At 43.0% G+C, this 72089-nt stretch overlaps 4 protein-coding genes across 5 annotated transcripts; 3 read left to right on the forward strand and 1 right to left on the reverse strand.

Moving 5' to 3' along the window:
- Positions 1-25166: 25166 nt before the first annotated feature.
- LOC139422747 (apolipoprotein A-IV-like) lies at positions 25167-26759 on the reverse strand. The gene is made up of 4 exons (XM_071174071.1): positions 26686-26759; positions 26523-26576; positions 26170-26320; positions 25167-26015 (listed from the first exon to the last, which is right to left on the reverse strand). Exons 2-4 carry the CDS (start codon positions 26560-26562, stop codon positions 25439-25441), a joined length of 768 nt encoding a protein of 255 aa, XP_071030172.1. The 5' UTR covers positions 26563-26576; positions 26686-26759; the 3' UTR covers positions 25167-25438.
- Positions 26760-29833: 3074 nt separating this feature from the next.
- On the forward strand, positions 29834-31421 carry LOC139379958 (apolipoprotein A-IV-like). Its single transcript, XM_071122510.1, has 4 exons — positions 29834-29911; positions 30016-30071; positions 30299-30449; positions 30559-31421. Exons 2-4 carry the CDS (start codon positions 30032-30034, stop codon positions 31133-31135), a joined length of 768 nt encoding a protein of 255 aa, XP_070978611.1. The 5' UTR covers positions 29834-29911; positions 30016-30031; the 3' UTR covers positions 31136-31421.
- A 17430-nt stretch (positions 31422-48851) lies between these two features.
- LOC139422757 (apolipoprotein Eb-like) lies at positions 48852-53136 on the forward strand. 2 transcript variants are annotated; one of them, XM_071174092.1, is made up of 5 exons: positions 48852-49015; positions 49594-49659; positions 50916-51069; positions 51483-51770; positions 51893-53136. In XM_071174092.1, exons 2-5 carry the CDS (start codon positions 49617-49619, stop codon positions 52233-52235), a joined length of 828 nt encoding a protein of 275 aa, XP_071030193.1. In that variant the 5' UTR covers positions 48852-49015; positions 49594-49616; the 3' UTR covers positions 52236-53136. The 2 variants fall into 2 exon arrangements, with proteins under 2 accessions (XP_071030193.1, XP_071030184.1); XM_071174083.1 differs by lacking the exon at positions 48852-49015 and having other exon boundaries at positions 49566-49659.
- Positions 53137-58888: 5752 nt separating this feature from the next.
- Positions 58889-62701, forward strand: LOC139422768 (apolipoprotein C-I-like). Its single transcript, XM_071174103.1, has 4 exons — positions 58889-58976; positions 59695-59761; positions 62118-62259; positions 62386-62701. The coding sequence occupies exons 2-4, from the start codon at positions 59707-59709 to the stop codon at positions 62450-62452; spliced, it is 264 nt and encodes an 87-aa protein (XP_071030204.1). The 5' UTR covers positions 58889-58976; positions 59695-59706; the 3' UTR covers positions 62453-62701.
- The last annotated feature ends 9388 nt before the right edge of the window (positions 62702-72089 follow it).

Raw genomic sequence — 72089 nt, forward strand, 5'->3', positions numbered from 1 at the left:
TAAATAACTTAATCATGTAAACATTTCTGATCATGTCTTTGTAATTTGAAAATGTAATACATTTTTTTTATCAATATAAAATTGGTATTCACAGTTCAATCTCTTACCCGAGACAACGTTATGAAGTCCACAACTAGGAAAATATAAATATACATTCTCCTATGGATACGAAACATATGTCCTTGCTATGGTCAAGTTACCTCAAATTCGGAATACTTTACAACAACACAAACACCAAACCAAATGTTGTCATCTGAAAAGAAAGTTGTAAATCATAAGACAAACGTATTCAAATCTTGTGTTTCTTCCCTTCTCTGTGTCTTTTATAGTAGTGTATGTCCAGGTATTGCAAAGGATCCAGACTTGAAGTGAAGTGACTCAAAACTTGGAACTTTTACACTCTCTTTATTACCATAGTTTTTCCTTGCAGACCTGTGAGTTAGCATTGCAAACAACTATTCACCACAAACACAATTATCATACTGTTAAATAACATTTATTTGCCCAAGGTAACAAATGGTGTACCTTGAACAAACATGACATCTTCTTCATTGTCAAAGCAAATCATCTGGGTGTATGATGTATGGAGGTAAGAAAGAGGTGTGGGAATCAATGGCCAGGTAATAACTGTAGTAATTATAATGGCTTTAATTACTGAATAACAATAGGTAATTGCACTTAAGAACCGTGGCTTGACCGTGGACAACACCCTGTCGTTCTCTGAAAACAAGGGACTCGCTCCTGCAGGTTCATGCTCTACAACATCTGTAGAGTATGACCCTACCTCAGACAGGAAGCGGTGCAGGTCCTAATTCAGGAACTTGTCATCTCCCATCTGGACTACTGCAACTCTCTGTTGTCTGGCCCCCCCGCTTGTGTCATCACACCCCTGCAACTGGTCCAGAACGCTGCAGCGAGCCTGGTGTTCAGCCTTTCTAAGTTCTCCCAAGTCACCCCGCTCCTCCGCACACTCCACTGGCTTCCAGTCGAAGCTCGCATCCACTACAAGACCATGGTACTTGCCTACGTAGCAGCAAGAGGAACTGTCCCCCCCTACCTTCAGGCTATGCTTAAACCCTACACACCAACCTGAGCACTTTCTTCTGCCACCTCTGATCTCATAGCCCTCCCACCCCTACAGGAGGGCAGCTCCCGCTCAGCCCAGTCCAAGATCTTCTCTGTCCTGGAACCCCAATGGTGGAACCAGTTTCCCCCTAAAAGCTAGGATAGCAGAGTCCCTGCCCATCTTCTGAAAACATCTGAAACCCTACCTCTTCAAAGTGTATCTTAAACAGTCAAATCGAGGCTGTTCTGAAGACAAAAGGGGTTGCAACTCAATATTAGGAAGGTGTTCCTAATGTTTTGTATACTCGGTGTACATACAGTGCTTTCGGGAAGTATTCAGACCCCTTGACTTTTTCACATTTTGTTACGTTACAGCCTTATTCTAAAATTGATTAAATGAATAATTTTCCTCATCATTAAAATCAAATCTAGTATCGGCTTTCTATTTCACAACAAAGCCTCCTTCACTCACGCCGCCAAACTTACCCTAGTAAAACTGACTATCCTACCGATCCTCGACTTCAGCGATGTCATCTACAAAATAGCTTCCAACACTCTACTCAGCAAACTGGATGCAGTCTATCACAGTGCCATCCGTTTTGTTACCAAATCACCTTATACCACCCACCACTGCGACCTGTATGCTCTAGTCGGCTGGCCCTCGCTACATATTCGTCGCCAGACCCACTGGCTCCAGGTCATCTATAAGTCTATGCTAGGTAAAGCTCCGCCTTATCTCAGTTCACTGGTCACGATAACAACACCCACCCGTAGCACACGTTCCAGAAGGTATATCTCACTGATAACCCCCAAAGCCAACACCTCATTTGGCCGCCTTTCCTTCCAGTTCTCTGCTGCCAGTGACTGGAACAAATTGCAAAAATTGCTGAAGTTGGAGACTTTTATTTCCCTCACCAACTTTAAATATCAACTATCTGAGCAGCTAACCGATCGCTGCAGCTGTACATACAGTGCCTTGCGAAAGTATTCAGCCCCCTTGAACTTTGCGACCTTTTGCCACATTTCAGGCTTCAAACATAAATATATAAAACTGTATTTTTTTGTGAAGAATCAACAACAAGTGGGACACAATCATGAAGTGGAACGACATTTATTGGATATTTCAAACTTTTTTAACAAATCAAAAACTGAAAAATTGGGCGTGCAAAATTATTCAGCCCCTTTTACTTTCAGTGCAGCAAACTCTCTCCAGAAGTTCAGTGAGGATCTCTGAATGATCCAATGTTGACCTAAATGACTAATGATGATAAATACAATCCACCTGTGTGTAATCAAGTCTCCGTATAAATGCACCTGCACTCTGATAGTCTCAGAGGTCCGTCAAAAGCGCAGAGAGCATCATGAAGAACAAGGAACACACCAGGCAGGTCCGAGATACTGTTGTGAAGAAGTTTAAAGCCGGATTTGGATACAAAAAGATTTCCCAAGCTTTAAACATCCCAAGGAGCACTGTGCAAGCGATAATATTGAAATGGAAGGAGTATCAGACCACTGCAAATCTACCAAGACCTGGCCGTCCCTCTAAACTTTCAGCTCATACAAGGAGAAGACTGATCAGAGATGCAGCCAAGAGGCCCATGATCACTCTGGATGAACTGCAGAGATCTACAGCTGAGGTGGGAGACTCTGTCCATAGGACAACAATCAGTCGTATATTGCACAAATCTGGCCTTTATGGAAGAGTGGCAAGAAGAAAGCCATTTCTTAAAGATATCCATAAAAAGTGTTGTTTAAAGTTTGCCACAAGCCACCTGGGAGACACACCAAACATGTGGAAGAAGGTGCTCTGGTCAGATGAAACCAAAATTGAACTTTTTGGCAACAATGCAAAACGTTATGTTTGGCGTAAAAGCAACACAGCTCATCACCCTGAACACACCATGCCCACTGTCAAACATGGTGGTGGCAGCATCATGGTTTGGGCCTGCTTTTCTTCAGCAGGGACAGGGAAGATGGTTAAAATTGATGGGAAGATGGATGGAGCCAAATACAGGACCATTCTGGAAGAAAACCTGATGGAGTCTGCAAAAGACCTGAGACTGGGACAGAGATTTGTCTTCCAACAAGACAATGATCCAAAACATAAAGCAAAATCTACAATGGAATGGTTTAAAAATAAACATATCCAGGTGTTAGAATGGCCAAGTCAAAGTCCAGACCTGAATCCAATCGAGAATCTGTGGAAAGAACTGAAAACTGCTGTTCACAAATGCTCTCCATCCAACCTCACTGAGCTCGAGCTGTTTTGCAAGGAGGAATGGGAAAAAATTTCAGTCTCTCGATGTGCAAAACTGATAGAGACATACCCCAAGCGACTTACAGCTGTAATCGCAGCAAAAGGTGGCGCTACAAAGTATTAACTTAAGGGGGCTGAATAATTTTGCACGCCCAATTTTTCAGTTTTTGATTTGTTAAAAAAGTTTGAAATATCCAATAAATGTTGTTCCACTTCATGATTGTATCCCACTTGTTGTTGATTCTTCACAAATAAATACAGTTTCATATCTTTATGTTTGAAGCCTGAAATGTGGCAAAAGGTCGCAAAGTTCAAGGGGGCCGAATACTTTTGCAAGGCACTGTAGATTGGTGGGCTATTTACAGATGGACTCCTCCCCATACTGTTTTTATTTTATTTACTTTTCTGCTCTTTTGCACACCAGTATCTCTACTTGCTCATCATCATCTGCTCATTTATCACTCCAGTGTTAATCTGCTAAATTGTAATTATTCACTCCTATGGCCTATTTATTGCCTACCTCCTCATGCCTTTTGCACACACTGTATATAGCCTTTCTTTTTTCTACTGTGTCATTGATTTGTTTATTGTGTTATTGGCTTGGTTATTTTTTACTTCATGTGTAACTCTGTGTTGTTGTCTGTGTAACACTGCTTTCCTTTATCTTGGCCAGGTCGCAGTTGCAAATGAGAACTTGTTCTCAGCTAGCCTACCTGGTTAAATAAAGGTGAAATAAAAAAATAAAAAATACCCTACAAAACGAAAAGAGGTTTTAGAAACAGAAATACCTAATTTACATAAATATTCAGAACTTTTGCTATGAGATTCGAAATTGAGATGTTTCTACATCTTGATTGGAGCCCAGCTGCATTTCAAAAGGCACAGAACTGTCTATATAAGGTCCCACAGTTGACAGTGCATGTCAGAGCAAAAAACAAGTCATGAGGTTGAAGGAATTGTACAATGAGCTCCGAGACAGGATTGTGTTGAGGCACAAATCTGGGGAGGGGTGCAAAAACATTTACGCAGCATTGAAGGTCCCCAAGAACACAGTGGCCTCCATCATTCTGTTTTATTTTTAATTTCCATCAGGATGACATTAGCGTTGGTAATATACAAGGCACAAACATTTACCATACATTAATATAATCTCTCTGGTAAATCATCGTAGGTCATCAGGCTTTATAGACTGTTGTTAGCTATATGTTTAGGTTCTAATGTCGTTTAGTGAATCAACCACAACATAAGAGCCATAACAATGATCGCGGGTGAGACACCAGTCCAGAGGAGAAGTCAGAGGCTGGAAGAAAAAGGACAGAAATATCAACCTTTCACTAAATGAATGAGTCATAGATGCTTTTAAAGGGGCAATCTGCATTTCAAACAATAACAAAGCAGAGACCCCGACACTGGTTTTGGTAAAATGCTCAGGGATGGGGCTGGAGAAATGTATCCACTCTCAAATTCATAGGCAGAGCTATGGATGCAAGGACTGACCATACATGATATCAAAATTATAGTTAAACCATGCTTTGAAGCTATACAGTGTTTGATTGCAATTACATTGCTTTAATACAAACTTATATTTTGGTTTCTGGTGGGATACGACAGTTGAACTAAGCTCATGAGGCATTTATGTTATATTCTTAAATACGTCCTCCAGCGATTTCTGAACTTTTACTGTTAAAGTGATATCCAAAGTACACACACTTAAAAAAAAAAAGAATTGAGCAATTGCAAACTTCAAGGGGTAGGGCATTCAAGGAGTTGGTCTGATGGGAATCTGCGATGTCATCAGCCTCCTTGCTTGAGGGACAATGGAAGAGTAATAGAGAACAAAAGAGGAAAGGCGATTTACCTGGACCACCTATTAAGGGGCAATCAGCAGTTGCTACATCAATTTTTGCACTATTAAATGAATGATATGGACCCATTGATTCCTGAATAATATAACTTTTATAAAGGTTCCGTTTTAGGACCACTATTGTTTTCACTATATATTTTACCTCTTGGGGATGTTATTCGAAAACATAATGTTAACTTTCACTGCTATGCGGATGACACACAGCTGTACATTTTTTTTAATTTATTTTTTTTATTTTTTTTATTTTTTTTGTTGTTGAATTTTACCCCTTTTTCTCCCCAATTTCGTAGTATCCAATTGTTGTAGTAGCTACTATCTTGTCTCATCGCTACAACTCCCGTACGGGCGGGAGTTGTAAAACAGAGATGCTCTAAAACAGAGATGCTTGTTCTAGGTCCCAAGAAACAAAGAGATCTTCTGTTGAATCTGACAATTAATCTTAATGGTTGTACAGTCGTCTCAAATAAAACTGTGAAGGACCTCGGCGTTACTCTGGACCCCGATCTCTCTTTTGAAGAACATATCAAGACCATTTCAAGGACAGCTTTTTTCCATCTACGTAACATTGCAAAAATCAGAAACTTTCTGTCCAAAAATGATGCAGAAAAATTAATCCATGCTTTTGTCACTTCTAGGTTAGACTACTGCAATGCTCTACTTTCCGGCTACCCGGATAAAGCACTAAATAAACTTCAGTTAGTGCTAAATACGGCTGCTAGAATCCTGACTAGAACCAAAAAAATTGATCATATTACTCCAGTGCTAGCCTCTCTACACTGGCTTCCTGTCAAAGCAAGGGCTGATTTCAAGGTTTTACTGCTAACCTACAAAGCATTACATGGGCTTGCTCCTACCTATCTCTCTGATTTGGTCCTGCCGTACATACCTACACGTACGCTACGGTCACAAGACGCAGGCCTCCTAATTGTCCCTAGAATTTCTAAGCAAACAGCTGGAGGCAGGGCTTTCTCCTATAGAGCTCCATTTTTATGGAACTGTCTGCCTACCCATGTCAGAGACGCAAACTCGGTCTCAACCTTTAAGTCCCTACTGAAGACTCATCTCTTCAGTGGGTCATATGATTGAGTGTAGTCTGGCCCAGGAGTGGGAGGGTGAACGGAAAGGCTCTGGAGCAACGAACCGCCCTTGCTGTCTCTGCCTGGCCGGTTCCCCTCTTTCCACTGGGATTCTCTGCCTCTAACCCTATTACAGGGGCTGAGTCACTGGCTTACTGGGGCTCTCTCATGCCGTCCCTGGAGGGGGTGCGTCACCTGAGTGGGTTGAGTCACTGATGTGGTCATCCTGTCTGGGTTGGCTCCCCCCCCCCCCCCTTGGGTTGTGCCGTGGCGGAGGTCTTTGTGGGCTATACTCAGCCTTGTCTCAGGATGGTAAGTTGGTGGTTGAAGATATCCCTCTAGTGGTGTGGGGGCTGTGCTTTGGCACAGTGGGTGGGGTTATATCCTTCCTGTTTGGCCCTGTCCGGGGGTGTCCTCGGATGGGGCCACAGTGTCTCCTGACCCCTCCTGTCTCAGCCTCCAGTATTTATGCTGCAGTAGTTTATGTGTCGGGGGGCTAGGGTCAGTTTGTTATATCTGGAGTACTTCTCCTGTCCTATTCGGTGTCCTGTGTGAATCTAAGTGTGCGTTCTCTAATTGTCTCTTTCTCTCTCTCGGAGGACCTGAGCCCTAGGACCATGCCCCAGGACTACCTGACATGATGACTCCTTGCTGTCACCAGTCCACCTGGCCGTGCTGCTGCTCCAGTTTCTTTCAACTGTTCTGCCTTATTATTATTCGACCATGCTGGTCATTTATGAACATTTGAACATCTTGGCCATGTTCTGTTATAATCTCCACCCGGCACAGCCAGAAGAGGACTGGCCATCCCACATATGCTCTCTCTAATTCTCTCTTTCTTTCTCTCTCTCGGAGGACCTGAGCCCTAGGACCATGCCCCAGGAATACCTGACATGATGACTCCTTGCTGTCCCCAGTCCACCTGACTGTGCTGCTGCTCCAGTTTCAACTGTTCTGCCTTATTATTATTCGACCATGCTGGTCATTCATGAACATTTGAACATCTTGACCATGTTCTGTTATAATCTCCACCCGGCACAGCCAGAAGAGGACTGGCCACCCCACATAGCCTGGTTCCTCTCTAGGTTTCTTCCTAGGTTTTGGCCTTTCTAGGGAGTTTTTCCTAGCCACCGTGCTTCTACACCTGCATTGCTTGCTGTTTGGGGTTTTAGGCTGGGTTTCTGTACAGCACTTTGAGATATCAGCTGATGTACGAAGGGCTATATAAATAAATTTGATTTGATTTGATTTGATTTGATAACTTTAATGCCTCACGAGCTTAGTTCAACTGTCGTACCACATCAGAACCCAAAATATAAGCTTGTTATACTCCAATGTTTGCAAACAAAGTAGATGTAAACATATATTAAATAGCCTCAACATGGTTAAAACTATTATTTTGACATCATGGATGGACATTCCTTGCATCTATAGGTCTGTCTATGAATTTGAGAGTGGTCACTCTTCTCCAGCCCCATCCCTCAGCTTGTTACCGAAACAGAGGTGGGGAAAACGCTTTATTGTTTCATTTGCTCTCTAATAAATGGTTTATAAAGGTGATATAAGTTGATACAATTCTACAAGTACAGGTTCTGATGTCCCTGTCAGTGGTTGACATGTTAGTAGCAGAAGTAGGGGCAGTCTCTGTAAAAATAACAAATCAATAATATATTGAGCAAAAATGTATGTCGTAAATAAAACACCAGACAATTTGTATATAGTCAGTCAGTATACATACCATTTTTAAAAGTGGTACTGTTATCCACAGACACTGGATTAGTATCTGTCAGAAATAAAAATCAATATATGAGAGGGACCCATGAACACTGGCGTCAGCTTCGTATTATCAATGACATCAGGGGGAAATGAGGTTCTGGTCTATTGTATGTGATTCTGAATCTGATCAGCAGTATCAACTTGATGATAGCAGGCCATGAGGAATTAGTCAAGCGACATGGTTTAGTGAGTTTTGAGCCTGTAAAACACAAGATGTACCATACTATCAGGGATGACTTCTAACAATAAAAACACTACGAGTCTGCCAGAACCTAACGTATCAATGTTTAACTCCTTATATCATGTGTCAAATTAAAATGTTAAGTTTTCATGTTTGATTGAAATATGCCCTAACAATTGTAACATGGAGGCTTACCCCTTGGTGTGGTCTGAGGTTGGCCCCTCTTGGATACTGCCCACTCTCTCCCAGCTGGCACTGATACTGGCACAGAGGGTCATACCACACTCCTGGTTGTCCTCAAAGCTGCATGTCTCTAGGAATGTGACCGCAGATGCTGCATAATTGGGAACAAGGGAAGTATTTGCATGGTAGACAAGTAGTGATGCAAACACATGGATTACTCATAGTGCTTAAGGCACTAGCTAAAGGCACATCCTGCACTATGTTGTATAACCTCCAAATATCATTGGACTATGCACACTATGCACTGTTCTGAGAACCCATTAGCTTCAAATACATGAAATGTATTTCATTCAAAGTAAATTTGACTTTGAATGAAAAACAGACCGATGACGTAACACCTTGTCAACTGCGTTACGACATTCCCATCAATGACCAATACAATATAAAATCTATTGACATGCTGCTAATGAAACACATAAGTCCATGGTTTGGTTTCATTCTTTCACTGAGCAAAGTTCTATAGCTTACTTACTGCAGTTATACAGCATGTTAAGATTTAAGACGTCATTGGAGCTCATGTCCAGCCGTTGGCCAACTATATTCTGCTTGCTTAGTGATGACGATGGATCCGTTGCCATTGGTGAAATCTTCCTTTCCGTAGTGCATCGCCGAGGTCTAGGGTGCTGGTTTGACTTGCGCTGCGTTTTTCAAAATTGTGCTCCTTTCCTGAGTACAAAAATAATAAGTAGAATTATGCCTTTACTTGACATGGTACTTGTATTGCTGTGTCGATTGTATTTCAACACTTCAAATGAAATTGTATTGGTCGCATACAGTTGGTTAGCAGATGTTATTGTGAGTGTAGCGAAATGCTAGTGCTTCTAGTTCCGACAGTGCAGCAATATCTAACATGTAATCTAACAATTCCCTAATTCTAACAACTACCTAATACACACAAATCTAAGTAAAGGAATGGAATAAGAATATTTACATATAAATATTTGGATGAGCAATGGCAAAACGGCATAGGAAAGATGCAATAGAAAGTATAAAATACAGTTGAAGTCGGAAGTTTACATACACCTTAGACAAATACATTTAAACTCAGTTTGTCACAACTCCTGACATTTAACCCTAGTAAAAATTCCCTGTCATAGGTCAGTTAGGATCACCACTTTATTTTAAGAATGTGAAATGTCAGAATAATAGTAGAGAGAATTATTTATTTCAGCTTTTATTTCTTTCATCACATTCCCAGTGGGTCAGAAGTTAACATACACTCAATTAGTATTTGGTAGCATTGCCTTTAAATTGCCGTTAAAATTGTTCCTGACTTATGTCTTCAATATATCCACATAATTGTCCTTCCTCATGATGCCATCTATTTTGTGAAGTGCAGCAGTCCCTCCTGCAGCAAAGCATCCCACACAACATGATGCTGCTACCCCCGTGCTTCACGGTTGGGATGGTGTTCTTCGGCTTGCAAGCATTCCCCTTTTTCCTCCAAACATAACGATGGTCACATGGCCAAACAGTTATATTTTTGTTTCATCAGACCAGAGGAAATTCCCCCAAAAAGTATGATCTTTGTCCCCATGTGCAGTTGCAAACAGTAGTCTGGCTTTTTATGGCGGTTTTGGAGCAGTGGCTTCCTCCTTGCTGAGCGGCCTTTCAGGTTATTTCGATATAGGACTCGTTTTACTGTGGATATAAATACTTTTGTTCCTGTTTCCTCCCGCATCTTCACAAGGTCCTTTGCTGTTGTTCTGGGATTGATTTGCACTTTTCAAACCAAAGTACGTTCATCTCTAGGAGACAGAAGGCGTCTCCTTCCTGAGCAGTATGACAGCTGCGTGGTCCCATGGTGTTTATACTTGTATACTATTGTTTGTACAGATGAACGTGGTACCTTCAGGCGTTTGGAAATTGCTCCCAAGGATGAACCAGACCTGTGGAGGTCAAAAAAAAAAAATCTGAGGTCTGGCGGATTTCTTTTGATTTTCCCATGATGTCAAGTAAAGAGTTACTGAGTTTGAAGGTAGGCCATGAAATACATCCACAGGTACACCTCCAATTGACTCAAATTATGTCAATTAGCCTATCAGAAGCTTCTAAAGCCATGACATCATTTTCTGGAATTTTCCAAGCTGTTTAAAGGCAAAGTCAACTTAGTGTATGTCAAATTCTGACCCACAGGAATTGTGATACAGTAAATTATAAGTGAAATAATCTGTCTGTAAACAATTGTTGAAAAAATTACTTGTGTCATGCACAAAGAAGATGTCCAAACCGACTTACCAAAACTATAGTTTGTTAACAAGACATTTGTGGAGTGGTTGAAAAATGAGTTTCAATGACTCCAACCTAAGTGTATGTAAACTTCCGACTTCAACTGACTGATGAAGACTGAGTCTTTTTGAGTAAGTCTCTAAGATCTTTCCACAGCTGGATTGTGCAACATTTGCTGATTTTCAGGTCTTGCCATAGACTTTCAAGTAGATTTAAGTCAAAACTGTAACTCGGCCACTTAGGAACAGTCACCCTCTTCTTGGTAAGCATCTCCAGTGTAGATATGGCGTTGTGTTTTAGGTTAATGTCCAGCTGAAATGTGAATTCATCTCTGTGTCTGGTGGAAAGCAGACAACCAGATTTTCCTCTAGGCTTTTGCCTGAGCTTAGCTCCAATACTTTTTTTTGTTAATCATGAAGAACTCCCCAGTCCTTAACAATTACAAGCATATCCATAACATGAGGCAGCCACTACTTTGCATGAAAATATGGAGAGTGGTACTCCGTAATGTGTGGTATTGTTTTTGCCCCAAACATAAAACGTAGTTTTCAGGACAAAAGGTTAATTGCTTTGCCACATTTTTTGCAGTATTACTTTAGTGCCTTGTTGCAAACAGCATGCATGTTTTGGAATATATTTATTCTGTACAGGCTTTCTTCTTTTCACTCTGTCAATTAGGTTAGTAGTGTGGAGTAACTATAATGTTGTTGATCCATCCTCAGTTTTCTCCTATCACAGCCATTAAACTCTTTTAAAGTCCCCATTGGCTTCATGGTGAAATCCCTGAGCTGTTTCCTTCCTCTCCGGCAACTGAGATAAGAAGGACGCCTGAATGTTTGTAGTGACTGGGTGTATTGATACACCATCCAAAGTGTAAATAATAACTTCACCTTTCTCAAAGGGATATTCAAAGTCTGCTTTTTTATTTTTACCCATCTACCATTAGGTTCCCTTCTATGCGAGGCATTGTAAAATCTTTGTGGTTGAATCTGTTTGAAATTCACTGCCCGAATGAGGTACCTTACAGATAATTGTGTGTGAGGTACAAAGATGAGGTAGTCATTAAAAAATCATGTCCAGGACTAATGTTAAGCAAATTTTTACTCTTGAACTTATTCAGGCTTGCCTTATTAACAAAGGGGTTGAATAGCTAGCTACTGACTCAAGACATTTCAGATTTTCATTTTTAATTTGTAAAATAAGATTCCACTTTGATATTTCTGAAGGCACAGTAGGTAGGGGTAAAATTGACTAGGCCGTCAGGATGGATAATAAACAGTAGTAGCAGTGTATGTGAAGAATGTGATAGTGTGTCTGTGTGTGTGGCATCAACATATGCTTTGGTGTGTGTTTTTTGTGAGTGTGTGTGTGTGTTGGAGTGTTGGTGTAGTAAGTAAGTGAGTGTGTGGGTGGAGTCCAGTGAGTGTGCATAGAGCCAGTGCAACAACAACAAAAATAGTCTGGGTGGCCATTTGATCAACTGCTTAGCAGTCTTGTGGCTTGGGGGTAGAAGCTGTTCAGAATAATTTTGGTCCTTGACTTGGTGCTCCAGTACCGCTTGTCATGCAGTAGCATAGACAACAGTGGCTGGAATCTTTGACCATTTTTAGGGTCTTCTTCTGACACCGCCTGGTATGGAGGTCCTGGATGGCAGGGAGCTCGGCCCCAGAGATGTACTGGGTCATATGCACTACCCTCTGTAGCGCCTTGCGGTCAGATGCCAAGCTGTTGCCGTATCAAGCGGTGATGTAGCCAGTCAAGATGCTCTCAATAGTATAGCTGTATAACCTTTTGAGGATCTTTCGGCCCGTGGCAAATATTGTCAGCCTCCTGAGGGGAAAGAGGCGATGTTGTGCCCTCTTCACGACTGTGTTGGTGTGCTTGGACCATGATAGGTCCTTAGTGATGTAGACACAGTCATGGGTGAACAGGGAGTACAGGGGGGACTAAGCACGCACCCTTGTGGAGCCACTGTGTTGAGGATCAGCATGGTGGATGTGTTGTTGCCTACCCTCGCCTCCTGGGGCGACCTGTCAGGAAGCCCAGGATCCAGTTGGATCCTGTATAATCACAGGGTCCTTAGCTTAGTGATGAGCTTTGCGGGCACTATGGTGTTGAACGCTGAGCTGTAGTCAATGAATAGCATTCTCACATAGGTGATCCTTTTGTCCAAGTGGGAAAGGGCAGTGTGGAGTGCAATAGAGATTGCATCATCTATTGATCTGTTGGGGCGGTATACAATTTGGAGGTGGTCTAGGGTTTCTGGGATGATGGTGTTGATGTGAGCCATGACCAGCCTTTCAAAGCATGTTCACAGACGTGAGTGCTATGAGTCAGTAGTCATTTAGGCAGGTTATCTTAGTGTTCTTGGGCACAGGGACTGTGGTGATCCGCTTGAAACATGTTGGTATTACAGACACGGCCAGGGACATGTTGAAAATGTCAGTGAAGACACATTTGAGTTGGTCAGCGCATGTTCGGATTACACATCCTGTTAATCCGTCTGGCCCTGCGTCTTTGTGAATGTTGACCTGTTTAAAGCTGTGCCTCCCTTTGTAGTCTGTAATAGTTTGCAAGCCATGCCACATCTGCCACGTCACTGTGGGGACGACGTCATCGATGCACTTATTGACGCCAGTGACTGATGTGGTGTACTCCTCAATGCCATCGGAAGAATCCCAGAATATGTTCCAGTCTGTGCTAGCAAAACAGTCCCGTAGCTTAGCATCTGCTTCTTCTGACCACTTTCTTATTGACCGAGTCACTGGTGCTTCCTGCTTTAGTTTTTGCTTGTAAGCAGGAATCAGGAGGATATAATTATTCTCCCTTGCCAAATGAAGGGCGAGGGAGAGCTTTGTATGCGTCTCTGTGTGTGGAGTAATGGTGGTCAGTGATGAATAAATACATGTCCATTGGGTTGGAGGAAGAACAAAATACTGTTTAGGGGGTGTGGGGGGAATGACCATATGGAGAGGAGCATGACCATTAGGGGATGTGGGGACCAAGTGAAATAAAAACAAAATTATAAGAAACAAATAGATAATCTACATATTAACAACTGCAACTGTGATGAAAGTCGTTGGGGTGGGGGAAGAGTAAAAGTCAGTTGAGGGGGGTATCCATAGGGGAAGCAGAATGTAATAAGTGCATTTGCTATCTTGAAAAATACTGCCAAATACTAACCAAATAAAATGTATATAAACATACTGTAAGTATAAGTGATTTTTTAAAAAGGGCTCTGTAGCCATCTGAGAACTCAGCAAAGGTTTCTAGTTCAGGCTGAACACACAGATAAATATTACAGTTTATTAATGTAAGGGGCGTACTGGCGGCAGGGAAGTCTGGCGCAAGAGAGCAAAAACTGGGTTTACAACGGAGCAGTTTAATACATAAAACCACCGGCATCCAGAACAAACAATAAATGGGTACAAAACCTGTCGCACACCAGAATAACGTGCACCTGCACTTACAATAAACAATTCCGGACAAGGACATGGGGGGGAACAGAGGGTTAAATACACAACATTTAATGAGGGAATTGAAACCAGGTGTGTGGGAAGACAAGACAAAACAAATGGAAAATGAAAAGTGGATCGATGATGGCTAAAAGACCGGCCGAACGCCGCCCGGAAAGGAGAGGAACCGACTTCGGCGGAAGTCGTGACAATTAATGTCTGGGTTTGAAAACATTGACAAATCTGTTCTTATATCATCGACAACTTAGGATTTGTTGGTTGAATTAAGCTACAGTTTTGAAACACGAGATATGGTCAAACAAAGAAACACTACAGTAGTGCAACATAATGAAAATGTAGACCTAATGTCCCAGTTTAAATTAATGCGGGAATTGATTTTAACTCATTGGATATTTAAATTGTAGGTAGTAATGAATCATATTCGTACCAGAAACATACGTTGTGAGACAGCCAAGCTCACCACAAGAAGTATACAGTGCCTTGCGAAAGTATTCGGCCCCCTTGAACTTTGCGACCTTTTGCCACATTTCAGGCTTCAAACATAAAGATATAAAACTGTATTTTTTTGTGAAGAATCAACAACAAGTGGGACACAATCATGAAGTGGAACGACATTTATTGGATATTTCAAACTTTAACAAATCAAAAACTGAAAAATTGGGCGTGCAAATTTATTCAGCCCCCTTAAGTTAATACTTTGTAGCGCCACCTTTTGCTGCGATTACAGCTGTAAGTCGCTTGGGGTATGTCTCTATCAGTTTTGCACATCGAGAGACTGACATTTTTTCCCATTCCTGTGTGTGTGTTCAGCTGTGTTGCTTTTACGCCAAACATAACGTTTTGCATTGTTGCCAAAAAGTTCAATTTTGGTTTCATCTGACCAGAGCACCTTCTTCCACATGTTTGGTGTGTCTCCCAGGTGGCTTGTGGCAAACTTTAAACGACACTTTTTATGGATATCTTTAAGAAATGGCTTTCTTCTTGCCACTCTTCCATAAAGGCCAGATTTGTGCAATATACGACTGATTGTTGTCCTATGGACAGAGTCTCCCACCTCAGCTGTAGATCTCTGCAGTTCATCCAGAGTGATCATGGGCCTCTTGGCTGCATCTCTGATCAGTCTTCTCCTTGTATGAGCTGAAAGTTTAGAGGGACGGCCAGGTCTTGGTAGATTTGCAGTGGTCTGATACTCCTTCCATTTCAATGTTATCGCTTGCACAGTGCTCCTTGGGATGTTTAAAGCTTGGGAAATCTTTTTGTATCCAAATCCGGCTTTAAACTTCTTCACAACAGTATCTCGGACCTGCCTGGTGTGTTCCTTGTTCTTCATGATGCTCTCTGCGCTTTTAACGGACCTCTGAGACTATCACAGTGCAGGTGCATTTATACAGAGACTTGATTACACACAGGTGGATTGTATTTATCATCATTAGTCATTTAGGTCAACATTGAATCATTCAGAGATCCTCACTGAACTTCTGGAGAGAGTTTGCTGCACTGAAAGTAAAGGGGCTGAATAATTTTGCACGCCCAATTTTTCAGTTTTTGATTTGTTAAAAAAGTTTGAAATATCCAATAAATGTCGTTCCACTTCATGATTGTGTCTCACTTGTTGTTGATTCTTCACAAAAAAATACAGTTTTATATCTTTATGTTTGAAGCCTGAAATGTGGCAAAAGGTCGCAAAGTTCAAGGGGGCCGAATACTTTCGCAAGGCACTGTAGGTAGGAGCAAGCCCATGTAATGCTTTGTAGGTTAGCAGTAAAACCTTGAAATCAGCCCTTGCTTTGACAGGAAGCCAGTGTAGGGAGGCTAGCACTGGAGTAATATGATCAATTTTTTTGGTTCTAGTCAGGATTCTAGCAGCCGTATTTAGCACTAACTGAAGTTTATTTAGTGCTTTATCCGGGTAGCCAGAAAGTAGAGCATTGCAGTAGTCTAACATAGACTTGACAAAAGCATGGATTAATTTTTCTGCATCATTTTTGGACAGAAAGTTTCTGATTTTTGCAATGTTATGTAGATGGAAAAAAGCTGTCCTTGAAATGGTCTTGATATGTTCTTCAAAAGAGAGATCAGGGTCCAGAGTAACGCCGAGGTCCGTCACAGTTTTATTTGAGACGACTGTACAACCATTAAGATGAATTGTCAGATTCAACAGAAGATCTCTTTGTTTCTTGGGACCTAGAACAAGCATCTCTGTTTTAGAGAGATAGAACTCAAAAGGGTTCTCCTATGGGGACAGCTGAAGAACCCTTTTGAAACCATTTTACTAAGAGCATAGTTCTAATCTGATGAAGCACCATGACGTTAGAAGCTGTATTTGGGTCTGGACCACTGCCTAACACCACTATTTTATTATTAAATAACCATGGCATGCTCAGGAAGAAACACACTGGATAAGAAATGATTCAACTTAAACCATTTACTTCACTACTTGTGTCAAAGCGTTTTGTAGGTTCCGCTAACAACAAAGGCAGGATGCAGACGGTCAAAGTTACTGTTTCTTCAATTATTTTGTTTCTAAAAAAATGTTGTTATAGGTTTGCGGCAACACGACACACACAAAGAAAAAGTAGGCCCCAGCACACACTTACACCACATGCCAAGGTTCATAGTAACCTGCAGGTTGGCTACACAAAGGACGGTATTTGTGGTCGCCTGACCTTAGCAACCCGTCCAGGCCGGGATGGTTCGGCGGGGGGGAGCAAAAACCCTTGAATGAGTAGGTGTGTCCAAACTTTTGACTAGTACTGTATATACTGGATATACACATATCAGCCCGTTTCTTATGTACAGCACCTCGTTCACGAAAATGGATTGCTCCTACAAACAGTGAGTCATGTGGCCGTGGCTTGCTACTGTATATAAAGTAGGCAGACAGGCATCGAGGCATTCAGTTACGTTAGAATGCCCAAAACAGGTGGCCTAAATTTCTTTGAGTGTGGTATGATCATCGGTGACAGGCGTGCTGGATCCAGTATCTCAAAGACGACCTCCCCCCTGGGCTTTTTTCACACTGTCTAGGATTTACCGAGAATGGTGCGAAAACAGCTCGTTAATGAGAGGTTGAAGGAGAATGGCAATAAAGCTAACAGGCGGGCCATAAACGGACAAATAGGGGTGTAGTACAACAGTGGTGTGCAGAACGGCATCTCGGAATACAGAACTCGTTGATCCTTGTCATGGATGGACTATTGCAACAGATGACCACACTGGGTTCCACTCCTATCAGCTAAAAACAAGAAGAAGCAGCTCCAGTGGGCACGCGATCACCAACACTGGACAATTGAGGAGTGGAAAAACATTGCCTAGAACATGACAGCGAGTTCAGTTTACTTGAGTGGCCTGGTCAGTCCCCAGACCTGGTCAGTCCCCAGACCTCAACCCAATAGAGCGTCTTTCTACAATGTAGAAAATAGTACAAATAAAGAAAAACCCTTGAATGAGTAGGTGTTCTAAAACTGTTGACCGGTAGTGCATACTTCTCTGATTCAGAAGGGTTGGGTTAAATGCGGAAGACTCATTTCAGTTGAATAAATTCAGTTGGACAGCTAACGAGGTATCCCCCTTTCCCTTCCATTCGTTTCTTTAACTGGTACTAGGGACATTCAGACTATTTGTGAGAGTGTTCATGAGAGTCTCAGCTGTCCACCGAGTGGTCATATTAGTGTGTAGCCCAAACCGTTCGGACGCTACAGACAGAAGTTGGCAGAAGACCTATTTTGGGGAAGTCTCACGGTTGACAAACACCACTCTAGCTCTGCCACCTTTCACCGCAGATGCAGAAGAGCAATATCGGCAGATGCGGTAGATTGCGACGCAGCCCATGCAACAACAAAAAACATATCTCTACCTTAAACAGACGGATTTGGATGGCTAGGTGAAATAGATAATAAACTAAAGTGAAATAAACAATAACAAATTAACAGTAAACATTACACTCACAAAAGTTCCAAAGGAATAGAGACATTACAAATGTAATGTTATGGCTATATACAGTGTTGTAATGATGTAGATCTCTCTCTCGCTCCATCTCTCTTGCAGTATCACAGTTTTGACACCAGGTGGCAGGAAAGTCTAACCTACTGCTGCTCTTAGCACTGCCACTATTATTATTCTGAAGGAAATCCCAGACAGCCCTGGGATCAGATAAATCAGATTTAAAAAAAAAAAAGGTATTTCCCTCATATCCCAACAGCTGGTTAGCACACACATTTATGAAGAGGGAAATGCCTCACAAACAGCACCCATATAAATGGAGGGATTAAAAAAGACACCAGCTATGTGGATGTTGTTGTACAGGGCCCTTGTATTACAAACAATCTGGTCTGATCCAAGTCATACCAAAGGGCATGCTGGGGTTAAACAACACAATGAAACACTGCCTTCAGGGTTGGATATTTACAATGACTCATCTATATGTGCTTGTTATCCACAGTATCTCCTCATCACTTCTTCTGATGCCAGAGCCAAACCATCCCTGACTACAGCCATTCCTTCTGGAACAACCTCTTATCTGCATCAAAACAATGTCTAATCTCATTCTGTGCGTCACCACCATAGTGGGATAAGCTGCAAGACGCAGCTTGTTCAAAGAGACTCCCGTCCTGTGTCTTTCCACTGATTGACTACCTCTCGATGTCTTCTCAGTTCCCATCATATGGTTCAATAGACCATCATTGTTAATTGTTTACTCCATGTGTAACTCTGTGTTGTTGTCTGTGTCACACTGCTATGCTTTATCTTGGTCATCTTGGCTATCTGGTTAAATAAAGGTGAAATAAAAATCATGTCTTCCTCAATAGACAGTCAATGAGATGAGGGAGATACTGTATATTACTCTAAACTATGCTCCTCTGTTGGGATGAGGAAGGCCATTTGATCAGGGTTTAACGATGCCTTTTGGCTCTGTGATGGTGTGCCCTCCTGAGTGATGGGCGTGTGTGAACAGACAGATCCCCCCCCCTCGGTGCCATCTGAGAGGGTGTCATCTGAAATCATTTGTTTCCCTGCCGGACCCTCGTCCTGAATCAGGTTGCTTTGACTTGTCAGAGATCATGTGGGATCATATATTCAAGGAAATGTTGCCTCTTTGCTTAGCAAAGAAATTGGGTAGTTTTAAAAAATAGATTACAAAAAAATGAAGACAGGCACTAAGCAGGTTTGTCGAAGATGGCTTCATATTAGCAGAGTACACTGTCTGAACCTGCCATGACTCATTATAATTTTCACTGCTGTGATTTCTCTTCCACATGTCCCCCTCTCACGTCTGTTTGTCCTCCACAGTGTGTTTGTGTACTGTCCGCTTGATGTTTGAGTGAGTTGTTTCTCAGTATCGGGGGAAAGACTGGGAAGCCCACATGTCCTGTTGTCAGTGGACTCTGCCCCTCCACGCTGGATGGAGGAGGGGACGTGAACATGGAGGTGTGACACGTGTGTGTGTGTGTGTGTGTGTGTGCGCGCCCTCAGACAGACACTCATACACAGTGGGGACTCAGCCAGAGGGAGGAGTAATACACACCTGTCTGTAGCACATTCCAAAGTGGAACTCTGAACATTTTACCCAGCAAACTTTAAAAAAATGTTTTTATTTATTTAACTAGGCAAGTCAGTTATGAACAAATTCTTATTTTCAATGACAGCCTAGGAACAGTGGGTTAACTGCCTTGTTCAGGGGCAGAAGACAGATTTTTACCTTGTCAGCTCAGGGATTCGATCTTGCAACCTCTCAGTTACTAGTCAAACACTCTAACCACTAGGCTACCTGTCATCCCAAACATGCCCACATTGGCTAAAATATTGGCCCTGTGTAGGCTGCCCACACTGGCTAAAATATTGTCCCCATGTAGGCTGCCCACACTGGCTAAAATATTGTCCCCATGTAGGCTGCTCACATTGGCTAAAATATTGTCCCCATGTAGGCTGCTCACATTGGCTAAAATATTGTCCCCATGTAGGCTGCTCACATTGGCTAAAATATTGTCCCCGTGTAGGCTGCTCACATTGGCTAAAATATTGGCCCCAAGTAGGCTACTCACATTGGCTAAAATATTGGCCCCAAGTAGGCTACTCACATTGGCTAAAATATTGGCCCCAAGTAGTCTGCAAACATTGGCTGATGTGCCTTCGCTCATCGTCTCCACGTTGGCGCCCAAGGCATTTGTCATCATTCTGGTGCGGGCAGCCCTCACTTGGCCTGAAGTAAACCCATATTCTCCCAGCAAACATGCCCACATGGCATGAAATGCCTTTAGCATTTAATAGGAATCTATTTACTTATTTAATTCTAACAATTTAATTCAATGCATGAATTGCATATTTTATAAGCCTATGTAGGAAACATGATACATTGTTGTTACTATCATACATCATGTTCTACAAGAGAAACTGTTCCATTTCTCATGTCACATGCACATATTTAAGTGTTTTTAAAAATACTTCAAATACAAGATCTAAAATAAATCGGCATCACACAACAGAACACTTAAACTGGAACTACATGCGCAGTAACGGTTGCACAAAAAACATTGTGTGCAAACCACGCCCCCAAATATTTTAATGAGCCCCCGCCTTTATCTGGGCTTGGTGAGGACTAGCCTGTGCTGGGCTTGGTGAGGGCTAGCCCGCGCTGGGCTTGGTGAGGGCTAGCCCGCGCTGGGCTTGGTGAGGGCTAGCCCGCGCTGGGCTTGGTGAGGGCTAGCCCGCGCTGGGCTTGGTGAGGGCTAGCCCGCGCTGGGCTTGGTGAGGGCTAGCCCGCGCTGGGCTTGGTGTGGGATGGCCCCTGTTGGGCTGGTGTGGGCTAGCCTGTGCTGTACTTGGTGAGGGCTAGCCCTTGCTGGGCTTGGTGAGGGCTAGCCCGTGCTGGGCTTGGTGAGGGCTAACCTGTGCTGGGCTTGGTGAGGGCTAGCCCGTGCTGGGCTTGGTGTGGGATGGCCCCTGTTGGGCTGGTGTGGGCTAGCCCCTGTTGGGCTGGTGTGGGCTAGCCCATGCCCATTTTGCCCACCATATACCCACATGGGAGTCATGTTTGAATGTCACATGCCATTACAACTATTGACATGTAAAAGGACAGAGACGTATCACTGGATAAACCTGTTGCTGACACAGGAGCTAGAGATACAAATGTCTGGACTTAGGAGGCCCAGGAAATAACAGTCTTTATTTAAGCAATGCAAAACTTGCGCTGGAAGAAATGGCAGCAGTTTTATGGGCGCTAATTGTGCTATTATGTGTTTTTTTCACGTTATTTGTAACTTATTTTGTACATAATGTTTCTGCAACCATATCTTATGGCAAAAAAGAGCTTCTGGATATCAGGACAGCAATCACTCACCTCGGATAAGCAAGACGCACAGGACATTCTCCAAACACCCGACAGGGCCAACATCCCTGTTAGAGGAAGCGATGCAGATACACAGGACATTCTCCAAACACCCGACAGGGCCAACATCCCTGTTAGAGGAAGCGATGCAGATACACAGGACATTCTCCAAACACCCGACAGGGCCAACATCCCTGTTAGAGGAAGCGATGCAGATACAGAGGACAAAGAGCCGGATGCCTGGTCAGGACCCAGAAAAGGCGTGTGGGAAAGCTGCCGTTGCCATGAATATTACTCGCCAACGTGCAATCATTGGACAATAACTAGACTAGGTACGATCACGAATATCCTACCAACGGGACATCAAAAACTGTAATATCCTATGTTTCACGGAATCGTGGCTGAATGATGACGTGGATATTATATTCAGCTAGCGGGATATACGCTGCACCGGCAAGATAGAACAGCACACTCCGACGAGTAAGACGAGGGGGGGGGGGGGGGCGGTCTGTGCATATTTGTAAACAACAGCTGGTGCATGAAATCTAAGGAAGTCTCTATATTGTGATAAACTGCAGGCCAGACTACTTGCCTAAAGAGTTTTCAGCTATACTTTTCATGGCTGTTTATTTACCACCACAGACAGATGCTAGCACTAAGACCGCACTCAGTCAGCTGTATAAGGAAATAAGCAAACAGGAAACCACTCACCCAGAGGTGGCGCTCCTAGTGGCCAGAGACTTTAATGCAGGGAACTTAAATTAGTTCTACCAAATTTCTATCAACATGTTAAATGTGCAACCAGAGGGGAAAAAATATATAGATCACCTGTACTCCACACACGGAGACACGTACAAAGCTTTCCCTCGGTGAAGCTCTCCCTTGGTAAATCCGACCACAACTCTATCCTCCTGATTCCTGCTTACAAGCTAAAATTAAAGCAGGAAGCACCAGTGACTCGGTCTATAAAAAAGTGGTAGATGAAGCAGATGCTGAACTACAGGACTGTTTTTTCCGGTGGCATTGAGGAGTACACCACATCAGTCACTGGCTTTATCAATAAGTGCATTGGGGACGTCGTCCCCACAGTGACTGTACGTGCATACCCCAACCAGAAGCCATGGATTACAGGCAACATTCACACTGAGCTAAAGGGTAGAGCTGTCGCTTTCAAGGTGTGGGACTCTAGCCCGGAAGCTTACAAGAAATCCTGCTATGCCGTGCAACAAATCATCAAACAGGCAAAGCGTCAATACAGGGCTAAGATTGAATCATACTACACCGGCTCTGACACTCGTCTTATGTGGCAGGGCTTGAAAACTATTACAGACTACAAAGGGAAGCACAGCCGCGAGCTGCCCAGTGGCACGAGCCTACCAGACAAGCTAAATCACTTCTATGCTCGCTTCGAGGCAATCAACACTGAGGCATGCATGAGAGCATCAGCTGTTACGGACGACAATGTGATCACGCTCTCCGTAGCCGACGTGAGTAAGACCTTTAAACAGGTCAACATACACAAGGCTGCAGGGCCAGACAGATTACCAGGACGTGTGCTCCAGGCATGTGCTGACCAACTGGCAGGTGTCTTCACTGACATTTTCAACATGTCCCTGATTGAGTCTGTAATACCAACATGTTTCAAGCAGACCACCATAATCCCTGTGCCCAAGAACACAAAGGCAAACTGCCTAAATGACTGCACACCTGTAGCCACTCGAGTCCGTTGCCATTAAGTGCCTTGAAAGGTTGATAATGGCTCACATCAACACCATTATCCCAGAAACCCTAGACCCACTCCAATTTGCATACCGCCCAAACAGATCCACAGATTATGTAATCTCTATTGCACTCCACACTGCCCTTTCCCACATGGACAAAAGGAACACTTATTTGAGAATGCTATTCATTGACTACAGCTCAGCGATCAACACCATAGTACCCTCAAAGCTCATCACTAAGCTAAGGATCCTGGGACTAAACACCTCCCTCTGCAGCTGGATCCTGGACTTCCTGACAGGCCGCCCCCAGGTGGTGAGGGTAGGTAGCAATACATCTGCCACGCTGATCCTCAACACTGGAGCTCCCCAGGGGTGCGTGCTCAGTCCCCTCCTGTACTCCCTGTTCACCCACGACTGCATGGCAAGGCACTACTCGAACACCATCATTAAGTTTGCAGACGACACAACGGTCGTAGGCCTGATCACCGACAACGACGAGATAGCCTATAGGGAGAAGGTCAGAGACCTGGCCAGGTGGTGCCAGAATAACAACCTATCCCTCAACATAACTAAGACTAAGGAGATGATTGTGGACTACAGGAAAAGGAGGACCGAGCATGTCCCCATTCTCATCGACAAGGCTGTAGTGGAGCATGTTGAGAGCTTCAAGTGCCTTGGTGTCCATATCAACAACAAACTAGAATGGTCCAAACACACCAAGACAGTTGTGAAGAGGGCACGAAAAAGCCTATTCCCCCTCAGGAAACTAAAAGGATTTGACATGGGTCCTGAGATCCTCAAAAAGTTTTACAGCTGCTACATCAAGAGCATTCTTTAACTGGTTGCATCACTGCCTGCATCACTGCCTGGTACGGCAATTGCTCGGCCTCTGACCGCAAGGCACTACAGAGGGTAGTGCGTACGGCCCAGTACATCACTGGGGCTAAGCTGCCTGCCATCCAGGACCTCTACACCAGGCGATGTCAGAGGAAGGTCCTAAAAATTGTCAAAGACCCCAGTCGTAGACTGTTCTCTCTACTACCACATGGCAAGCAGTACCGGAGTGCCAAGTCTAGGACCAAAAGGCTCTCAACTGTTTTTACCCTCAAGCCATAAGACTCTTGAACAGGTAATCAAATGGCTACCCGGACTAGCTACTTTTATAGCCTCGCTACTGTATATAGCCTGTCTTTTTACTGTTGTCTTATTTCTTTACCTACCTATTGTTCACCTAATACCTTTTTTGCACTATTGGTTAGAGCCTGTAAATAAGCATTTCACTGTAAGGTCTACCTGTTGTATTCGGCACACGTGACAAATAAACTTTGATTTGATCTCACACACTCAACACAAGTATTTGTGTTGCTAAAAGAGAGAGAGCGACACACACACAGAGAGACACACCCAGTGAGACACACACAGAGAGAGAGAGAGAGAGAGAGAGAGACACACACACACACACACACACACACAGAGAGACATAGAGCGAAAGAGACACAGAAAGAGAGTCGAGAGAGACACACAGAGGCATACAGAGAGAGAGACACAGAGAGAGAGACACACAGAGAGAGAGAGAGAGAGACACACACAGAGACATACAGAGAGAGAGAGACACTCAGAGACACACATAGAGACACACAGAGAGAGACACTCAGAGACACACATAGAGACACACAGAGAGAGAGAGAGAGAGAGACACACAGAGACACACAGAGAGAGAGAGAGAGAGAGATACACAGGAAATACAGAGAGAGAGACACACTCAGAGACACACATAGAGACACACAGAGAGAGACACTCAGAGACTGGGAAGAGACAGGGACAGACATAGTTGTGACTTTTCCTGTGTCCTTGAGTGACATATTGCATGTGTAATTGGAGTGTAATGAACTTAAAGGGAATATAATATAATTGACTATTAGCATTTGAATGAATGAGGGAACAATCTTGCATATGTTCATAACTGCAATAGCTTTATTTTTCTTAAAAAATTAATGAAATTATAAAAAGTTGACATTATTCAACATTTAACAAGGTAAAAACAAACACATAAATATTTGAGTGTGAATGTTTGGTTATATTTCTCACCCTGCACTAAATAATAATAAATATGATGTTCTGGGCATATGCCCAGTTTAATTTCCATGTTTTACAGTGCAGTTCAGGGTATGACAGAATCACTCAAAACGTTTCAGAGGATCAAGGAGTGGTGTTGGTTTCAGCCATTTAGTTGGTGTTGGTGAAGGCCTGGTAGAGGGCTGTAAGCTGGGCCTTCAGGTCCTGGGCGTAGGGGTCCAGCTTGTCCTTCAGGTCCTCAGCATAGGGGGCTAAGCTCTTCTGCACCATCTGAGCTCTGGTGGTCAGCTGGCTCTGGAGGTTCTCGGCCAGGGGGGCCACACTCTTCTGGAAGTCCTGCAGGCGCAGGTCCACTTTCTGCTTCAGCTCATCTGTGTAGGGACCCAGCTGGGACTGCATCTCCTTCACACTCTGCTCCAGACTCCCCTTCAGTTCCTCACTCTTCTGAAGCAGGGTGGCCCTCAGGGCCTCAGAGTCCAGGGACTCTGCATAGGGGGCCAGATCCTGTTTCAGCTGCTCCACTCTCTGCTGAACTTGTGTCTTGATCTCCTCTGCATAGGGCTCCAGTTTCCCCTTGACGCTGCCCAGGTCCTGCTCCAGACGCTCTCTCAGCACCTCAGCCTCCTGGGTAATCTTGGTCATCAGGTCCTTGGCTGCAGGAGGAAGCTGCTCCTGCAGGGAGACTGCGTATTGGCTGGCCACGTCAGCACTCTCTGTGATACGGTCACTGCAGGAGAGGAGAGGGGTCTGGTCAAGTCAGGATTCTGCAATGCAGTGCCTTAGACCGCTGCACCACTCGGGTGACTAGTACTCTGAGAGGGCTTCCACTACAGACATTACAAACATGTTATGACAACTAGATCACAGGTCAAATGACTTACTTGACATCCTGTCCCAGCTGAGACTTCCTGATCATCTGGACGGTGTCGTCGGCAGTTTTTGTTGCCTTGGCGACATAGTCCCAGAAGGCATCTGTCAGCTGCTCCAACTGTGGCTTTGGCTCATCAGCATAGAACAGGTTAGCATGGCAACCTGTTGGAGCGTGGAAGTAGAGTTAGTTCCTGTGAAACTGGTCGTTTAACCTAACCTACTTTATGACCTTACACTGTTCAAGGAGCTTGAATTCGACTAAGTTTAAAATAATAATAATTCTAATAATCTTGTTGCATTCAAAGGTTTCAAAAAATGTTTTTACAGAGTAGTTATGGTTGTGGTAACATTAGATGTTACTTACCAGAGAGTATAGCAATTGCAAGCACCACAGACACCTTCATATTTGCGTTTCTCACTGAAACAGAAACATCATGAGTCAATTACACTTCAATTACATTTGAATCTTAGAACCCTAAAATCACATTTTCCCAACACCTTGTTTTGAATCTCAGCATTGGCCTCACCTGTTTTTTTCCTGGTGTATCTCTGTGTATTCAGTCTGTCTGTGTGTCTATCAGGCCAGTGCCATGCTGTATATATAGTCGAAACCAGTGCTGTAGATGTAAGCCCAAAGTCCAGGAGTCACTGCCATGTCACCTCTCTTCCTGCTTCTGCTACAACTCCTTGCTGGCTGTCATCACATGACTGTTCGCTTACTATATCGACATGCACATACACACACACATGCACACGCACACACAAATCACAATGACAATACATTATTTTGTTATGTTCATATTCATTCTCTGAGCCTGACAGACTGAACATAGACAGACCAGACTTGATTAACCTGGCTTTGATGGAACTTCAATATGTTTATTTTGGGAATCTCCCCCACCACCACCATGGTCTGTTTTATTGGTTATATTCTAATTAGACAACTGTGCATGGACCTTGACCCTTCTACTGAAAGCCTCATTCTAGAGAAAACTTACAGTCAGGGATGCAACTTTCACTGGGGACATATCCCCCCCACATTCTGAAATTGCATTTTTGTCACCCACAGTTTTATCATTGGAATGTGATACATAACTGCGTGCTTTAGTGCTTTAGGACCATGCGGACGTCTCCGAGCAGTTGGGTAGTCTGTTTGGAGTGTTTATCCAACTGGATAAAAAATATATAAATAATTTTCCAAAATATGGCCCCCCCACTTCTAAAACCAAAGATGCGCCCCTGCTTATGGTAATATTAATGGGTAAAGGTATTTCACTGCTGACGGCAACCTTAAACATGTCCACACCAAAGACACTTTCTAATCAGGTCAAGCAATGAGACCACAACCACATATAATACTAACTAGATTCTACGGATGCTGGCGTTAGTACATTTGACTTTTCAATTTAGTGCTTTTCGACAAGGATATGATTTCATTCTATGGGTGTACCACAGGGTTCAATTCTCGGGCCGACTATTTTCTCTGTATATATCATAATCATCTGCTCAATTATCACTCCAGTGTTAATCTGCTAAATTGTAATTACTTCGCTACTATGGCCTATTTATTGCCTTACCTCCTCACGCCATTTGCACACACTGTATATAAACTTTATTTTTTTATATTGTGTTATTGACTGTACGCTTGTTTATTCCATGTGTAACTCTGTGTTGTTGTTTGTGTTGCACTGCTTTGCTTTATCTTGGACAGGTCGCAGTTGTAAATGAGAACTTGTTCTCAACTAGCTTACCTGGTTAAATAAAGGTGAAATAAAAAATAAAAAATGTAAATAAAAAAATTCTAGACATCCTGGCGTTTGTTCAGCCATCAACAGTAGCATCTCAACGGTTGTGTCACCTCAACTGCCAACGCAAACCTATAGCGCAGTGTCAACCTTCACACATTTTAGTCATCACTGAGGTCAGAGGTTATTTGAGGTGTTGAACGTTTACATAGGGAATAGTAGATTCCAGGCAACTGCCTCTCCTTATTCTACTCTCTATAGAGTGGCACTGTGATGGTTTGTAATAAGGCACAGTGGGCAGATATGAGGTTTAGAACTCAACTCCTGACTTCACAGCTCCAGATTACCAGGATGTGACATCATGAATAACTCAAGTGATGTAGAATGAGTGCTTGGAACATTCTCAATCTGGCCATTCTCTGGGTAGACTGATCCACCTTTTTGACATGTTAATGTTGTTCCCAGACATTTCTTTGCGCAATAACTTGGGGGCGAGGTTATGACAAGGTAAACTACCTGTCACGCCCTGACCGTAGATTGCTTTGTATGTTTCTATTTTTTGTTTGTTCAGGGTGTGATGTGGGTGGGCATTCTATGTTTGTATGTCTAGGTTGTGTATTTCTATGTTTTGGCCGGGTATGGTTCTCAATCAGGGACAGCTGTCTTTCGTTGTCTCTGATTGAGAACCATACTTAGGTAGCCTGTTTTCCCACTGTTAGTTGTGGGTGGTTAATTTTCTGTTTAGTGTTGGTTGCACCTTGCAGAACTGTTTCGGCTATTCTTTTGTTATTTTGTATTCAGTGTTCAGTCAGTTAAGCTAATAAAGATGAACCCCGCTGCTTCTTCAAACGAAAGCCATGACACTACCAGTATAGCACAGTAACCCCACTATCCATTTCAACAAAATAACTACAGTAAGACAAAGGGGGAGCTTTACTTTGAAAAATGGAAGTCTACTGTAACATTTAATTGATTCCAAATAAGTTCCTAGACACCATACATTATCTACTAGCTATTGTGAAATCACATCTAATGAATGGACTGGGCCGGGGTCAAATGAACTTTGGTCAGACAACTGACACATGGAGGTGCTTGAACACATGACCTCACAGTGAAACTGAAAACTATATCATAGAATATATTCTGAGAGTCAATGCCAGCTGGCTGGACATCAAACTTAAACGGACTATAAATCAATACCATATCTGATCAGACTGTGATATCTCATGAAGTTTGGAAGGAAGGTGTTGTCTGGACAAAGTGCTATTTATGTCTGAGAAATGGCTGTGATTGGCTCAGAGAATGGCTGATTCGATCTGAGACTTTCTGTGTCATCAAGGAAAAATCCATGAAACGGACCTGTTGTGAACCAGATCCTCATTATCAGCATTGTAGAGTTGTAGCATCATATATAATGACCAAGATACATTATGGTTGAGAGAAAGGAATATGCTAGTGTATGTAAAAGTGCATAAGCCTCAATTCAACACAATACATCTACCCTCAGATGATATTAACAGTAACAGACCTGTATAGCTGCAAGGCAACAAGTGTCCTGCTGCACATGTATCACGACTGCATATCATTGAAAAACTATTGACAAGGGGATTGAATGGAGATGTGTTTATCAGCATGCAGTCCCAGGAGATTGGTCTTCACTGAGTATCTCTGACCACTATTTTATGTCCCAAACTCTGTTTGTGACACTTTACCCAGAGGTGATGATAACGCAGTGCTCTCCTGTGCATTCTGGGTCCAGGGGTTCATTGGGACAGGTCCAGGGTGAGTTGTCAGGACAGAACTGGGCTGGGTCAGGTAGACAGGTGCTGAGTGGTGCACTGCGGTCTGAGGGTTTATGATTTGGAGCACTGCTGACAGCGAGGCACTGGCTCCTGGACTTTGTGTTCCTTACTGTCTTGCTCACTATATATACAGGCCAGGACACGGCTGAAACTAGTCACTGCAGACTGGACTCAGAGATACACCAACACACTCATACACAAAGACGGTAAGCTGGATTCTACAAGTCCATGGTATTATTTGATAGCATTCCATTATGTTTTTTTTCTGGTGGATTACAATGCTTTAAGGGATTGTTGCTTTATTTCACAGAATCTGATTGAGAGTCATGAAGGTCCTTGTGGTGCTCGCACTGGCTGTATTCACTGGTGAGTGGGATACAAGAATATTTCAGATTATAAGTGAAATTTATAGAGCTGAAGTATTGCAACATAATACATTCCATCAATCTATCAAATTAATTTTGAGTCAATAGACAATAATAACAACCATAGCAGAGGGAGTATAATTTTCAAGTTACCTTAATGCCCCCAACAGGCTGCCATGCCTAACCAGTTGTTTCACAACAACTAACTCTTCTGCTACGCCCCAACAGGCTGCCACGCTAACCTGTTCTACACTGATGAGCCCAAGCCACAGCTGGAGCAGCTGACAGATGCCTTCTGGGACTACGTTGCCAAGGCAACGCAAACGGCAGATGACACCGTCCAGATGATCAGGAAGTCTCAGCTGGGACAGGATGTCAAGTAAGTTATGTGATCTGTGATGTAGTTGTTATAATGTGTCTATAGTCGAATCGCTCAGATTACTAGAATGGGGACCTGAACTGACCCCCTCTCCTCTCATCTCCTGCAGTGACCGCATCACAGAGAGCGCTGACGTGGCCAGCCAATACGCAGTCTCCCTGCAGGAGCAGCTTCCTCCTGCAGCCAAGGACCTGATGACCAAGATTACCCAGGAGGCTGAGGTGCTGAGAGAGCGTCTGGAGCAGGACCTGGGCAGCGTCAAGGGGAAACTGGAGCCCTACGCAGAGGAGATCAAGACACAAGTCCAGCAGAGAGTGGAGCAGCTGAAACAGGATCTGGCCCCCTATGCAGAGTCCCTGGACTCTGAGGCCCTGAGGGCCACCGTGCTTCAGAAGAGTGAGGAGCTGAAGGGGAGTCTGGAGCAGAGTGTGAAGGAGATGCAGTCCCAGCTGGGTCCCTACACAGATGAGCTGAAGCAGAAAGTGGACCTGCGCCTGCAGGACTTCCAGAAGAGTGTGGCCCCCCTGACCGAGAACCTCCAGAGCCAGCTGACCACCAGAGCTCAGATGGTGCAGAAGAGCTTAGCCCCCTATGCTGAGGACCTGAAGTTCAAGCTGGACCCCTACGCCCAGGACCTGAAGGCCCAGCTCACCGCCCTCTACCAGGCCTTCACCAACACCAACTAAATCACAAACACTTTCCTCCATCTGACTACTCTTGCCCTTTTGAAGACTGTATTCTCCCTTCAAAGTCTTAGAACATACCACCGTTGTCAATAGAATGAGGGAGAGTTTACAAAGATGAACTTGGTAATGCAGAACAGGCCCATTCTGTATTTTGAATGAACTGAATTGGCTCTGATGAGTCAATGACATCTTTGTATTTTGTTTGTTTGTTATCTGAAGGTTGGTCAGTGACTGTGCCATATTGGTGTTGTTAATTTATGGAAATAAAAAGCAAAACTAAACATAACTTAAATGTATTGTGTCTGATGTATCGTGTCTATGATGCTAATTTAAATATTTTAAGCTGCTTGCTTCCCCAAATTATTATGTGGTGACAAGAGTATGAGGTGGAAAGTCATATTGGGACATACAAATAGTACACAAACATTGTCCAATAAGACTGGTTGCATGTAGGACTACTGTACGCCGCTGATCCAGTCATCTCTCCTTAAAATACGCATATGCCCCTGCTAGTTAAAAAGAGGTACAAGTATAGCTTAATATACCATCAGAAAGAAGTGTGTATCACAGCATAAACAAATCTTGAAGATGTTTAAAGATTACATTTACGTTTTAGTCATTTAGCAGACGCTCTTATCCAGAGCGATTTACAATCAGTGCATTCATCTTAAAACAGCTAGGTGAGACAACCACAAATCTCTGTCATAGTAAGTACATTTCTTCTCATTAAAGTAGCTAAATATCTTACTCAAAGGGAGAATTAAATCTATTAGGATTATAGCCTGCAGTGTTTGTCTTCAAAGTGGGAGCCATAATTACAACCTCTGTGTTGTGAAAATGGTGTTGTTTGCTCTATAACCCGTGAGTTCATGTGCCTTGACACCGTGATATACAATCTAGGCCCAAGGCCGAGACAATAGAACACACAATGGCAGAATAAATTCAACCACACCTTTGTCTCATCACAAAACCGGAGAGCAACATCTGTCCGGTGTAGTCCACAAAACATATTACCTTAAACAAACAGTTGCATGACCTACAGCATGGTCAATGAAGTTAATATTTCTGACATTTTCAAACTACTGAACAACTATTGATTTAGAACACCGGAGAGTTACTGCAGGTCCCAAAGAAAACAGGAGCCTCCACTATTCCAGCACCATTTCAACTTCAACATGTCAACATCATCAAATCACCTATGCTTAATCTAATATAGTTACAACTAAAAGATACCAAAAACAATTTAGTCCAATCAACATAAGCTAAATATCATGTGGCTGTCCATGGTACTGATTTCTCTCTCTCTCTCTCTCTGTGTGTGTGTGGAAAAAGTAGAAAAAACATGTTGACACCCTACATGAAGAGAAACGCCAATGTCATCCTCCTCTCTTTCATGTTGATGAAACAGTCTATGACTATCATACAGTACACGCTTTAAGTTGTTGTTGTCCTAGGCTACTGGGCTAAAATGCTTGCTCGCTAGCCTAGCTTCCTTTCATGGGCAACGATTAGCCAGTTAGTTAACATTAGCCTACTACATCTCTTGAGTGGTGCAGCTGTCATCTCCTGAGTGGCGCAGTGGCCTAAGGCACTGCATCTCAATGTGAGATGTCACGACAGTCCCTGGTTCGATTCCAGGCTGTATCACATCTGGCTGTGACTGGGAGTCCAATAGGGCGGTGCACAAGCCGTCATTGTAAATAAGAATTTGTTCTTAACTGACTTGACTCGTTAAATGAAGGTTAAACTTTTTATTTTTTATTAAAACATCTACTGTAGCTACATATTGAACTTCCCCCCTCTGAGGCCAGGGGCACAATGTATAAATTAACATTTGGATCCAAATCCCTATCTCCATCCATGGCTAATTTTGGATAAGGACACCGGAGGACAACAACACAATGAGATGCAACAATTCAAGTTTTTTGTTTATTTTGATGTGATGTGGTTGGTGTGAATCCAAATCCAAACTGGCTTCAATAAACACTTTTTTTGGTGCACCAGGACCATTCACAGTTGAGTTCACTCAGTTTAGCTCAAAATATATAAATGATTGTATATGTTTTATTGGTACATTTTGGGGGGAAGCCTGGCTTCCCTTGGCATCCATGAATACACACCACTGGCTTGCTTTTTCCTTCAACACAGTTTTAGAATGAATGCCATCTAGTGGCAGTTCATTGTCAATTCAGGGAATTATAAAGCCCTGTGCAATGATGGTAATTCACTGACCTCTTCACGGAAATCAGAAAATAACCATATATGCAATGACCTGACAAACAGTCATGTACAGCTCTCTCTACCCCCCCCCCCCTCTCCCTCTCTCTCTCTGAATTACTTGTAAAAACAACACAGTCCTGTAACACTATCTGAAATCCTATCACACCCCACAATCCCAAACCCCCTCCAGAGGTGGGTATGGAGCATGTTCAGAGCTGTCTCTGCATGTCTGATGATGTACCTGTATCACCCATCCTCCCTCTCTCACCCTCCGGCTCTGCCAGGGCTCTCCCATGCTGCCTCACCCAGAGGTAAACAAAATTCCTTGGCTCTGCCCCAAACTGCCACTGGCACCAGTAACCGTTAACCCTGCTGGGTTAGCCATGAACTTCTTTTGTTCAACATCATTACACTATCAACCTAATATAAATTACCAGTAAAACGCTTTCTACTGGCCAAACTGTTAACGCTCCAAACACTGTTAGACAAGCATATTATTTGTTTACTGTTACCTGCATTGGATAGCAGAACGTATGTCCATAAAACAACTCTGTGAGAACAGGGAACATGACAACTCAACATAAACCAAAAGTGGATGTTGATTTAGATCTTTGCCTGGTAGTAAGACTGTAAAACAAATCTCTGAGATCTGCCTTATGCCACAGGGGTTCTGTAATGATAGACTAAATAAATGGCCTACATCTAAGCCTATAATGAACTGGCAAAAGGTCAATAGATAAGAACAAGAGACAAGAGACAAGTACGGAAATGGTCCTTACAGTGTTCCTTATGTTCCTTGGAGCAGCATTTTTACATAGCGAACAGTGTTTGATTTATGGTCCTTGTTGTTTGCTAGTAAACGAACACTGTATTTCTATGTAAAAAGGGCATTGGAGGTGAGGTCAACCTATTGTTCGGTGCAAGTTACCACCAGTCAGCTACGTAAGCAAAATCAGTGAGTCAGAAGCAGATGACTGACCACACACACACAGATAATGGAATCAAACCTAGTTCCAAACTGGACCCAGCTGAGCGCCCTTTGGCCCAGGCACAGCCAGTTGTGGTGACATCACAGACTCATGTGAAGTTAGAGGTGAGAGGTCTCACTCTGACCAGAGGTGACCAACTAACCACAGACCACAGTCCTCCAGCTCCCGTCACACCAGTCCTGACTCCAAGATGAGCTGGCTGGGGTTATGAGAGTTCACTGCTAACCGACAACCTCTCACACACTGCCCTGGTAGACGCATATTACCACATCACCCATCCTTACAATGAGAGGGAACAAAGAAGTATATATTTTTAGGACAAGAGGAAGTGTCTTCTGTTACAGAACTCTGTAGAAGTCGGTCGGTCTGTCTGTCTACAGCTAGTTACGCCGTACCATCATTCTTCTTATTCTCTCTTTCACTTCTCTCTCGTTCTCTCTCCCTGTTTCTATGACCCCAATGTTCATGCCTTGAAAGCCATTACAAAAGCTCTACTGCACTACTCTTCATAACAGCTGTGCTGCTATCCCTGTCCCTCGTGGTCCCAGTTTTAATAGGACATGTCTGTCTGTCCCAGCAGGGAGAGCAGCAGTGGATATTGAGTTCAGCTCAGGCTGAGACATTTAAATACAAAGAGTGAACCAAATTACAATCAAATCAAAGTGTATTTGTCACATGCTTCATAAACAACAGGTGTTGTCTAACAGTGAAATGCTTATGGGCCTTTCCCAACAATGCAGAGATAAAAAAATTTTTGAAAACATTATAGAAAAATAATAACACAAGGAATAAATATGAGTAAGGAGTAAGGATGAGTAAGGATGTGCAAGGGTAGCAGGTAATTAAGGTAGATATGTACAGTGCCTTGCGAAAGTATTCGGCCCCCTTGAACTTTGCGACCTTTTGCCACATTTCAGGCTTCAAACATAAAGATATAAAACTGTATTTCTTTGTGAAGAATCAACAACAAGTGGGACACAATCATGAAGTGGAACGACATTTATTGGATATTTCAAACTTTTTTAACAAATCAAAAACTGAAAAATTGGGCGTGCAAAATTATTCAGCCCCTTTACTTTCAGTGCAGCAAACTCTCTCCAGAAGTTCAGTGAGGATCTCTGAATGATCCAATGTTGACCTAAATGACTAATGATGATAAATACAATCCACCTGTGTGTAATCAAGTCTCCGTATAAATGCACCTGCACTGGGATAGTCTCAGAGGTCCGTTAAAAGCGCAGAGAGCATCATGAAGAACAAGGAGCACACCAGGCAGGTCCGAGATACTGTTGTGAAGAAGTTTAAAGCCGGATTTGGATACAAAAAGATTTCCCAAGCGTTAAACATCTCAAGGAGCACTGTGCAAGCGATAATATTGAAATGGAAGGAGTATCAGACCACTGCAAATCTACCAAGACCTGGCCGTCCCTCTAAACTTTCAGCTCATACAAGGAGAAGACTGATCAGAGATGCAGCCAAGAGGCCCATGATCACTCTGGATGAACTGCAGAGATCTACAGCTGAGGTGGGAGACTCTGTCCATAGGACAACAATCAGTCGTATATTGCACAAATCTGGCCTTTATGGAAGAGTGGCAAGAAGAAAGCCATTTCTTAAAGATATCCATAAAAAGTGTCGTTTAAAGTTTGCCACAAGCCACCTGGGAGACACACCAAACATGTGGAAGAAGGTGCTCTGGTCAGATGAAACCAAAATTGAACTTTTTGGCAACAATGCAAAACGTTATGTTTGGCGTAAAAGCAACACAGCTCATCACCCTGAACACACCATCCCCACTGTCAAACATGGTGGTGGCAGCATCATGGTTTGGGCCTGCTTTTCTTCAGCAGGGACAGGGAAGATGGTTAAAATTGATGGGAAGATGGATGGAGCCAAACACAGGACCATTCTGGAAGAAAACCTGATGGAGTCTGCAAAAGACCTGAGACTGGGACGGAGATTTGTCTTCCAACAAGACAATGATCCAAAACATAAAGCAAAATCTACAATGGAATGGTTCAAAAATAAACATATCCAGGTGTTAGAATGGCCAAGTCAAAGTCCAGACCTGAATCCAATCGAGAATCTGTGGAAAGAACTGAAAACTGCTGTTCACAAATGCTCTCCATCCAACCTCACTGAGCTCGAGCTGTTTTGCAAGGAGGAATGGGAAAAAATGTCAGTCTCTCGATGTGCAAAACTGATAGAGACATACCCCAAGCAGCTGTAATCGCAGCAAAAAGTGACGCTACAAAGTATTAACTTAAGGGGGCTGAATAATTTTGCACGCCCAATTTTTCAGTTTTTGATTTGTTAAAAAACGTTTGAAATATCCAATAAATGTCGTTCCACTTCATGATTGTGTCCCACTTGTTGTTGATTCTTCACAAAAAAATACAGTTTTATATCTTTATGTTTGAAGCCTGAAATGTGGCAAAAGGTCGCAAAGTTCAAGGGGGCCGAATACTTTCGCAAGGCACTGTACATATAGGTAGGGATTAAGTTAGTCAACAGGACATATAATAAACAGTAGCAGCAGCGTATGTGATTTGTCAAAAGAGTTCAATGCAGATAGTCTGGGTAGCTATTTGGTTAACTATTTTACTATTTAGCAGAGAGAACAGTCTATGATTTGGGTAGCTGGAGTCTTTGACAATTTCTAGGGTCTTTCTCTGACACCGCCTGGTTTAGAGGTCCTGGATGGCAGGGAGATCGGCCCCAATGATATACTGGGGCGTCCGCACTACCCTCTGTATCTCCTTGGGGTCAGATGCCAAGCAGTTGCCATATCAAGCGGTGATGCAGCCAGTCAAGATGCTCTCAATGGTGCAGCTGTAGAACTTTTTGAGGATCTGAGGGCCCATGCCAAATCTTTTCAGCCTTGTGAAGGGGGAAAGGCTTTCTTTACAACTGTCTTGGTGTGTGTGGACCATGATAATTCCTTAGTGATGTGGACACCGAGGAACTAGAAGCTCTCAACCCGCTCCACTACGGCTCTGTCGATGTGGATGGGGGCTTGCTCGGCCCTCCATTTCATGTAGTCCACGCTCAGCTACTTTGTCTTTCTGGCATTGAGGAAGAGGTTGTTGTCCTGGCACCACAATGCCAGGTCACTGACCTCCTCCCTACAGGCTGTCTTATTGTCGTCGGTGATCAGGTCAACCACTGCTGTGTCGTCAGCAAACGTAATGATGGTGTTGGAGTAGTGCATGGCAATGTAGTCATGGGTGAACAGGGAGAACAGGAGGGGACTAAGCCCGCACCCCTGAGGAGCCCCCGTGTTGAGGGTCAGCATGGCAGATGTGATGTTGCCTACACTCACCACATGGCGACGGCCCATCAGGAAGTCCATTTTCCAAATCAAGTTACAATCGAGATTGTGTCATCTGTGGATCTGTTGGGGCGGTATGAAAATTGGAGTGGGTCCAGGGTGTCTGGGATTATGGTGTTGATGTGAGCCATGACCAGCTTTTCAAATCATTTCATGGCTTACAGAAGTGAGTGCTACTGGGCAATAGACAGTTAGACAGGTTACCTTGGCATTCTTGGGCACAGGGACTATGGTAGTCTGCCTGAAACGTGTAGGTATTAGATAATGGGTCAGAGAGAGGTTAAAAATGTCAGTGACGATACATGCCAGCTGTTCAGCGCATACTCTGAGTACATGTCCTGATAATTCGTCTGACCCCGCGGCCTTGTAAATGTTAACCTGTTTACAGTTTTTCTCAGTCGCTTTGGTGCATTTCTTAGATCAAAAGTGCAATTCTTGATACTACTTGTACAAATTCCAAATCATCTAGTCACTTGTGCACATCATTAAAGCAATTTCTTATTCCTTTGAACAAATTGCAATTGATAATGTACAAGTGTCAGCTATTTTCCACATGATCAATTGCTCATGTCATGTTGATCAAAATATAGTAGATGGTTCTCTGTTGAATAGTCTTACCCCTCAAAACATCTAGGCATTAGTTCCTTGCATAAGCCATTACATGCAAAATTGTTGAACTATTTGTCATAAACTGTCAATCATAGTTTTACACATTTCTATTAGACCTTTTGTACAAATACGTGAATTGATGAATCGTGCAGGTGAAATTGACCCTCACTCATGAAGGAATGTAAAGTGTTAGTTCAACCAACAATCAACCAGTTGTCTAAATTGCTCAAAGGTGCATCTCATGAAGAATCAATTGGCAAGCATACAGTGCCTTGCGAAAGTATTCGGCCCCCTTGAACTTTGCGACCTTTTGCCACATTTCAGGCTTCAAACATAAAGATATAAAACTGTATTTTTTTGTGAAGAATCAACAACAAGTGGGACACAATCATGAAGTGGAACGACATTTATTGAATATTTCAAACTGTTTTAACAAATCAAAAACTGAAAAATTGGGCGTGCAAAATGATTCAGCCCCCTTAAGTTAATACTTTGTAGCGCCACTTTTTGCTGCGATTACAGCTGCTTGGGGTATGTCTCTATCAGTTTTGCACATCGAGAGACTGACATTTTTTCCCATTCCTCCTTGCAAAACAGCTCGAGCTCAGTGAGGTTGGATGGAGAGTATTTGTGAACAGCAGTTTTCAGTTCTTTCCACAGATTCTCGATTGGATTCAGGTCTGGACTTTGACTTGGCCATTCTAACACCTGGATATTGTAACGGTTTTCCGTATGAGAAGGAGAGTCGGACCAAAATGCAGCGTGATTATTGCAATCCATGTTTAATGAAGAAACAAACTAAACACAAACACTACCAAAACAATAAACTTAACGAAAACCGAAACAGCCTAAACTTGTGTAACCTAACACAGAACAATGATATCAGGACACTAAGGACAATCACCCACAAACACACAGTGAAACCCAGGCTACCTAAATATGGTTCCCAATCAGAGACAATGACTAACACCTGCCTCTGATTGAGAACCATATCAGGCCAGACATAGAAATAGACAAACAAGACATCCAACATAGAATGCCCACCCAGTTCACGTCCTGACCAACACTAAAACAAGGAAAACACACACGAACGATGGTCAGAACGTGACAGTACCCCCCCTCCAAGGTGCGGACTCCGAACGCACAACTTAAACCTATAGGTAGAGGGTGTGGGTGGGCATCTGTCCGCGGTGGCGGCTCTGGCGCTGGACGTGGACCCCACTCCATAATAGTCTTTGTCCACCTCCTTAGCGTCCCTAGATAGGTGACCCTCCTAAGAGACAGCTCGGGACAGAGGGGAAGCTCGGAACAGAAGGACAGCTCGGGACAGAGGTAGCTCGGGACTGATGGGTAGCTCAACACTGAGAGGAAGCTCAGCACTGAGAGGAAGCTCAGGCAGGTGGTTGGATCCGGCAGATCCTGGCTGGCTGGCGGTTCTGGAAGATCCTGGCTGACTGGCGGATCCGGAAGATCCTGGCTGACTGGCGGATCCGGAAGAGTCTGGTCGACTGGCGGATCCGGAAGAGTCTGGTCGACTGGCGGATCCGGAAGAGTCTGGTCGACTGGCGGATCCGGAAGAGTCTGGTCGACTGGCGGATCCGGAAGAGTCTGGTCGACTGGCAGATCTGGAAGAGTCTGGTCGACTGGCAGATCTGGAAGAGTCTGGTCGACTGGCAGATCTGGAAGAGTCTGGTCGACTGGCAGATCTGGAAGATTCTGGTCGACTGGCAGATCTGGAAGATTCTGGTCGACTGGCAGATCTGGAAGAGTCTGGTCGACTGGCAGATCTGGAAGAGTCTGGTCGACTGGCAGATCTGGAAGAGTCCGGTCGACTGGCAGATCTGGAAGAGTCCGGTCGACTGGCAGATCTGGAAGAGTCCGGTCGACTGGCAGCTCTGGCTGCTCCATGCTGACTGGCTGCTCCATGATGACTGGCAGCTCTGGCTGCTCCATGCTGACTGGCTGCTCCATGCTGACTGGCAGCTCTGGCTGCTCCATGCTGACTGGCTGCTCCATGCTGACTGGCAGCTCTGGCTGCTCCATGCTGACTGGCTGCTCTGGCTGCTCCATGCTGACTGGCTGCTCCATGCTGACTGGCTGCTCTGGCTGCTCCATGCTGACTGGCGGCCCTGGCTGCTCCATGCTGACTGGCGGCCCTGGCTGCTCCATGCTGACTGGCGGCCCTGGCTGCTCCATGCTGACTGGCGGCCCTGGCTGCTCCATACTGACTGGCGGCCCTGGCTGCTCCATGCTAACTGGCAGCTCTGGCGGCTCCTTGCAGACTGGCAGCTCTGGCGGCTCCTTGCAGACTGGCAGCTTTGGCGGCATCCTGCAGACAGGCAGCTCTGGCGGCTCCTTGCAGACTGGCAGCTCCTTGCAGACTGGCAGCTCTATGCAGACTGGCAGCTCCTTGCAGACTGGCAGCTCCTTGCAGACTGGCAGCTCCTTGCAGACTGGCAGCTCTATGCAGACTGGCAGCTCCTTGCAGACTGGCAGCTCTATGCAGACTGGCAGTTCTGAACAGGCGGGAGACTCCGGCAGCGCTGTAGAGAAGGAAGGCTCTAACAGCGCTAAACAGGCGGGAGACTCCGACAGCGCTGGAGAGGAGGAGGGTTCCGACAGCGCTGGACAGGCGAGGCGCACTGTAGGCCTGATGCGTGGTGCTGGCACTGGTGGTACTGGGCCGAGGACACGCACAGGAAGCCTGGTGCGGGGAGCTGCTACCGGAGGGCTGGGGTGTGGAGGTGGTACTGGAAAGACCGGACCGTGCAGGCGCACTGGAGCTCTTGAGCACCGAGCCTGCCCAACCTTACCTGGTTGAATGCTCACGGTCGCCCTGCCAGTGCGGCGTGGTGGAATAGCCCGCACTGGGCTATGCAGGCGAACCGGAGACACCGAGCGCAAGGCTGGTGCCATGTAAGCCGGCCCAAGGAGACGCACTGGGGACCAGATGCGTAGAGCCGGCTTCATGGCATTAGGCTCGACGCTCAATCTAGCCCGGCCGACACGCGGAGCTGGAATATACCGCACCGGGCTATGCACCCGCACTGGAGACACCGTGCGCACCACTGCATAACACGGTGCCTGTCCGGTCTCTCTAGCCCCCCGGTAAGCACAGGGAGTCTGCCCAGGTCTCCTACCTGGCGTAGCCATACTCCCTGTTAGCCCCCCCCCAATAAATTTTTGGGGCTGCCTCTCCGGCTTCCATCCGCTACGTCGTGCTGCCTCCTCATATCTGCGCCTCTCAGCTTTCGCCGCCTCCAGTTCTTCTTTGGGGCGGCGATATTCTCCTGGCTGAGCCCAGGGTCCTCTTCCTTCTAATTCGTCCTCCCATGTCCATACCTCCTCTTTGGGCTGCTCCTGTTGCCTCTTCTCCTGCTGCACCTTTAGGCGGCTACACTCCCCTGGTTTAGCCCAGGGTCCTCTCCCGTCGAGGATTTCCTCCCATGTCCAGAAATCCTTATTGCGCATCTCCTCGCGCTGCTCCTGCCTGTTGACACGCTGCTTGGTCCTTTTGTGGTGGGTGATTCTGTAACGGTTTTCCGTATGAGAAGGAGAGTCGGACCAAAATGCAGCGTGATTATTGCAATCCATGTTTAATGAAGAAACAAACTAAACACAAACACTACCAAAACAATAAACTTAATGAAAACCGAAACAGCCTAAACTTGTGTAACCTAACACAGAACAATGATATCAGGACACTAAGGACAATCACCCACAAACACACAGTGAAACCCAGGCTACCTAAATATGGTTCCCAATCAGAGACAATGACTAACACCTGCCTCTGATTGAGAACCATATCAGGCCAGACATAGAAATAGACAAACAAGACATCCAACATAGAATGCCCACCCAGTTCACGTCCTGACCAACACTAAAACAAGGAAAACACACACGAACGATGGTCAGAACGTGACAGATATGTTTATTTTTGAACCATTCCATTGTAGATTTTGCTTTATGTTTTGGATCATTGTCTTGTTGGAAGACAAATCTCCGTCCCAGTCTCAGGTCTTTTGCAGACTCCATCAGGTTTTCTTCCAGAATGGTCCAGTATTTGGCTCTATCCATCTTCCCATCAATTTTAACCATCTTCCCTGTCCCTGCTGAAGAAAAGCAGGCCCAAACCATGATGCTGCCACCACCATGTTTGACAGTGGGGATGGTGTGTTCAGGGTGATGAGCTGTGTTGCTTTTACGCCAAACATAACGTTTTGCATTGTTGCCAAAAAGTTCCATTTTGGTTTCATCTGACCAGAGCACCTTCTTCCACATGTTTGGTGTGTCTCCCAGGTGGCTTGTGGCAAACTTTAAACAACACTTTTTATGGATATCTTTAAGAAATGGCTTTCTTCTTGCCACTCTTCCATAAAGGCCAGATTTGTGCAATATACGACTGATTATTGTCCTATGGACAGAGTCTCCCACCTCAGCTGTAGATCTCTGCAGTTCATCCAGAGTGATCATGGGCCTCTTGGCTGCATCTCTGATCAGTCTTCTCCTTGTATGAGCTGAAAGTTTAGAGGGACGGCCAGGTCTTGGTAGATTTGCAGTGGTCTGATACTCCTTCCATTTCAATATTATCGCTTGCACAGTGCTCCTTGGGATGTTTAAAGCTTGGGAAATCTTTTTGTATCCAAATCCGGCTTTAAACTTCTTCACAACAGTATCTCGGACCTGCCTGGTGTGTTCCTTGTTCTTCATGATGCTCTCTGCGCTTTTAACGGACCTCTGAGACTATCACAATGCAGGTGCATTTATACGGAGACTTGATTACACACAGGTGGATTGTATTTATCATCTTTAGTCATTTAGGTCAACATTGGATCATTCAGAGATCCTCACTGAACTTCTGGAGAGAGTTTGCTGCACTGAAAGTAAAGGGGCTGAATAATTTTGCACGCCCAATTTTTCAGTTTTTGATTTGTTAAAAAAGTTTGAAATATCCAATAAATGTCGTTCCACTTCATGATTGTGTCCCACTTGTTGTTGATTCTTCACAAAAAAATACAGTTTTATATCTTTATGTTTGAAGCCTGAAATGTGGCAAAAGGTCGCAAAGTTCAAGGGGGCCGAATACTTTCGCAAGGCACTGTATATAGACAGACCACAACACAGAGTTGCAATTTTCCAATAATGGATGGACAAGGAAACGAACAGGATCAACAGCCAAGAGGAGGAAGAAGAGGAGCAAGGATGCGTGGTGGAAGGCAAAACAGAGGAAGAGGCAGAAGAGGACATAGGCGCATATCTGATGACACAAGGGCCACTATTGTAGACCATGTTGTCAATCATGGCCTTACAATGGCTGAGGCGGGTCGAATGGTGCAGCCGAATATTGGGAGATCAACCGTGTCCTCAATAGTTCAAATGTTTCGAAGAGAGAACAGGTATGTCCACCAATGTACAGTGCACTGTTACTGTATATAAGCAGTTTACTGTATACTTCCTACAATGCTTCATATTACCGTAGTCCACTTGTATTTCACAGCATACAGAAATATACTCTATACAGATACATACTGCACCTTACATGCACCCACCTGTATGTTTTACAGTAAAATGTGTGTTCGCATAGTTTTTGTCTATGTGAAAGTGTGCGATGCATCACTGCATTTTTCCCCACATAGGACTGCAAGATTACCTCAAACCGGTGGCAGAGGACGCCTTTTCACACCTCAACAGGAGGAGGCTATTTGCACCATGGTCCTAGAAAACAATGCCATGAGACTCAGGGAAATACAAAGGACCATTATAGAAGACAACGATGTCTTTGAAAACATCCATACGGTTAGCATCTCAACCATCGACAGGGTGCTGCATAGAAACCAGATGAGTATGAAACAGCTGTACCGTGTACCATTCCAAAGAATGAGGACAGTTAAGGAGCTACGGTACCAGTATGTACAGGTAAAACATATATCTATGTAACTACTTTACAGCAACATTTTATAGTGATACATAGTACAGTAAGCATAAACTGCACACATTTCCATTGCTGTGGAAGGAACATGCAATATATGTACATTTTATGTCACTCTTCCTTACCAAAACAAATTCAACTGTGTGTTCTGGGATATGGCGTATAATGGAGTTGGAATCAAGTGAACCTTCTCACAACTTTGTATACGTGGATGAGGCTGGCTTTAACCTGACCAAATGCAGAAGGCGGAGTCGGAATATCATCGGTCACAGAGCTACTGTGGATTTGCCAGGCCAACAGGGAGGAAATATCACCATGTGTGCTGCTATTTCGGAGCATGGTGTCCTAACCCATATCCCCCTTATAGGGCCATACAACACCCAGCATCTACTCAACTTTTTAGAGACTCTCTATAGGGCTCTCATCCCTGATGATGAGAGGGGTCTGTTTAGAGAGGATTTGCCAAAGTATGTGGTCATTTGTGATAATGTGAGTTTCCATCGATCAAACATCATAAGGCAATGGTTTGTGACCCACCCGAGGATGCTCATAGAATTCCTCCCACCATATTCACCATTCCTTAACCCAATTGAGGAGTTATTTTTAGCATGGAGGTGGAAGGTGTACGATCGTCAGCCACACACACAGATGACCCTGCTGGCTGCAATGGATGCAGCATGTGAGGACATCACAGTAGACACCTGCAGAGGATGGATAAGGCATTCCAAAAGATTCTTTCCACGTTGCATTGGAAGGGAAAATATCCGGTGTGATGTGGATGAGAATAGACAGGAACGTCTGGATGTGTAGAGACAGCACAACAGTGCTGCGGGCAAAGTTGTGCCTTAGGGGTGGTTTCCTGTGTTTCTTTTCTTTCTTTCTTTTCCTTTGTGCCCCTTGGGTTGTCCAGTCTCTTTCAATCAATAACCCACATACAGTAATATGTAAATAGTACTGTTAAAATTGATATGCCATAGAAGTGCAGTCTTGTGCATTTTCAATAAGGTAACTGTCATCCAAACTGTAGCCTAAGTTTACAACAGGTAATACTGTCAAAGTACACAGTTACATTGACAACATGCCTAAACATTTAGACGACCTTGTTCGTGAACAATGACTCAATGACTTATCATTCTGATGACACTGACATGATCATTGGCATGAATATTTACTTTTGAGAGATGTACTAAGGATTTTTAGTGACTGACTAGCTTCAGAAACATATCTATTGTATATTGCAGTTTGTACAAATTGTTCTGAGAAATGCACTTATTATTTTGCACATGTTAGGGATGATGTGAAAAATGCACCAAAGCGACTGAGAAAAACTGTAACCTCTCTAGAGTAGGGGGCAGCATTCGGAATTTTGGATGTAAAGCATGCCCAAATTAAACGGCCTAGATTTGGATAGAAAACACTCTAAAGTTTCCAAAACTGTTAAAATAGTGTCTGTGAGTATAACAGAACTGATTTAGCAGGCGAAAACCTGAGAAAAATCCATTCAGGAAGTAGTTTTTATTGTTGGTTTTGTAGTTTTCTATTCAATGTCATTACAGTATCCATTGACTTAGGACTCCATTTGCAGTTCCTATGCCTTCCACTAGATGTCAACCGTCTTTAGAAATCGTTTCAGGCTTGTATTCTTATAAATGAGGGAATAAGACCACTCTGAACGAGTGGACCCTAACGTGACGCAGAGTTTTTTCAGGCGCATGTGCATTTCTTGTTTACCTTTTATATTGACAACGTTATTGTCCGGTTGAAATATTATAGATCATTTAGGCAAAAAAACAACCTGAGGATTGAATATAAACATCGTTTGACATGTTTCTAAATATGACACTGTGGTTGGTTTAACAAGAAGTTAATCTGTAAACCTATCTAAAATATGTTTTGTTTTCTGAATTTTTATAATGAGCATTTCTGTAATTGAATTTGGCGCTCTGCAACCTCACTGGATGTTGGCCAGATGGGACGCTAGCGTCCCACATACCCTAGAGAGGTTAAAAGATCTTACTCACATTGGCTACGAGAGCGAGATCACACAGTCGTCCAGAACAGGTGGTGCTCTCATGCATGGTTCAGCGTTGCTTGTCTCGAAGCACCCACAAATGCTGATGCTGCAGACACTCAAATAGTCTAAAGAAGGCCAGTTGTATCGCTTCTTTAATCAGAACAACAGTTTTCAGAAGTGCTAACATAATTGCAAAAGGGTTTTCTAATGATCAATTAGCCTTTTAAAATGATCAACTTGGATTAGCTAACTCACTGTGCCATTGGAACACAGGAGTGATGGTTGCTGTTAATGGGCCTCTGTACGCCTAGGTATATATTCCATTTAAAAAAAATGCAGTTTCCAGCTACAATAGTCATTTAGAACATTAACAATGTCTACACTGTATTTCAGATCAATTTGATGTTATTTTAATGGAAAATTGCTTTTCTTTCAAAAACAGGGACATTTCTAAGTGACCCCAAACTTTTGAACAGTAGTGTACATATCCATTCCGACCAATCAGTGAAGAGGTAGAAGTTGACTCCTGGAGTTTATCTCATACTATCAGGCTCTGAACACACCAATCAACTCCAGTTTGTGTTTCTTGGGAGAAGGCTTCTTCTGATTACCACACAGAGAGGAATCAGTAGTGGCGCTGATAACAAGGCCTATATATGGCCAGCATTGCACATATATAGACTTTCATTACCTGAGTATAACAATGACTCAACAGAAGATTCATCATTATGAAAGCTCTGTTGTTTTATCACTGGGGCTTTCCAGAACCCATTACAAGACCCAAGATGTTAACTTTCACCATACAACACCATCTTTAACCAAGCCTTAACTATGCTTAGATCTTACTATGCCTGACCAAATTCCTAGGCAGAACATGTTCAGAACAAATCTGATGTGATAAACAAGCAACACCATAAGGACATTGTTGTTGATCAGGATGTGGCCTTGATGTACTTCAATTGTATTCATCAGTTGTGTAAAGTACTTAAGTAAAAATACTTTAAAGTACTACTGGTCACGGCCACACTCCCTGCACTCCATTTTACAGCGCCTCTGGAGCAATTAGGGTTAAGTGCCTTGCTCAAGGGCACAGCGAGATGTGTCACCTTGTTGGTTCTGGTATTCGAACTAGCGACTTTTCGGTTACTGCCCAAAGCTCTAACCTTGATGTCCAACAATACATCAACTGTGACTAGACCTAACAAAAAGGAGAATTAGAGCTACATTTGGGTGTGTGAGTTTAACTCATATGGCTCAGTTGGAGTCAGCACTTTCTCTTTTTTTTGTTTGTCATCGTCTCAGTTCCTTACAGGCTGTGAACAATAAAGCTAGCTCTGTCAAATCCTTATTTTGAGAGTTCTATTGAGGTTACATTTTCTACAGTATCTCCTTTTACCTCAAAAAGTCTATTTATGTGATGTATGAACTGTCTTTGTTGCCCCTCACGCCACTCTCTCTACCGCCCACTCATAATCCTTCCTACTGCACCCCAGCTCTATCCCCAAGCCCTGACATGTCCCTGGGAACAGCAGTATCTCCTGTCTTGTTTTGCACTGATCCCTCTTACCCTGGGGAGTTATTGTTTTGAGGAAATAACAGATGTTAACAGTTACAGTGCCTTCAGAAAGTTTTCATACCCCTTGATTTATTCCACATCGACTGAGGTACTTTACAGATCATTTTAGATGTGTTTAACGTCATTTAAAAGTCACGTTAAACACTATTATTGCACGCTGAGTGAGTCCATGCAACTTATTATGTGACTTGTGAAGCACCTTTTTACTCCTGAACCTATTTAGGCTTGGCATAAAAAAGGGGTTGAATACTTACTGACTCAAGATATTTCAGTTTTTAATTGTTAATTAATTTGTACACATTTTGAAAATCATTAATAAACTTTTACATTATGGGGTATTGAGTGTATGCCAAAAATCTAAATTTAAGGCTGTAACACAACAAAATGTGTAAAAAGAAAAGGGATGTGAATACTTTCTGAAGGCCCTGTAAATGACGGATCCCAGTTGGATTGTGAATAGTGAACAGTATTATTCACGTGATTCTGATAGAAGATGTTCCATGGGTCATGGGTTCAACATCATTCATGTAGACGACTTGGAGACAGTGCCTTTCAAATGCATTTCATTGGTGACCATCATGCATTGAAATAGCCCAGTGTAAATGAATGAAGACTGATGGTGTGTGGAGAGGGTCTATACAGTGGCAAGGGGTAGTCAGTTGATACTGTAATTCCATGATTTAAAAATAAACTGATTCAAATACATTGAAGATCAATGGAGCTGCCTGACAAGGATAGCATATTTACAGATTCTTGGCGCCAGCAGTAGATTATAGTTGGCCAAAGAATTGTTCTCTGAGAAATTTAACATTTAATTGTATTTCCAAAACGGATTACATAAAACACATCTGGAAAAGTCAAAGACCAAGAAGGAAATGTATAAACAAACTGAATGAGCCACAATCACATCTAAGAGTTCTTTAAAGGGGTTTCCTTGTTTCAAATAGCCTACAGTTTTTTTCATAGAAGCACAAACTATTTTCGTTGACGTACATCATAAACTATATATTGCACAATCACCATATAGCCAACAACAACGCAAAGAGATGAGAACTTCGAACGCAGAGTGGCACATCGCGTGGAACGAACCATGAGCTGAGCCACACATCCACACATGCGCGCGCTCTCCCAGCTACAGGCGCGCGGCCACCAGGACAGTATAAAAAGCCCCGCGAACTGTCCCAAGAGCACGGAAGGAACTGGATTTCTTAGGTGAGTGAAGAATGGGGACAACTAATTGGCACCATATAGACTACAAACGCGTCATGAGTGAAATACCTTATTTTTAGTAGAAATATAAAGCATCATGTTAAAGTAGACTAGATTTGATACCGAGGTAGAGACTACTTATAAATTATTGCATTAGGTTAGGCTACTGTAGCCGACACATTAGGCAATGAAAAGCAAGTCATTCATCTTTTTACTGTAGTGTGCAGATTAACCAGACCAAATGTATGGCAAAACTGTTAAGAAGAGATGCGTTGTAGTGGAAACTACAATACCGTATTAGTTTATAGCACAATGACTGGATTTAAAGTTTAATCTAAAACGTTTAATTGCAATGAACTAGTTTAGTTTCTATTCTAAAAGAGCTCAGTGAGTACAGTTATGGACATTTAGCGTCTATGAAATGTTATTTTTCACAGTAGTATTCTACTTTATTCAACAACAAAAAAAAATCAGCCAATATCCCAATGATTTAACATTGTATCTTTGTATATTGTTGTATTTGTTTTCTATAGCTTTGATACACAACCACTGTCTGACTTCGTCTATGTCTGTTTTCATAGGTGTATCTGTCTGTCAATCAATCATGAAGGCTGTGGCAATAATCCTTGCTCTGGCAGTCATCTCTGGTAAACCTGGGTTTACACTGTTCCCTTTTGACGCTGTTATCAATATATACAGTGCCTTGCAAAAGTATTCATACCCCTTGGATTTCTTCACATTTTATTGTGTTAGAAAGTGGGATTTAAATGGATTTAATTGTAATTCATTACAATTAACGACTATATTTTAGTTATAAATGTTTTATTCATCTTTTAAAAAATTTTAGAATTTTTCTTCCACTTTGACATTACAGAGTATTTTGAGTAGATTGTTGACAAAAAATGAAAATTAAATACATTTTAATCCCACATTGTAACACAATAAAATGTGAAGAAATCCAGTGCAAGGCACTGTATATACAGTATATATATTTAGTATTAGTCAACTGTATATACAGTATATATATATATAGTATTAGTCAACTGTATATACAGTATATATATTTAATATTAGTCAACTGTATATGCAGTATATATATTTAGTATTAGTCAACTGTATATGCAGTATATATATTTAGTATTAGTCAACTGTATATACAGTATATATATTTAATATTAGTCAACTGTATATGCAGTATATATATTTAGTATTAGTCAACTGTATATACAGTATATATATTTAGTATTAGTCAACTGTATATACAGTATATATATTTAGTATTAGTCAACTGTATATGCAGTATATATATTTAGTATTAGTCAACTGTATATATATGTAGTATTAGTCAACTGTATATGCAGTATATATATTTAGTATTAGTCAACTGTATATACAGTATATATATTTAGTATTAGTCAACTGTATATACAGTATATATATTTAGTATTAGTCAACGTATATACAGTATATATATATATTTAGTATTAGTCAACTGTATATACAGTATATATATTTAGTATTAGTCAACTGTATATGCAGTATATATATTTAGTATTAGTCAACTGTATATACAGTATATATATTTAGTATTAGTCAACTGTATATGCAGTATATATATTTAGTATTAGTCAACTGTATATGCAGTATATATATTTAGTATTAGTCAACTGTATATGCAGTATATATATTTAGTATTAGTCAACTGTATGTACATGAATGCATTTACTGACTCCTTGCTGAAATCAGTCTTTAAGATCAACTCTTCCAACACTGTAACACTTCTATAATTAGGCTTCATACTGTACCAAGGCTCCACACTCTCTCATTACCAGACTGGATTTAACCCCCCTGATGGTGTATATTATGGACACCTCACCTCAGAGCTCTCTATCTCCCCCTGCAGGCTGCCATGCCCGCGCTGTGCGCCAGGCAGAGGCCCTCCCGAACCTCTGGGAGGAGAACGTTGAGCGCTTCTGGACCTATGTGTCTGAGATCAACAGCAGAGCCGACGGATTGGTGGAAAACCTCAAGGCCTCCCAGCTCAGCAGAGAACTTGAGTGAGTGGCACATTGTAACACAATTTCATTCTGAAGTGATATAGGCTCATATGCTTTACTTCATCGCTCTCCATTCTAGCCTTGTGCTGTGTGACTGTCTCTGACCATGCCTCCCTGCCTTCCCTTCTCTCCCCCATCCTCCCTGCTGTGTCCCTGACCATGCCTCCCCTCTGTACCCTGCGTCCCCCTATGTCCCTGACCATGCCTCCCCTCTTTCTCCTCTCTCCCTCATCCTCTCCCCTGTGTCTACCGATTTCCCAGACGATGTCTCCCCCATCCTCCCCCCTGTACCCCTGTGTCCTTCTATGTCCCTGACCATGCCTCCCCTTTCCTCCCCCCTGTACCCCTGTGTCCCCTTACGTCACCCTCTACCCACTTTGTGACCATCTCTAACTATGCCTCCCTCTCCGCAGCACCCTGATCACTGACACCGTGGCTGAGCTGACCGTGTACAGGGAGGACATCCAGACCAAGTTGGGGCCCTACTCCCAGGACACAGCCGCCCTGCTGGGCCAGGACCTGCAGCTTCTGACCACCAAGCTCCAGACCGACATGGTTGATGCCAAGGAGCGCAGCACACAGTACCTGGGAGAGCTCAAGACTATGATGGAGCAGAATGCTGATGATGTCCACAACCGCGCCAACACCTACACCCGCAAACTGAAGAAACGCCTTAACAAGGACACCGAGGAGATCCGCAAGTAAGTATAGATGGCAACAGCCAACGTACTGTAACAGCTTGCTTTCCAACATAGAATTTCAAAATTCAGTTTTAATATGTCTTCCAAGTGATGCAAACCCCCTCTGCCTCTCCCTCCCCCAGGACCGTGGCCACCTACCTGGGTGAGATCCAGTCCCGTACCTCCCAGAACATGGATCTCGTGAAGGAGCGTGTGGAGCCCTTCGTGAGTCAGGCCCACGACACCGCCGGCCAGAGGCTGAGCAGCTTCACTGACCTACTGAAGAACCAGGCCCAGGACCTGAGCCAGCAGGTCTCCACCCAGGCTGAAGGCATGCGCGAGCAGCTGGAGGCCACCGCCGAGGACCTGCGCACCACCCTGGAGGGCAAGATCGATGAGCTCAGCAGCCTGATCGCCCCCTACGCCGCCAAGATCCGTGAGCAGCTCCAGACCGCCATGGACAAGGTCAAGGAGACCGCTGTCTAAATGGACTCAGGGGAGGGAGGGGTTTGGAAGCACTGTGCCACCATTCACCTAGCTACCACAGAGAGGAGGAGGGAGTTAAGTGAAACTGATGCAGTTCTCACTGTTGGCACTGTGTTTTGGTTGAGGGGGGTTGATAGAGAGAGAGGGGTGAGGATGGCAGAGCTTTGAAGGGGTCTTGAGCAGACAAACACAGTCCTTTATGTCTGTTCAGGCCTCAGAAAGGCATTTACTGTTTAAATCACTTCAATCACTCTCTCGCTGTATTATCTCCTCATCTCAGAACACAAGAGCCACACTCAATACTGCCTTTCTTAAACACACAAGAGGCCATTGTTTTTAACCTGCTTTGCTTGTCTTCCTCATTATACGTCCTCTAGATGTCTCCTCCAAATTGTTCTACTAATTTGCATCAGGTTTCTAAGGCTGCTGTACGGGATACAAGTGGGGTTGAAACAGTATCTAACAATCGTGAGCCAAATTGTCTCCGGCCCATTCCAGCGCTGTCCCTGTCCTTCATTTCAATAACTGCACTGAATTAAGACTGGGCTTTTCTCCAGCACTATCATCAGTCTGTCCAGAACCAAAGGAAGAACCACTCCGTTCCTTGCTTGTCTATGATTCTGTATCTACACCTGCTTTGTAGGCTCTGTATTTGTTGTGATTCATATAGGAGTGTATTTACTATGACTGTGATATGACGCGAATATGACAATGAAACTAAAAGGTATACTTCACAGGGTCCATATACTACCTGTCTGTATTAATTCAGTTTGGCCAGAGTGTCTCTGCCACTTCACAATGTAACACGCCCTGCTGCTCACCATAGCACACTGTTCGTCTGGCTGTCTGGCTGACTGCAGTGTGCTACCCAGCGCTGCGGAAATAAAACATGTAAAGAGTTGCTCAATTGTCAGTGTGTTCTTTTCTTGTCAAACCTTTATCAGCTTTTTTCAACTTTGACATTTCTTTATTGTTAGTTACAATGACAACTGAGGTAGTTACAGTAATATAGATGGATATTTATCTTACAATCTATGGTTGATGAACACACAAAATCAAGACATTCCTATGCTTATAAATTCACTCTATCATGCATCATGTTCTGATAACAATGATAAGCTGGACCAGGTCAGTTACAGCTGGGGTTGGAGAGAAAACATAGTAGAGGAGGGTAGCTCTCCGGGAACAGGGTTGGAGAGAAAACATAGTAGAGGAGGGTAGCTCTCCGGGAACAGGGTTGGAGAGAAAACATAGTAGAGGAGGGTAGCTCTCCGGGAACAGGGTTGGAGAGAAAACATAGTAGAGGAGGGTAGCTCTCCGGGAACAGGGTTGGAGAGAACATAGAGGAGGGTAAGCTCTCCGGGAACAGGGTTGGAGCGAGAACCTACAGGAGGGTAGCTCTCCGGGAACAGGGTTGGAGCGAGAACCTACAGGAGGGTAGCTCTCCGGGAACAGGGTTGGAGAGAAAACATAGAGGAGGGTAAGCTCTCCGGGAACAGGGTTGGAGAGAAAACATAGAGGAGGGTAGCTCTCCGGGAACAGGGTTGGAGAGAAAACATAGAGGAGGGTAGCTCTCCGGGAACAGGGTTGGAGAGAAAACATAGAGGAGGGTAGCTCTCCGGGAACAGGGTTGTTTTTTTTTTCTGACCCCTGACATACAGTAATTCAGTGTTAGTCTTTATAAACCACAAACAGCGTAAGTTGAATTGAGATCTACGTTAGGTTATAATGTCATGTAACATCACATCTGGAGGCTCCAGAAATAGGTTGGACAGAATGTCCTCGTCATGTCATGCTCCATCTTCTTTTCCCATCCCCAGATCCCATGTCTTTAACCCCGAAATACCAACCCTAAACCCCCTGTAGGCAGTTCTCTACTACCTGTACACTCATAAACACACACAGGTTCTTTATAATACACTTTCTTCAGGCTGTTGTTACGTACGTTTATAGGGACAACACAAGGGATATGTCTGATGATTTTCAGTAAGGCCTTTTTCAGGGTACCTATCCTTCTCCCTAACCCACATCCCTCTTTCACCTTTTCTTTTAGGACCCTCCCGCACCACCCATACACCCCTCTCATCACACACTGTCAATTCCTCTCCTAATCTGTACAGATGGTGCTTGATTGACCAAACACTAAAGGGCCTTCCACCCCCTCCTGCCCTGCAGGTCTTTCTTTCTCTTTTGTCCCCTTTCCTCCCTCCTTCCGTACCTCCCTCCCTCTCTCCCTGCTTCCCGGGTCCTGGCTTGTCGGGATCTGCTCTCACATTCCTTTCTCATTATCCCAGCAGGTTTCAGGAGCCATGTTTGTGTTTTCATCTACTATGTTAATAGTTATTCCACCCTCCTCTCCTGTCTAAGATACACAGATCTGCACGAAGGTACACACACACACACACACACACACACACACACACACACACACACACACACACACACACACACACACACACACACACACACACACACACACACACACACACAGATACACAAATCCTATGATAATTGCTTTTGATGGATCTACAGTTAGTTTTTCAATTTTGCAATTTGACTTGTAATATCGCTGACCCTGCTGCTATCTTGGACCCAGTCTGTGTTGCAAAATAGATTTTAACCAAGAGATTTTAGGTTTGACCTTGATAAATCAGGTTTAAAATAGCATGTAAACACCAGAAACACACAGTAATAGTAAGGCATTCTGGCAGACCAAACAAAACATGGAGTTTTTTCTGTGTAGTTAACAGAAAATGTGTCACAAAGTTTGCCTCTGAAGTGTAGGATAGTGGCCAGCAAGTAAACATTTAGGCTGGAAGCCAGGCAGTGGAGGCAACCACTTATCCCTCTTCTCTGCTCCACCAATCCCCTACTGAAAAAAGCACTTACAGTCGAAGTTGGAAGTTTACATACACCTTATCCAAATACATTTAAACTCAGTTTTTCACAATTCCTGACATTTAATCCTAGTAAAGATTCCATGTCTTAGGTCAGTTAGGATCACCACTTTATTTTAATAATGTGAAATGTCAGAATAATAGTAAAGAGAATGATTTATCTCAGCTTTAATTTATTGTATCACATTCCCAGTGGGTCAGAAGTTTACATACACTCAATTAGTATTTGGTAACATTGCCTTTAAATTGTTTAACTTGGGTCAAATGTTTTGGGTAGCCTTCCACAAGGATCCCACAGTAAGTTGGGTGAATTTTGGCCCATTCCTCAGGACAAGGCTGGTGTAACTGAGTCAGGTTTGTAGGCCTCCTTGCTCACACATGCTTTTTCAGTTCTGACCACATATTTTCTATGGGATGGACGTCAGGGTGTTGTGATGGCCACTCAAATATCTTGACATTTCGCCACAACTTTGGAAATATGCTTGGGGTCATTGTCCATTTGGAAGACCCATTTGCGACCAAGCTTTAACTTCCTGACTGATGTCTTGAGATGTTGCTTCAATATATCCACATAATTGTCCTTCCTCATGACGCCATCTATTTTGTGAAGTCCACCAGTCCCCCCTACAGCAAAGCACCCCCACAACATGATGTTGCCACCCCAGTGCTTCACAGTTGGGATGGTGTTCTTCGGCTTCCAAGCCTCCCCCTTTTTCCTCCAAACATAACCATGGTCATTATGGCCAAACAGTTCTATTTTTGTTTCATCCGACCAGAGGACATTTCTCCAAAAAGTATGATATTTGTCCCCATGTGCAGTTGCAAACCTTAGTCTGTCTTTTTAATAGCGGTTTTGGAGCAGTGGCTTCTTCCTTGCTGAGCGGCCTTTCAGGTTATGTTGACATAGGACTCGTTTTACTGTGGATATGGATACTTTTGTACCTGTTTTCTTCAGCATCTTCACATGGTCCTTTGCTGTTGTTCTGGGATTGATTTGCACTTTTCAAACCAAAGTACGTTAATCTCTAGGAGACAGAACGTGTCTCCTTCCTGAGCGGTATGACGGCTGCGTGGTCCCATGGTGTTTATACTTGCGTACTATTGTTTGTACAGATGAACGTGGTACCTTCAGGAGTTTGGAAATTGCTCTTCTTTTGATTTTCCCATGATGTCAAGCAAAGATGCACTGAGTTTGAAGGTAGGCCTTGAAATACATCCACAGGTACACCTCCAATTGACTCAAATGATGTCAATTAGAAGCTTCTAAAGCCATGACATAACTTTCTGGAATTTTCCAAGTTGTTTAAAGGCACAGTCAACTTAGTGTATGTAAACTTCTGACCCACTGGAATTGTGATACAGTGAATTATAAGTGAAATAATCTGTCTGTAAAGAATTGTTGGAAAAATGACTTGTGTCATGCACAAAGTAGATGTCCCAACCTGCCTTGCAAAAACTATAGTTTGTTAACAAGAAATTTGTGGAGTGGTTGAAAAATGAATTTTAATGACTCCAACCTAAGTGTATTTAAACTTCCGACAGTCAACTGTACACCTACAGTACTTTAGTGTTGTTGTTCATGGTAGTTTTAATAAACTAAACCAAGTTCATTTTCACTGTATACAATAGCACTATGGGCATTTTTATTCTTGAAGTTGAAGCACCGTTTCGTGATTAAGTCTATAAATATGAACACAAGCTTCTTAATGATCTACATTAAAATGTGCTCACACATCCCTTTTAACCAGGAAAAAAACGGTCGAAAAAATGATCCATGCAAGCAATAACTGTGTCTAGTAAACCACCTCTACTCAACCCTAACCTTAAAAAGTAGCATACCATTTCAAGTATGTGACCTTGTTTTCAATGAGAAGTCAAGAAGAGCAACAATGACTACAATGACCTCTCCCCTAAATCAGGTCACACTCCTAATAACAACCTCTGTGTTGAAGTGAACTGTTATTGAGTCCCAGTTTGTTTCTGTTCCTCCTTTACTGGAGGCCGTGTTTGGGTGAAGTGTCCTACACTATAGTAAACCCTGTATGTATTTGTAACGGTCTGGCCAAGGAGAAAACAGGAAAACCACAAGCATTCTGCCAGTCAGCACTTTTTCTCACGTACTATACTGCAGCTCCTGGGTGTCTCTGGCTCCGGCTGAAGCAACAAAGGGCTCCAACTAGCAGGTGTTGGCAGAGCAAAACCGACAGTAACCCCCGACAACTCCCCCACAGAGATTTTACCTCTTACTACCCTTCCTCCTCCCTCACAAACCATTCACCACAGGAGCCCTTTGGCAAAAGAAGGGAGAAAAACAGTCTTTTATCAGACGGCTTGTTATTTCAATTCATGAGCGAGCGAGACATGCACGTTCACGCCTCATGCATCACACAAAGACACTCTACCACAGGTGAGGAATGGGTACTGTGTGATTAAGAGGTGCAAGACAATGGTCATCTGTGCATCATAACAGGGTTTCATATGGCTAAAGCCATCAGCACCGAATGGGCACCCTGCCGTGGGCAGCAAGGGGCTGGGTGTAAAGAGGGAAGTGCTGCAATGAGGAAAACATACATACCCCTCCAGCACTAATGAGAGGTTACTATAGTTCAACAAACTGTAGTCCACTACCCCTGTATGCTCCAACACAGATAATGACCTTCTAGACTTACTATTTTAAGAATAGTGCAAATAAAGCCATAAGACTTTGCCAGACTTTGTAGTTCTTGGACTTGGAGTTACGTACTGGCTATTCCAGTACAGTAAAGGCTTGTTGACCCCAGCTTCTCTCTCTTGGAGACAGCATGGAGGAGCACTAATATAATGGACTTCTATCAGATTTACATAACAGTGGACAAATATGATGCTGTGCATTCTGTATCACATGATAACACTGATAACACAGATCTGTGTGTGAGGTCAGTGAAGGGTAATGGCACTGAAAGTAGATCAGAGGGGAAGAAGCGCACATGTTATATTTTATATTGTGAAATTGAAAGGTGTCAACAAGGATTTCATCACACAGCTTTCATCTATTCAGAGAAGTCAGAACAGGGATGACTTCAAGGAAGGGAGGAGGGAAGGATGGAATGGGGCCCAAATACTTGTTTGCCAAAAAGACTTAGGGCTGGATTCAATCCGTATCGCAGAAGATCTGCTTTAAAATGCAAAGGTCATTGAATGCAGTCAACGCAACGATGGGAACACTACCTTTCATTATCGGTCGCAGATCTTCAGTGCTATGGATTGAATAGAGCCCTAAACAGACTGGTCTGGTGGACTCAGAGACAGATCTGCACTGTCAATGCCGTGCTGTTTAGTGATGCCACTGCAGAACTGTATCAATATCTTAGTAGTAGTATAAGTAGTATAAGTATCTTGTGACCTAGTTTAATGGCCATAGTCCACTTTAGGTCTGTATCTCTGTGCACTCACAGTCTGATGATTTACAATGGATATTTTATGACAAATGAATATCACATTATAAAACCTAAGGCAGGATGACCCCCCCCCCCCCAGATCAGACTGTGAATTACAGATCTAGTCAAATAAATACATTCCCACAAAATCTGATTAAATATGTGATCATGTATGGTTTGAAACAAGACAGGACATGGACCATACCTCAGCTGGGCTCTCCGAAAAAGGGAGATGGGGGAGGGTTGGTTAATCTGGAGGAGAAGGTGGGAGTAGGCCACTCTTGGCGTGCTCTTCATTGTGCGATGCGGGGTCACCATAGGTCAGAAGTGGTGACTACTGATTACGTCAGCGTTCTGGGATATATAGAGGGACTCCAGTCAGTCTGTCAGACACACTGGGGTTATTTTCTCTCTGAGACGGAAAACAGGTAAGATTAACCTACTTTTCACTGGCATTTCTAGAGACTTCCTTTCATTGTTATTACTTCAAATGTCTATCTTTGTATGTTTTTGTTCTTATCTGAGCAAACACATAGGCCGGTATATCTGAGACTTTTGTTCATCAGTTTATTTACTCCAAATAAATGTACGTGAATGTCGCCAATGTATTTGTTTATTTTATACCCCAAACTTTCTATAAATCTATACCAGTCTCTCAAAAAAGTTTGCGGTATTGTGGCGACATCTAGGTGTAGTTTATACAAGCGGGAAAGACATCCAGCCTACCTTCTGTTTCTGAACCCCATCCAATGCTCAGGACAGATATTAATAGAAACAATTGTTATGTTAGTTTACTAATTTAATCAAATGCAGGTCGAGTTTAATCTAAAATGTAAGGCTATCAAAGTCTTTTTTTCCTGCTGATGTAAAGTCACTAATTGAAGTTGTGTGTAGGCTAGAGAACGCAGAGGGAGCTGTCCACTGTTCTGACCGCACTAACAAAACAGCTGTTGATCATTTATTACAACAATAATAATTGTTTAGGATGGCTTACATTTCACTTGTTTAGCACAGCTCCTGATGAAACCCTGACGGCATAATGCTATGATTTTGTTTTAACTCATAACTAACTCATCATGCAAACCTTTTTATGATGCAGGATATTAAAGGCAGGGTGTTTTGTTGCTAAATTTCCTTCCCTTGCAGCCAACAGTCAAGATGAAACTGTCCATTGCCATTGCCGTGTTGATGCTTGTGTTCGCTGCACACACAGGTATGAAGCCCTACCCTATTAGGCAGCCATTACACTTTCACTCTATCTAATAATTTTATTGCTCATTCATCTCCCTCAATACTGGCGTCAATACTAACGCATTTTCACTGGTGACACGTGTGTGATGTTTCTCTCTCACACAAACACACAAATGCATGCATACACACATGCACATGTACATGCATGTACACAAACACACAGCCTCACACACACACAAATACACTTGATACTAGTCTATACAAATCCATTACTACTGAATGCATAAGTCTGGCCTCAAATACCCATCTATCTCTCTCTCTCTCTCTCTCTCTCTCTCTCTCTCTCTCTCTCTCTCTCTCTCTCTCTCTCTCTCTCTCTCTCTACCTCTCTCTCTCTACCTCTCTCTTCATGATGAACTCCTCAGTCTACTCATTTTCCTGACGATTTTCCCTTCTCTATTCATAATTCTAACACTCTCCCCTTCTGTTCATAGTTCTAACACTCTGTCCTTCTGTTCATAGTTCTAACACTCTGTCCTGTTCATAGTTCTAACACTCTCTCTCCCCTTCTGTTCATGGTTCTAACACTCTCCCCTTCTGTTCATAGTTCTAACACTCTGTCCTTCTGTTCATAGTTCTAACACTCTCCCCTTCTGTTCATAGTTCTAACACTCTGTCCTTCTGTTCATAGTTCTAACACTCTGTCCTTCTGTTCATAGTTCTAACACTCTGTCCTTCTGTTCATAGTTCTAACACTCTGTCCTTCTGTTCATAGTTCTAACACTCTGTCCTTCTGTTCATAGTTCTAACACTCTGTCCTTCTGTTCATAGTTCTACACTCTCCCCTTCTGTTCATAGTTCTAACACTCTGTCCTTCTGTTCATAGTTCTAACACTCTGTCCTTCTGTTCATAGTTCTAACACTCTGTCCTTCTGTTCATAGTTCTAACACTCTGTCCTTCTGTTCATAGTTCTAACACTCTGTCCTTCTGTTCATAGTTCTAACACTCTCTCTCCCCTTCTGTTCATGGTTCTAACACTCTCCCCTTCTGTTCATAGTTCTAACACTCTGTCCTTCTGTTCATAGTTCTAACACTCTCCCCTTTTGTTCATAGTTCTAACACTCTCCCCTTCTGTTCATAGTTCTAACACTCTGTCCTTCTGTTCATAGTTCTAACACTCTGTCCTTCTGTTCATAGTTCTAACACTCTGTCCTTCTGTTCATAGTTCTAACACTCTGTCCTTCTGTTCATAGTTCTAACACTCTGTCCTTCTGTTCATAGTTCTAACACTCTCCCCTTCTGTTCATAGTTCTAACACTCTGTCCTTCTGTTCATAGTTCTACACTCTCCCCTTCTGTTCATAGTTCTAACACTCTGTCCTTCTGTTCATAGTTCTAACACTCTGTCCTTCTGTTCATAGTTCTAACACTCTGTCCTTCTGTTCATAGTTCTAACACTCTGTCCTTCTGTTCATAGTTCTAACACTCTGTCCTTCTGTTCATAGTTCTACACTCTGTCCTTCTGTTCATAGTTCTAACACTCTGTCCTTCTGTTCATAGTTCTACACTCTCCCCTTCTGTTCATAGTTCTACACTCTGTCCTTCTGTTCATAGTTCTAACACTGTCCTTCTGTTCATAGTTCTACACTCTCCCCTTCTGTTCATAGTTCTACACTCTCCCCTTCTGTTCATAGTTCTACACTCTCCCCTTCTGTTCATAGTTCTAACACTGTCCTTCTGTTCATAGATCTAACACTCTGTCCTTCTGTTCATAGTTCTACACTCTCCCCTTCTGTTCATAGTTCTACACTCTCCCCTTCTGTTCATAGTTCTAACACTGTCCTTCTGTTCATAGTTCTAACACTCTGTCCTTCTGTTCATAGTTCTAACACTCTGTCCTTCTGTTCATAGTTCTAACACTCTGTCCTTCTGTTCATAGATCTAACACTCTGTCCTTCTGTTTATAGTTCTAACACTCTGTCCTTCTGTTCATAGTTCTAACACTCTGTCCTTCTGTTCATAGTTCTAACACTGTCCTTCTGTTCATAGTTCTAACACTCTGTCCTTCTGTTCATAGTTCTAACACTGTCCTTCTGTTCATAGATCTAACACTGTCCTTCTGTTCATAGATATAACACTGTCCTTCTGTTCATAGTTCTAACACTCTGTCCTTCTGTTCATAGTTCTAACACTCTGTCCTTCTGTTCATAGATCTAACACTGTCCTTCTGTTCATAGATCTAACACTGTCCTTCTGTTCATAGATCTAACACTGTCCTTCTGTTCATAGATCTAGCACTCTGTCCTTCTGTTCATAGTTCTAACACTCTGTCCTTCTGTTCATAGTTCTAACCCTGCCTCCTTTCTCTCTCTCTACAGAGGCTCAGGAGGCTGAGAAGACAATTGAGGAGCGTTTCACCACCTTCGGCAATCAGATGAAGGAACTAACTGATGACCTGACCGTCAAGACCAAGGACGTGTTTGAAAAGATTGGGGACAGCGAGTTCGCCACCAAGACCAAGTACACGCCCACACACACACCCCAAAACATAACCCAACATTAAATTAATTGGAGATCTACATTAGTATGAAGTGAAATAATTAAAGACTGAAATGACTCACTGTGTGTCTGTCTCCCCGTCTCCAGGAACTGGTTCACTGAGCAGTTTGACAAGATGAAGGCCAAGGTTGACGAGACCTTCCCCAAGCAGTAGTAAGCCTGTACACCTTTGACCCTGCCTGTCTAAGACCCCCCACGCCCCCCATCACTCTTCTTGCTCTGTCTTGCCTGGTGACGCGGTTGCTGTGACGCTGACATGTGCGTTGTGCCGACAGACACAAAGGTTATATTTCACCTCTCTCAAGAGACTGATGTCATCTCTGTGTACTTGTTATGGCTTGCTTTAATAAACATGGCTTGCTTTAATAACCTGAAAAATAAAGATACCGTTGTGATAAAACTATATTTGTGGGTTGTTATATTATGCATTTGATTTGCTACAGTAAGAAGTCAACCTGCTCATTTTTAAAGAGGCCAATAAATCCATGCAATGACAAGTTAGAAGTTATTCTGGACAATGAGTTTGATTGGCAATGATTTTTATTTGACAAGTGTCTCTTCAACTAATAAATGGGGGGGCACATCAATCAATCAAATGTATTTATAAAGCCCTTTTTACATCAGCCGATGTCACAAAGTGCTTTACAGATACCCAGCCTAAAACCCCAAACAGCAAGCAACGCAGATGTAGAAGCACGGCTTTATAAGGATATGAAAGACATGAAGACCTGTACACATAATACAGACAGTATGCATAACATGTATAAAAAAAACTGCACAAAGACCAAACATTCATTTCGTCTCTGTTTATGATGCATTGTGGGATAGGTATGGGATGTTAATGTGGTCAAAGTGAATGGTCAGCTGCCCAGTATGACACAGGGGTTAAAAACACCATGGCCAGAGAAAGAATCAGTGCATTTTGACTGAAAGATACTATACTTAAAAGCAGTCTGCAACACATGTAATTTCACATTTTGCCCAGACACTCCTCTAACTGAGATTCAGCAGTAAGACAAGTGTCTGTCAATAGACCCTTTCTTCCATTCAACATGTTGGTTGTGTGCAGCCTTGACAAGTATCTCTATGAACAATGTTCAATCTCTTGAGACCTCATGTTCTTGTGCTAAGATATGCTTCCCCTTAAAAAAGATACAAACTTGTGTCACAATCACAAATGGACTCTGGATTGATGCTGTTATTGAGCTCTCCTTAACAATGAACACTCTGTAATGCAACACAACCGACACACTTTGATGCTCTGGATATCTTGTATCACTCTGGATATCCACACGTCAATAGCTTTACTGAGAGACACTAACCAGGTCAAATTTCACAAGGCCCGGACTAAAGGCACTGTTTATTCTGAGTTAATGATTACTATGCTGTCCCTGTTTACTGGAATCTGCTCCTGTGTTTGACCAGAGGTCAAGGGTCAGGTATGGGGGGTTAGAGGGGTCCAGGGGGCAAGATGGTCGTGCACCCCACCAGGGAATACTCATATTTTCACCCTATTTTCTGGTGGAGTGTCATGATAGTGGGCAGCTTTAATCTGCTCTCTGTACCCTCTTCTCACAACAACCAACTATTGTGCTGTGTCTGTCAACAGGACCAGAGGTGAAGAGGCGAATGGACAAAGGGCATCAATGGAAAAGCAATAGCAGGAAAACAAGATTTGAAAATGACATCCACAGTTGCTCATGTATCAGTGTGACATTCAGCATTATGCCTGAAACGGATGTGTTGCAGAGAGAGAGAGAGAGAGGTATTTTAAAGTGGACTCCTCTCTTGAGTTCTGCTGACTGAGACATTGGGTCTAGTTCAAAACAGTACTCTATTTCATTGACCTGCTGTCTTCTTAATGGAGCACAGAGATATAAAGACCTGGTCTGAATACTTACAAGCCAACATGTCCACTCGTCTTTATTAAAGGAACTTTGGGCTGCTATCCAGACAATCTTCAAATTGAAAAGATTATGAGAGATTAATGTAACCTTTTGGCAAATGCAAGGATGAAGGTTTAACATGAGAGTCTTTTTTAAATGTGTTAGTGTTTGTTTTGGGCAAAAGTTGATACTGCAGCAGCAGACACAAGTCATGTATCTTATTTCACAATATTTGTCAAGATATTTTGTGTTAACCATTTTTTTTAGGTTAAAATAAATTATTTGCCAATGACGTAAGATAATTTAGCTAGGCAAAAATATATGTATATATATATATATATATATATATATATATATATATATATATATATAATCTAAAGGGAATTATCACGTTTCGGTTTTTGCAGAATACCCTGAAAAATCTTTTCTCAGAACTTAAATAAATAAAGAGCATCGAAACACTGGACTACTTACGACTGACTCACTGATCATCTAAGCCAATCCAATCAGTCCACCACTTCCCACCCAAAAACAGACCGGTCAGTGGTCACCAAAACAAGAACAAAGTACACATGCAACCAAGAAAAAGCGCTGTGAGAAGTCCTCTAATTCAAATAAAGTGACTTGATTCCACCAAACAGATTGACAATACTGAGAACAAACACTAAGGTAAAACGCTCCCTAAAATGCTCTTTCACTTACTTTGAATTGTGTATTGACCAGCTGTTTTTATACTGGAGGCCAGCTGATACCGTTGATTACAGAAATATATATACATATCAGTGATATATCATTTGAATGTATGATTAGTTTTGTTTGGGGTGATGAAAAATGTAATGTACTGTTTATTGAATAATTTAATTATATGTAATATCAATTTTCTAAGTGAGAAGCGTATTTTAGCCAAGTCTTCCGTCTCATTCTGTTTCTTTGACAGATGCCAGGGAAACTGAAGCTAGTTGCTCTCGTGTTGCTCATTCAAGGTGTGGCCGTGCATTTCATTTTTTTTTTACTCTCTATCTAGTCTATCCTCCATTGAACTGTTGACATGGACTGGTAGTCTGTTACCTACTGTAACCTACTGTAACTTCTCTCCTCCATAGCATGTGTGTCCATAGTGGCCCAGATGCCAGCCCCAGAGGACTCTGACTCTGAGGGGGTTCTGCAGAGGGCAACAGAGACATACAGGTACAAACAGACAAACAGTCACCATTGCCGACCATGCCGTTTTAAGGATAAGGGTAAAAGGCGTGCGCTCAGGGGATGCTGCTTCCAACTGATTTATTCTTGTGTGTGTGTCTTACAGGGCAGCCAAAGTTAAAGCCCAGAGAATAAGAGAGGCGGTGCAGGCCTTTGCTGGTGCGTACTACGAGGACCACATCAAACCAGTGGCTGATCCCTACATGGACTGGGCCTCAGCCTCCACCAGTTCCTTCTGGGACAGAGTCAAGGAGAAGATTGACCAGTACAGACCCATCTAATGGCACCTGAATCTAAGGCAGACAAACACCCACCCAGCTCACTGCCAGCACATGTATTCATGCAAGGTGATTCTAGGGCTGATTCTATGTTCATATGCACTAGGGATTACAACTAGAAGAGCGCGTGAACAATGCTGTATGATTTGACCGGTGAATGAGGACACACATTTATTGGTGTTTCACTAACCTCAGCACAAGGGTTGTGATAGTATTAAAACTGCCATAGAGTGTATTAGTAATCATACCGTTTTGGCTCACATATTGCATCTGAGTAAGTCAATTAACTATTGTGAATCCCCAAAATGAATTCAAACTAAATAAAAAAAAATTAAAACATTTAGTTGTACCATTATAGTGTTGTGCCTTTTCATTCAATTTCCCTTGACACGGTCTACACTCCTCACATTCATCAATCTCTGAACTGAATGAAGTAGAAAGCGGAGAGAGACTGAGAATAGATTTTAGAAAGGCAGAGAGAAAGCAACAGGGAATGACAAAGAGGGAGATAAAGAATGAGACAGAAAGAAAGAGACAGACGGACAGACAGACAGAGACATCAGTGATGGGAGGGACATCTACAGACTGTGCTGAAATCGGAGTGTTATCTCGGTGAGAGTTGACAGTTGAGATACAAGGTTCAGCAGGGGTGTCTGACTGGACGGGAGATGTGTGTGACCTGCAGGACGTTTCTCTCAGCTCTCTCTGTGTGGACTGCAGACAGACAGACAGACAGACAGACAGACAGACAGACAGACAGACAGACAGACAGACAGACAGACAGACAGACAGACAGACAGACAGAGATGGGAGGGACATCTACAGACTGTGCTGAAATCAGAGTTATCTCGTGAGAGTTGACAGTTGAGATACAAGGTTCAGCAGGGGTGTCTGGCTGGAGGGGAGATGTGTGTGACCTGCAGGACGTTTCTCTCAGCTCTCTCTGTGTGGACTGCAGACATCGATCCTGGAACACAGTCAACACACTCAGGGCTCTGTTTCATTCAATCAAAACCATAATCTGGCTAACTGGGATACATGAAACACATTCAAATAGACAGTGAGAATGGACCTTAGCCTGAATAAGCCATTGAGATGATTTTTGTTAGACATTGTGAAGAGTGTTTTGTTGTTGAGTTCGTGAATTCTGAATGTGTGCAAGAATACAGATTTTCAATGAGTTACATAGAGGCAGTCAAACATACTGGTTTATGTTCCACACAAATGTTGACAAATCAATTATGGAAAACTTTCAGACACAGTTATAATGCTTAACAAGATCCTTCATTCAAAATAAATCTACTTCATGCACTGATATGCAAACATTTTTGAGGAGAATTTAGGCTTTCCTTCGTATGCAGAATAGGGCATTGCAGCATAAATAGATTTCAGAAACCAATCCAAGTGATAATCTGGATGCATTGCATCACCTGTCTCAAGTGCAATGGACTTTGTGTAGGCGAACGAGTGTGTGGATGTTTGTCCTATAGGTACAGTGGGTTCTGGTGTGTCTGGTGCGTGGGTGTGTGTGCGTGCGTGTGTGTGTGCATACTCATTAGATGACGTTTGTTTACTCTCCTCACTATATCATGGTGTCTACTTGTTCAGATTGCTTTACAGACAACTCAGCCACCAAAGGAGACTGTCATTTAATTCACTGGGATCTGTACATCCACTACAACAGGAGGTCATCTTTTTCTCTCTCTCTTCTCAACTTTTATAGATATGTTATTTCAATGCTCTAGTAATCTAAAAACATATAAATGTATTAATGTATAATTTATTTATTTTCTCATGCATTTTAAGATGCATCATCCTTTCCTATCAGTTATAAACAGCTCAACAGTTTCATTGATGCCTGATCAGAATGGTGTGATTTCTAGTCTAATAAATAGACAGGAATTGCATTTAACTTCATCTAAATAATTCATATAAATTCCTATTGTGTTTGTCTTTTTCTTTCAGAAATGAACGGAAAGTTGGCATTAGCCTTAGTGCTTGCACTCCAAGGTAAGACCAAGAACCTGCAACACACACCCTGCAGAACTCAAACCAGATTTGTGTTTTTTCATCCGAAATGAATTCTTACAGTAGCTTCATGTGCGTGTAAAATAGTGTTTACTGTTCTCAGATGATTAACTCATAGATTTTAGATGTGTATTAAAATGTTAGTTTTTTGGCAAAAACGCTGTTTATCCATTGTTTAGCTAGAATGGAAGGTTCGTATCCTGCATACTTGACTGTGATATGTGGTTATCTCACCTAGTTAGCTTAAAATGGATTAGAGCATCTGCTAAATGCCAAAAATGTCAAATATAAAGGTTTTACATATAGATCTCATATTACTGTGCTGAATTTCTTTTGTAAAAAAATAATTACCGTATATTGATGTCACAAATGTCTAATTTGTACAGCTCTTTATATAAAATGTATCTATTTGTCACATTTGACTGTGTAAAACCTGGCTGTAATACAACTTCTTTCTGTGGGAGAGATGATATAACATTTAGTTAAAAACCGTGATTAATTGTCTCTGAAATGAAACCCTCGTGATATTTGAAACAAAGACATGGCTGTCATTGAACAACCCCATGCCACGATTAGACAAAAACGATCTCTTCCATAATGTCTTGAAACAATAAAGGCAAATTTACCAACATTTATGAAAATGGATATATAGTGTTCATTCCAGCCGTTTATACAACAGAAGGTAATAGCAACCTTTGACCTCCAGCTGTGAACATGTCAGTGACAGTGAGAGAATATGTCAGCCAACAGGAATGCATAGCACAGTTAGTTGTATGTTTATCTGAGAGGTGATAGGCTTTGAACTGTGATGGACTTGTGGAGGTGATCGGCCGACCACGTTGAGCAGTGACACTATGGGCATCAGACCCCACTGCTACACAATCTGCAGGGATAAGAGAGACCTCAGATGTCAGGTTGAAATGGCCTTTGATTATTTCAGCCGAGTTTACTCATCATGAGAGGGATCAAACCAAGTGACCAAACTATCTCCATTACACAGACACTAAATCAACCTTACTCACACACACTGCCTGGTTATGCAAAGCATTTGACTATATTAGGGCTATTTTGTGGCTATAGTTAGTCCAGTGGTTTTAGATCATCTTTAACAGCAGTCAATCAAGTCAAGCAAGTGCAATGAATGAATAAATATTATCTCTTCCCTGTCTCCCCTCCAGTCTCTGTGTGCCTGTGTCAAGTACCAGAGCCAGACAAGGAGCTGGTGGAGAAGTATGAGGCCATGAAGTCTGTGTTCTACAAGAGGCTGATGAACGCCTACGGCAAGGTGCAGGCTGCTGTGGGGCCTATGACTGAGAACCTGGGCCAGGGCCACGGCCAGGCTGCCAAAGACTACATCGAGGAGCTGCAGGGCAACCCCAAATTCCTGAGCGCTGTCAAGATCGGAACGTGAGTGCCCCACCGCGACACAACCAAGTTAACTTGACGCGTCGATCCAAACCCTGCATTGAGTCAGTCTGTCAATGTCCTTCTGTTGTCCTGCTTGTTTGTGTGTCTATCCGTCTGTCTGATTTACTGGCAGTTCTTCTGTCTATCTGTCCATAACTTTGAAATAGGATTTGAAATGATTATAGAATCTTAGATGCTGGCCCTTCATGCCTATCAACATGTTACCTAGATATTTGACCATTCTTTATTAGACGTTAACCACGGGACACATCAGAACTTAAAATACAATTTAAGGTGTTTCAATTACATTTCACTACATTTCAAAACAAGTATTCAGATCATCTTTATTTAAAAAAAACAAGTAGTTGGAAATACACTTGGAAAGTATTTGAAATGACTGATATACACTGGCTCAGATACACTCCCATGCATTTAACCCAGGTATTTGAAATACAGGTATTTGAAGACTATTTGTTTTAGTTCTCAAAGAACCATTCAAATACTCAAATAAAAGTACTTGTTTTGGGCTGTGTATTTCAGAATACTCAAATACACAGATATAAAAATACAAATACTAAAATACACATGTATTTGAACCCAAGTCTGGGACACATAGGATGGCTGTTAACCTATGACACACTGACATCTCCTCCTGTCTCTGTGTGTGTGTTGTCCAGTGGTCTGGCCCAGGAAGCAGCACCCTTGGTGGACAAGGCCCGTATGGCCGGCCTGGGTCTGTACGGACACTATGTGCGCCCCCATGTCGGCACCTACCTGGACGAGGCCATCACCTCCATCAAGGTTTACCTCGACAAAGTCCTACCCGCCGAGGAATGAGCCCTAGATAGCCTCCGTCGCATCGGACCGCCCCACACGCTTGTACCTTTCCACACAGGGCTTGGCTCCGCTTTAGCTGTGCTTCTGATACATGTATTAAATGCTAGAGGGGGGAAATACCTGAAGGTGATTGAGAAGAGAAATGCACAATGCAAAACACATCCCCTCCCGGTTTCTATGTCAACACTTTCCTAGACATGACTGTTCAAGGGAAACAAAGGTCAAAGCATGCTAGATAGGAAGATTGACATCTCGAAAGAGCTTTAACATTCGTTCAACATTTTGCATGTATATAACTACGTGTTTGATACTCTAACAGGAGTGTGTGTGTGTGTGTTTGTGTTTGTGTTCAATAAAGATCTGAAAGTTGAAACTCTCGACTGATACTTGTGCATCATGTTAAATTAGGGATAATGGTGTAGAAACATTTTTACTCATCCATATGAATAATAATATCATGAACCAGATTTTTCTTTAAATACCACAAGTGAGAAATGTTGATCAAACTGCTTAATTGTTTAATTATTAAGAAGTTATGGATAGCGCTTTATTTTAGGTTAAAGAAATTATGTACTTATTATTATTATTCATTATTTACATGGTAACATGGTAAATACACAATAACAACCTATAAAAACACATGTTTCTTTGGAATTCATTAAAACAAGCACCATTTGGTACCAAGTGGTTAAAGCTGCATTTTGAGATTTTAAAAACACACAACAAAACTGTAGCCCGTCATTTGTTTTTATTGAGAAGAGAACAGGACAGAACAGAGGAGAGCAGAACAGAACAGTACAGGCCAGAACAGATGTCAACAGGACAGAACAGGACAGAACAGATGAGAACAGGACAGAACATGACAGAACAGATGAGAACAGGACAGAACATGACAGAACAGATGAGGACAGAACAGAACATGACAGAACAGATGAGAACAGGACAGATGAGAACAGGACAGATGTCAACAGGACAGAACAGGACAGAACAGATGAGAACAGGACAGAACAAGACAGAACAGATGAGAACTGGATAGATGAGAAAAGGACAGAACATGACAGAACAGAGGAGAACAGGACAGAACATGACAGAACAGAGGAGAACAGGACAGATGAGAAAAGGACAGATGTGAACAGGACAGAACATGACAGAACAGAGGAGAACAGGATATATCAGAACAGGACAGAACATGACAGGACAGATGAGAACAGGACAGATGCGAACAGGACATATGAGAACAGGACATATGAGAACAGGACAGAACATGACAGTACAGATGTGAACAGGACAGAACATGACAGAATAGAGGAGAACAGGACATATGAGAACAGGACAGAACATGACAGGACAGAGGAGAACAGGACATATGAGAACAGGACAGAACATGACAGGACAGATGAGAACAGGACATATGAGAACAGGACAGAACATGACAGGACAGATGTGAACAGGACAGAACATGACAGAATAGAGGAGAACAGGACATATGAGAACAGGACAGAACATGACAGGACAGAAGAGAACAGGACAGAACATGACAGAACAGAGGAGAACAGGACATATGAGAACAGGACAGAACATGACAGGACAGATGAGAACAGGACAGAACATGACAGAACAGAGGAGAACAGGACATATGAGAACAGGACAGAACATGACAGGACAGATGAGAACAGGACAGAACATGACAGGACAGATGAGAACAGGACAGAACATGACAGAACAGAGGAGAACAGGACAGATGAGAACAGGACAGTTGAGAACAGGACAGACGAGAACAGGACAGAACATGACAGAACAGAGGAGAACAGGACATATGAGAACAGGACAGAACATGACAGGACAGATGAGAACAGGACAGAACATGACAGAACAGAGGAGAACAGGACATATGAGAACAGGACAGAACATGACAGGACAGATGAGAACAGGACAGAACATGACAGGACAGATGAGAACAGGACAGAACATGACAGAACAGAGGAGAACAGGACAGATGAGAACAGGACAGTTGAGAACAGGACAGACGAGAACAGGACAGATGTCAACATGACAGAGCAGAGGAGAACAGGACAGATGAGAACATTACAGATGAAAACAGGACAGAACATGACAGAACAGAGGAGAACAGGACAGATGAGAACAGGACAGATGA

This window comes from Oncorhynchus clarkii, chromosome 2 (assembly GCF_045791955.1).
Source record: "Oncorhynchus clarkii lewisi isolate Uvic-CL-2024 chromosome 2, UVic_Ocla_1.0, whole genome shotgun sequence".
Lineage (NCBI taxonomy): Eukaryota > Metazoa > Chordata > Actinopteri > Salmoniformes > Salmonidae > Oncorhynchus > Oncorhynchus clarkii.

Excerpts from the sequence above, each read along its gene's own strand:
- LOC139422768 (XM_071174103.1), top strand. The coding sequence starts at position 59,707 with ATGAAACTGTCCATTGCCATTGCCGTGTTGATGCTTGTGTTCGCTGCA. Across the intron at positions 59,762-62,117 it reads TGTGTTCGCTGCACACACAG|AGGCTCAGGAGGCTGAGAAG; the intron begins GTATGAAGCCCT and ends CTCTCTCTACAG. Across the intron at positions 62,260-62,385 it reads GAGTTCGCCACCAAGACCAA|GAACTGGTTCACTGAGCAGT; the intron begins GTACACGCCCAC and ends CCCCGTCTCCAG.
- LOC139422757 (XM_071174083.1), top strand. The coding sequence starts at position 49,578 with ATGTCTGTTTTCATAGGTGTATCTGTCTGTCAATCAATCATGAAGGCT. Across the intron at positions 51,070-51,482 it reads CAGCTCAGCAGAGAACTTGA|CACCCTGATCACTGACACCG; the intron begins GTGAGTGGCACA and ends CCCTCTCCGCAG. Across the intron at positions 51,771-51,892 it reads GACACCGAGGAGATCCGCAA|GACCGTGGCCACCTACCTGG; the intron begins GTAAGTATAGAT and ends TCCCTCCCCCAG.
- LOC139422747 (XM_071174071.1), bottom strand. The coding sequence starts at position 26,562 with ATGAAGGTGTCTGTGGTGCTTGCAATTGCTATACTCTCTG. Across the intron at positions 26,321-26,522 it reads TGCAATTGCTATACTCTCTG|GTTGCCATGCTAACCTGTTC; the intron begins GTAAGTAACATC and ends ACGCTCCAACAG. Across the intron at positions 26,016-26,169 it reads CAGCTGGGACAGGATGTCAA|TGACCGTATCACAGAGAGTG; the intron begins GTAAGTCATTTG and ends CCTCTCCTGCAG.
- LOC139379958 (XM_071122510.1), top strand. The coding sequence starts at position 30,032 with ATGAAGGTCCTTGTGGTGCTCGCACTGGCTGTATTCACTG. Across the intron at positions 30,072-30,298 it reads CGCACTGGCTGTATTCACTG|GCTGCCACGCTAACCTGTTC; the intron begins GTGAGTGGGATA and ends ACGCCCCAACAG. Across the intron at positions 30,450-30,558 it reads CAGCTGGGACAGGATGTCAA|TGACCGCATCACAGAGAGCG; the intron begins GTAAGTTATGTG and ends CATCTCCTGCAG.